The 72,089-nt window shown below is 45.3% G+C and overlaps 1 protein-coding gene and 1 long non-coding RNA gene across 2 annotated transcripts; one reads left to right on the forward strand and one right to left on the reverse strand.

Annotated features, from left to right (window-relative positions):
* Positions 1-6,944: 6,944 nt before the first annotated feature.
* LOC146354591 (ovoinhibitor-like) lies at positions 6,945-53,917 on the reverse strand. The gene is made up of 12 exons (XM_084829813.1): positions 53,863-53,917; positions 52,010-52,041; positions 49,002-49,138; positions 48,341-48,389; positions 45,803-45,980; positions 23,481-23,569; positions 20,267-20,370; positions 19,614-19,665; positions 16,170-16,297; positions 13,603-13,651; positions 7,621-7,751; positions 6,945-7,172 (listed from the first exon to the last, which is right to left on the reverse strand). Exons 1-12 carry the CDS (start codon positions 53,915-53,917, stop codon positions 7,130-7,132), a joined length of 1,047 nt encoding a protein of 348 aa, XP_084685939.1. The 3' UTR covers positions 6,945-7,129.
* LOC146354592 (uncharacterized) lies at positions 26,551-34,807 on the forward strand. The gene is made up of 3 exons (XR_014788449.1): positions 26,551-27,191; positions 30,325-30,439; positions 33,409-34,807. It is a non-coding gene; the product is annotated as an uncharacterized LOC146354592 (long non-coding RNA).
* Positions 53,918-72,089: the final 18,172 nt, after the last annotated feature.

Consider the following 72,089-nt stretch of genomic DNA (forward strand, 5'->3'; position numbering starts at 1 on the left):
GTTCCTATGGTAGCCCATGATAGGCTACGTAAATATTTACGTAGCCTATCACAGGCTGCCACTCGGACGCAAATGGCGTCCCCTACTCAGGATGCCAGTTGCGTCCGCACCAGCCTGGCAGCATCTGGAGCCGCCGCCGCCAGAGCTGAAGCTGCCGCCAGAGCCACAGCCAGGTAGGCTCTGTTTTGCGGGGCTTTCATGGGGTGGGGGGCTCCATTCCGCCACGGATTCCAGGGGGGCGAATTCAGTGGAATTTGGCCCCCCTGGGATCCGTGGCGGAATTCTCTAACATCCCTAGTGATTTTGGCGTTTTCCCATTAACTTGCATGGGAAAACACAAACCATAACTTTTCCAGTTTTTATGATACAGGCATGCAATTTGGAAACCGTTCCACCCCCCTAGAGAGGAGGCCAGCTGCCAAATCTCAGACAGTTTGGCCAAGTGGTTTATGTGCTATGCAGAGTTAAATCTGATCTTTTCCACAGAAACTCTCAAAGCAAAGAGCTGTAACTTCTCGCTGTTTGCAAGCACACTCGTGACACCTGGGCTCCTCCTAGCTCCCCTCCAGGGCATTGCTCCCTACAAAGCCCAGGCAGTTTGGCCCACTGGCTTGTGTGCTAGGCGCTGGTGAAATTTTTGACTTCTACATGAAACTCAAAGCAAACTCAGAAGGGATAGTATGTTGAAGCAGGAGTCACTATGCCCAATATCTGCTGCAGCAGGTTTCTCTGAAGTGCAGAACAAGTTTATTCTGAAGAATCACCAGTGCATGCATACACTTTACCTTGCAGGCAGGTTGGAAGAAATATCTATCTGCTGTTGTTTATTCTAGCACACACTGAGTATGGATGTTTGGGGTTTTCTTTTCTTGGCCAGACCACATTCCAAACTCAAACAGGTTGTAATGTAAAACCTGATTCTCAGGACCAGAAGGAACAGAGAGTGCTGCAAGTGCGTTAATTACTATCCAGTTTATGCAGTTGGTCATCTCTGCTGACCTCAGGCTCTCGGTGGTCTTCCGACACAGGCAGGAAGACACAGCAACTCTGCCAGCCAGGACCTGTGGTAGTTCTACTGCTCCTGCATGCCAACGAGCACTTCTGTTGGGAAGATCTGGCAGGGGAGCCGACATGGACTGTGGCTTTTGAAATGAAGGATGCACAAATTACAAAAGAAAGAAAGAACAAACGAAACAAAGAAAGGGGAATGAACGGGCCAAAGTGCAACGCCTTGCCCCCTAGGTCCTATTGTGTAGGGAAGAGTGGCCTGGGGCCACAAACCAGACAACAGCAGGGCATTTGCTTAGGGAAGAGCAGCCTGTGGCTAGAAAGGAGGAACCTGGAGGAGGCTGGCAGAGGCCGGGAGAGGCAGGCGGGCTGGTGGATCCTGGGGCAGGTGGCCATCTGTCAGGGATGCTTTGACTTAGATTCCTGCATTGAGCAGGGGGTTGGTCTCGGTGGTCTTATAGGCCCCTTACAACCCTACTGTTCTATGATATGATTCTATGAACGTAAAAAGAGAGAAATATAAGTACACGTTCATTTTCATGTCTAGGTTGGCCCTAGGATTCCAGGTAGAGTTGCAAATTGTTAGCTTGCCTAATGGTGCTGCTAGTGACAGCAGCACCTCACCCACCTCTGCCAACACCCTGAAGATGCCTCATATTGCACTGGACGGCTTTGCCACACAGTGGAGTGTTATTGGAATATGAAGATGATTAATATAAAATACTCTGTGTCTCGTGCTTTTCCAACTTGGCCTTGAAATGTGGACGTATAGTGTTGGTGGAACACTATACTGTGTTGGTGGAACACTATACTGTGTTGGTGGAACACAGGGTGCGTGCACCCTGCACGCACGCACGCACACATGGACACAGACACACAAGAGCTAAAGAAAAGCAGAACCACCTAAGCAAATGATGGGTGTCTTTAATTTATTGTTTTATATTTCAGGTTCTCTCATGAAAGGTAGGGTAACTTCAAGAAATACAGGACGACGGTGCAGGCGATTAGATGACAGCCAAATCAAACCCTAATTTTAATAAAACACCCTTCTTTAATTTCTGTTTGGGGAGGATGAACACAGAGAAGACCCGGACAGTTCACGTCAGCATGGGGCGGGGGATGACAAACCCTACACACATAGGCTGCTATAATATTGCCTTTCTTTAAGGATTTAGAAAGAAAGAAAAAACTAAATGCTTGAATATGACTTAAAAGGGGGGGGGGGACATGGCCAGAAGTCAGTGTTTGTTTTTAACATTCTAAATAAGAGAGGGTTTGTAAAAATCTAAAAGAGACAGAGTTGACTGACAAAAACAACAAGGAAATAGAACGGAGAAAGCGGAAGTGAGGGTCGACGTTACACAACGCGACACCACACATCCCAAAAGATGAATCCGAGGTAGATAATGCTGCTTAGTTTTATTGATAAAGCAAATCAAGACTCGCTCTCCGAGCACAAGCAGAGGGAAGAAGGGATTCCTGTGTGATGCTGCTGTGAGCAAGGTGTGAAGCAAGGTGGATATACTTGAGCAGAAGCCCCGCAGTCTTATGCATCTTAACCTTGGCTGTATTCTTCAAGCTTAGAAGTCCAAGCCTTCTACTACTACAGCTGGTGAGAGAAAGGTGCAACCGAGAACCGTGAGAATCCAGAAGATAATGCTATCATTTCTACTGGTGCCAACAGGTGGCAAAACACCTTCCTTCTCCAAGTGTCATTGTCCATCTGTGTCAAAAATTTCTTTCTTCGTAAATGTTCTGAGCCTAACTGGCACATCAACTGAAGCATTCCTTAGCTTACAAATTCAGGGCTGCCTACAGAGAAGCTCCGCTTAACCTTTTCACTTGCAGTTCAGAAGTGAAACCTATACTCACACATATGCCTTGCAGAAATAACACCTGTTGGCATATATTATGCCAGTAGATCCACAGTAGGGAGAGAGATCTTTGGTGCATGGCTTTCTCGGAAACCCATGACAATGAACCTTCAGAGAGAGCAAATGGCACATTTTAAAGCATTTCCATTCTGCTTTCCCTCAAGACGAGTCCCTTTTTGAGTATTTTAAACCTAATGAAGCAGAGACACTGTGAGATCATTCACCAAGGGTTAACTTAGGATGTGCTGATTGTCTGAACTACCCTGCCAAGTGGCAAGGAGAATTTTTGCCACATTATCATGTGCACATGTATAATAAATGTCTGGTAAAATGGTTGACTGCATTCACACACTACTTTCAAGAAAAGGGGATACCCTCAGGCATGATTCACATGCATAGGAATCATCAGCTGAAGGGTGGACACTGTCACTTCACCTTCCAGCCAAAGACATAAAGACCCCCCACCTTGCTCATGTGAAGCCAGCCACTCAGGTAACCAGCACTGCTAGGTCTATCTGGCATTTTCCTCACATCCGTAGACTGTAGCTGTGTTCTGATTCAGCTTTAGTTTTCTCAGTTTCTTGTATTTGCCATGCTTTCCTCCGCAACAGGTAGCTAAATCAGCCACACCAAGTAGGACAGGCCAGCTGGCCCATTAGGGACCTCATGATTTGAAATGTTGTGTAGAAGAGGGGATTTCAGCACTTGCATCTGGTCATGGCCCTAGGATATGAAGGGAGGACCCAGAGCCAAACTACATGTTATGCCTAATGGGGAGTTTGGTGTTGTGTTATGTTGTGTTTCACATCTGAGTATTAGCACTGGTGGGGTCTGATCAGGAGTGGGACTCTGGTCAGCAGAGAGAGGGGTCAACCCTTTCCTCCTCACTCCACTCCCGATAAGAATTGCCTGAGATGCTGTCTGACATGGGAATGACGCTACTACTGACACCTGTTGCAGCTTTCCTTCCCTGCCAAATAGCAACTTTGGGAGGAGGTGGTGGGGATTTTCATCAGGGACATGATACAGGGGCTCTTGTGCCCAGGTCCTGCTTATGGGTTTCCCATTGCGGCATCTGGTTGGTCACTGTGTGTGTGTGTGTGACAGAGAGCGAGTGAGCGAAAGAGGTATGAGTTGGCTGGGAGAGAGAGAGGAGGGGGAAAGAGTTTTCTTCCTATGCAATATGACTTTGTGACCAGCCATGCCTCCCATGGCAGCCATTTTGTGCTCTGACCAAGGAAAGATTCACAATGTGGACACATTGCCAGATGTGTCTACCAGTCCCGAAAGGTTGCCTACCCCCAGGAAATTATAGTGGATGTTAGGGCTGTGCACCGCTTTGGTATGAAGCCCGAATAATGAGGCGAAGCAGGCTGATTCGGAGGTGCCTTGATATGATACGATGTGGATCAGAACAGCACCAAGGTGTCCCGAAGTGAAGCGGCTCCTCCACAAGGTGTGTCATCTGCCTCTGAGATTTGTATCTCTTCTTATGCCTTCTGAGCAGCCCAGACAGGCTGTCTCCAAAATGTATCAACTTGTGAATGATCAGGTGGAAGGGGAGGAGGAGGAGGGAGGGGGGAAGGCAAGAGGAGGAGGAGGAGGGGGAGGAGGAGGGGTGAGGTTTGGCGAATGGCCAAAATTAGGGCTGAAGTACCCAGCAGTCTCCAATCAGTGACAGTGGTGGAGGAGAGGAGGGGAGGGGGGAATATTGAAGTCGAGAGATCAGCCTGCTTGCTTTCGTTTCATTGAGTGAGAGCGTGTGCTGGCTAGGTGCTGCTGGTTTTGTTAGAGACAGATCTATACTGTGTGTCTGTCTGTGTGCAGCTTTGTGGTTCCTCTTTATTCCCAATCCCAATTGAACTATTCTCTTTCTTTCTGTTGTAGATCCTTTATTTTAAAAACCAAACATTAGGTACTTATTTATTTTTTCCTCCCTAGGTCTTAGTTTCTCCCCACTCCACCCTAGCTTTCTGTAATACGTTTTCCGTTCATTCTTCTTGCTTCTTCATTTAAAAAACCAGAAAATTTAACTTTAGTTGCTTATGCTTAGCTTCCCGCCCACCTTTTCAATTCTCTCACAACCATTAGTTAGCCCTTACTTTGATTGTCTAAATTTTGTAATAAATACATATATAAATATAATACTTTCTAGTCCATGCTCTTGGGTCCCTTCCACCGCCCCTTCTCAATTCCTGTATTCCTTCCCTTCCCATTTTTGATCTCTTTTCCCTAAAAACAAAAACCCCATCCTCTTCTATTAGGATTATAGTTAGCCCCCCAGCCCCGCTTTGCTTGTAGTTTAGTGTTTCCTTTTCTTTTGCCTCTCTCTCTCTCTCTCTGTGTGCGCGCGCACTTGTGCTGTGTGGACAAGCAACCAGTGTATGTCAAAGGACTACACACAGTCCCCACTTCCAAAACCAGTGGGCAAAGCACTACACACATTAACAGCTATTATTTCAATGATGTAATACTACACTGTGTGTTGCAAAGCACGGAAGCCCAATGAGGCGTCTTCGGGGTCTTGGCAGGGGCAGAGGTGGGCGAGGTGCTGCTGCGCCCTCCTGGCAGGGTTGCTGTGTTGCTTCCTGCCTCTGTCAGTCCAGCAGACAACTGTCGTTGCTCTTCGTTCAAGTCAGTGTGCCCACCTCGCAGGGTTCCTGTCTTTGTTTGCTTCCTGCCTACCAGCCAGTGTCGTCCCAGGCAATTCAGCCAGAGGCCCTGAGGTTATTGCCTGTGAATAGGAAAGTAGTACTAAGGGAAAGGGGATATTTGCACTTCAAAGAAACCTACAGCAGAGTTTAGGGATTGCGACCTCCTCATTGCTTCAACACCTAACTTGATTATCCCTTTATGAACTTTGGTTTGAGTTTCGGAGAACCACACATTTTACCTGTGCCTAGTACAACAAACCGGTGGGCTAAACTGTCTGAGATTTGGCAGGTGGGATACTTTCCAGGGGAGCTGTGTGTTCCCCAACGTTCATGCACTTCTGTGCAACCAGTTAAAAGCTATAGATAGCTCTCTGCTTTGACAGATTTCTTTGAAACAATCAAATTTCACCTGCACCTTGCACAAAACCTAATAGCCCAAACTGTCTGAGATTTGGCAGGTGGGATGCCCTCCATAGGGGCTGAGAGTTTCGCAAGTTTCATGATTTATCATGAAAACTTAAAATGTTATGGCCATTTGTGTTTTCCCATGAAAATGAATGGGAAAACACCAAAAACGAGTGATTTGGATATCCAAATCTTGCTTTGGATTCGGATTGGAGTCGAAGCATATGGCATCCAAATCAGTCCAAACTGAAGCGGGTTCAATTCAGAAGGTCCAAAGTGGCATCTGAAGCGAAGTGGGGAGGGCCGTGCACTGCCCTACTTGTTTTCTTAAAAGAGAGATGGAGCGAGCGTGTATTTTGCTGTGTTTTTGTTGCTTTGAGGGGGGTGGAGGGAAGAAGAGCTGTGGGCATTGGTGTGAAGGGAGCAGAAAGAATGGACAACAGGGCAGCAGCAGTTGAGGGGAGAAGAGTCTGGATTAGGTGCTTCTCCTCAGGCAGCCTGAGGGGTTCCCCAAGTTCATTCCGAAGAGGTGGTTTTAGGCGGGGACTGGGGAGTTATTTAATGCTTGACTGCCAGTTTTGGAAAAAAAAAATCCTGCTTCCTCTATTAAAGGAAGCACCAATGTCTCTCCCCCCCTCCCCATTTTCTCTTTTCCTAACCAGACAACGGGAGGGTTTCTGGCTCCTAGCGAGCCCAGATGCTTTTATGAATGAAAAAGGCAGGGTAGATACTCTGACAGGAGACAGTAGTGCCAATGGGGAAAAGGAGTGAATAAGGAGGGGAGGGCACACTGGGGCATACTGCAGGGGGACCGCCTGGGAGCTGCTTCAAGTAAAAAATGTGGAGTAAAAGGACTTTAAGGAAATGCGGCTTTTCAATAGGGATCCAGCTGGTTGGCTGAGGATTGGCCACCCGTCATGTGTGGCAAAGGACCTCAAACTGCTCTCCCTTTGCACCACATCACTGGTGGAGTTTGCTCCTTTGGAAGAATTTCACACATACTCATATCTGGTCTTGCAGCAGATAAATTAAAGAGCAAGTAATTTTATTGTATGAAATGAGAAATGACTACAGGAAAAGTAAAAAAGACACACAGTTGCAGGTTAATTTTTTTGTATATCCAATTAGACCTCCTTATCTGCTATTAGGAAATAAGGCAAAGATGTCTCTTGGTCATTCCTCACATCCTCAGCATTCTCCCAAATGGTCAAGGAGAAGAATGTCGCCATCTCTAGAAAGAAAAGTGTGACAGGCTTTGTGAAGATATTATTTCGGGCAACTAGAATCATGCAAAGAAATGACTTATCTTTTCCAAATGTGCAACGCATATATATCAGGAAACATGCCTGCTCTGGATCCCATAGTCTTGCAGTGTCCCCTAGAAATGCTTCCCTCTATGCAATAAATGAGCACTTTGGTCCCTGCCTTAGGCCACTTTGGCCTGATCCACATGGGAATGGTTTCTGAAGCGTTTTTTGGTTATATCTTCAGGCTGAAGTGGTGCACAGCCCTATTTTTTATACCGCCCAACAGCCGAAGCTCTCTGGGCAGTTCACATTCATACCTATTCTGATGTATGAATACGTAGATGAGGAAATACCCAGAGTTCTTTGAACTCAGTGGTTAACTCTATCATGTTACCACCACATTTAGAACAAGAGTATTATCTGTATGCGTACAGGTCAGCAGTGCAGAATGCACATGTGTTGTTGTAGGTCTGGCCATCAGAACCACAGTGGGGGTCATAACCTTGGGTACACGTGGATGTTTCCCGGGAGTATGTGTTGCAGTAAATGTCTTGAGTAATAATCTGCAGACAGAGAAACAGGGAATTCCACAGCAGTCCTGTTAAATAAAACTGAAGTCCAGTTCACAAATGCAGCAGTGTAATGCTGGCTGTGTACAGCCAAACAGATCCAGCCATTTTTGCCATGGTAATGTCAATCTACGGTGGATGCCTTTCAAGCGGCCATTACATTGCGGTTTATGTCCATTGGGCTTTGCTCTTTTCTCTGAAGATACACCAAGCATGGAAGATATGTTCATGCACATGGGCTTATCCTGTGATTAGTGTCAGCGCTAGGGCTGTGCATCGCTTTGGTGCCGAATCCTAATACTGAAGCGAATCAGGGTGCTTTGGGGGTGCCTTGATGAGATCCAAAATAAATCAGACCAGCACTGAAGTGCTCCAAAGTGAAGTGGGTCACTGACGAAGCACCTTGGTCCACCTCGGAGATTTGGAGCTCTTCTGATGCCTTCTGAAGGCCAGACAGACTGTCTCCAGAATGTATCAACTTGTAAAAGATCAGGGAGGGGCAGGAGGAGGAGGGAGGGGGGAAGGCGAGAGTAGGCGGCAGTGGTGGAGGAGGAGGAGGGAGGGAGCTTTGGCGAATGGCAACTCTAGTTGCCAAATTAGGGCTAAACTTAACCCAGCTGTCTCCAATCAGTGACAGTGGTGGAGGATACTGTATACACTGGAGAAAAGCCTGTGTTTGTTTCATTGTGTGAGGGAGAGAGCTCTTAGAGGTGGTTGTAGAGAGCTGTTACTTGGCTAGATCTGTGTGTGTGGGGGTGTGTGTTGTACTGCAGCTTTGTTCTTATTCTTTCCCACCCAGCCCTTTTCAATTCAACTATTCCCTTTCTTTCTTTTCTAGATTATTTTTTTTAAGAAACCAAACCAAACAGTACTTTAATTTAGTTACTTTGATTCTGTCTAGCTGTTTAAGAAATAGATATATAAATATAGTACTTCCCTTGCCTTGTTCTTTGGTTCCCCTGCCCCCTGCCCCTTCTGAATGATTCAACCATTCTTATTAGTCTCCTTCTTTCCTCGTGTGCCTCGTGTGGCGCAGAGCGGTAGGCGGCTGTATAGCAACCGAAGCTCTCCCCACGTCCTGAGTTCGATCCCAGAGGAAGCTGTGTCCCGGGTAGCCAGCTCAGGCCGACTCAACCTTCCATCCTTCCGAGGTCGGTAAAATGAGTACCCAGCATGCTGGGGGAAAGGTAGTCACGACTGGGGAAGGCAATGGCAAACCACTCCACTATAGTCTGCCATGAAAACGTCAGCATAAGCAGGCATCCCTCTAGGGGTCAGTAATGACCCGGTGCTTGCACAGGAGGAACCTCTTTCTTTCTAAACTCTTAAAAAAAGAAAATAAAAATAGTTTAGTTTCCTTGTCTTGCCTTGTTCTTTGGCTCCCCCTCCCCCTGCCATTCTCAGTTCAACTTTTTCTTCGTAGTTTTTGCTGTCTTTCTTTCAAGACACAGACACAGACACACACACACACACACTCACTCTTCCCTTGTTCTTGGCTCTCTCCCCACCCCACCCTTCTCAGTTCCTGTATTCCTTCCCTTCCCATTCTTGAACTCTATACCTTCTCTCTAAAAAATAAAAAAATAAACCCTTTTCTTTGCTTGTAAGTAGTTCTGTATTTGCTTTTCTTTTGCTCTTGTGTGTCTCTGTGTGTGTGTGCTTGTGCTATGGTCAAGCAAAGCGCTGCACAGGTCCACATTTCAAAATACAGTGGGCAAAGCACTACACACATTAACATATATTATTTAAATTTAATACTACACTGTTTGGCAAAGCAAGCCCAATATGAGGCATCTTCAAGGTCTTGGCATTGGGGCTGCCCATTGCCCAGATTTCATGCACTGCTGGGCAACCAGTGCTTTTAAAATTTTTGTTGAAAAAAGCACATAGCACAACCTGCCTACCAGCCTGTTTTCCCAGGTAATGTGTTTTCCATTGAGCCAAAGAGAGCCTGAGGTCATCCACCATGAAGCTGAATGGGAAAGGGGAGAGGAGTATTGCACTTCAAAGAAGTGCTAGGTCCCCAAATGCCATGTATTTATTATGAAAACTGAAAAACTTCTGGCTGTTTCTGTTTTCCAATGCAAGTCAATGGGAAAATGTCAAATCCGAATAATTTGGCTATCCGAATCTCACTTTGGATTCAAATCTGAAGCAAAGCGGATTGGGTTTGAATCAGTCCAAAGCAAAGTGGGGCTGCTTCGGAAGGTCCAAATCATCATCTGAAGTGGGATCGGTGCACAGCCCTAGTCAGCACCCACAAAAGACAGTTACTTTGAAGTAAAATGTAAACTTTAAATTAGCCTCAGTTATTTTCATTTAAATTAACGTCACATTTTTTTTGCATCATATGAATGCTAAACAAAATAAAATATTCTTATCCCAAGCATAAGACCACCACCCACTGGTTGGAGATGTTACCAGGGAATAGCGTCATATTTACACATGCGGTATCAATGTAATATAGTACAGCAATGTTTAGGGAAGCAGGAGACATCACAAATCAGATTATACTCTTCACACTAGCTTCGGGTCTTTTAGATCTACCTGAAAGTGTTCATGGAGATCTGAATAATTAAGAAGTACTCACCATCTTTTGGACAGGGGCAAAATTGGAGATTGCAACGCATTTGAAAAAATAACAGAAAACCACAGTTACACAGTGGCGGGATAGAACCTGGACTACAATTCTTATGGAAAAGCTTAGAAAAATAATTAGGACAGAAAGAAAGCAACAAACGGGATGATTTTTATACAACATGGTATGACTACATAATCTATTGCATAAGACATTGTGGAAGGCTTAAGCCTACCCCACACGGCACGTGGAAATCTTCATTGGCCTGAGTTGTATACATGAAGCCCAGGAGGGACCAGCTTTGTGTTTGGCTATACAACAACATGCGCCAAATGCATCATTCATTCTCGTTTATACCCGTCTCTATAGGATTGAGCAACCATGTAAACAAACATAGTTGCTTATTTGTTCAATATTTACTGTTGTTTGAAAAACTTAATAAAAAGATATTTTTTAATAAAAGAGCATAAAGTGATTTCAATCTGACAGCGGGGCAGAACTTGCCCTCCAATGGACCCATCATAGCAAACCCATTTTGAAGTATGAAATACGCACTCTATAGGAAGTCACACTGATTAGCACAAGTAATGTTGCTCTCTATTGGAGGTGGGCAACATCTAAACATCCAAGGACCCACTGAGGTCTGCCCCGCTGCCCCAACTATGCAGCAAAATTTGCTCCTGAAATGTGATGTCACAGTGCCAACCCCCTCCCCGATTTTGTTGTAAAACAAGGTGCGTGGGGAGCATGTCCCTTGTTTTAAAGACAAAATGTGCTCCTGGTAGGCTTCAGGGAACATGATTTTGCTTTAAAAGGGTGCAGACAACCCACGTGCTTTGTTTTACAGCAAATTTGCACCACTGCATTAGCAAATTTGGCGGCAATGAGGGTGGGTGGTGGTGCAAGAAGGCCAGGGGGTGCGTGCAGCTGTGTTGCCCATCCGTGCTGTATCCTCGGATAGCTATCTGCTGCAGCCGCCTGATGTGAGAATGGCAGCCCCACACAAGAGGACCTTTTCTTTGGCCACCCCTCAGTTGTGGAATAACCTGCCGGTTGAAATGTGCCTGCTGACCTCCTTGAAGGTCTTTAAGCAAGAATTAAAGACTCTGTTATTCCGGCAGGCCTTCCCTTTTTAGAACTCCCATTCCTCTTTGCTGACTTTCATATACTGTGTTGTTTTTATAGCTGGGTTTTTTGTTACATTGCTTTTAACTTTGTATGCTGCCTCAAGTATTTGCATATAGGCGGGTTATAAATGGAATATATAAACAAATAAAAGACCCAAGACATCCCGATCACCCTCAGACACGTGCTCGGCTGCCAGCTGGGCGATCACAAAAATAGTTAGCAGCAATTCCCCTCATTCTGGCTGCACTTTCCCCATCTGTCACGATCACAGATATTCCAGGTAGCTGGGTGACTGCCTGCCTGTTATGCATACAGTGCATCCCTTGGGGCAGTCAGAATCTTCACGGAGAAGAGAAAGAAATCTTATCTGAACCAGCTCTTGTGTATTTCTTTTGTGTAAGTGAAGTACACTGTACCGGCTGCAGTTGTGGTGTCTGAGTAGCCCTGTTCAGGTGTTCAAGACCGGGGTTAAAAGCAATGCATGAGGAGAGGGAGGGCTCTAGCCCTGCCTCTCTCCTCCATCAGGTTCATCCCCCTCTACTCATGGAGGGTGACTGTCTAAAGAGGAGAGCCTCCTGCCTCCATGAAGACTCTCCGCATGACAAAGGGCATATCTGCACTACAGACTTAACCCGCCACTTTACTGAGGTTTCTGTTTCCAGATTCTTTGCAGGATTAAAACTGGCTCCTTTAGACATGCTTTTTTCTGGGGTTCCCCCCCCCCTTCCTTTCCTTATGTACCATTGCACATCAGCCTCGGATGGCCTTCTCTCTGTCCCATCAGCCAGGACAGCTAGACTGGTGGGGACGAGGGAGAGGGCCTTTTCTGTGGTGGCCCCCGCTCTGTGGAACTCCCTCCCTAGGGAACTCCACCATGCCCCCTCTTTAATGAGCTTCCGCCGTGAATTAAAAACGTGGTTGTTCAGGAAGGCATTTGGGGTGGGTTAGGGTATTTTAGAAAATGTTTTTATTGTAGAATTTTATTGTTTTAAACTATTTTATTGTATGTTGTACATCGCCCAGAGTGGCTGGGTGACCAGCCAGATGGGCGAATAATAAATTTAATAAAAGTAAAAGTAAAGTAAAAGTGTGGTACTGCAAAATTGTGGAAATACACTGGGTTCCATCCTACCGTTCACAAATATTACCAGACTTTCCTCATTAGAACCCCATTCCCTGCTAAAATGGTTGCAAAGCATGGGAGAGGCCCTGTAGGAGGAGGGGGATGTCATGTAAAGGACCCATAAACCACAAGCACACAATAAAGGCCTTGCGTAGAATGGCTCTAAGAACCCTGATTTTCCCACATTCTCAATTGTGTGACGAGCCTCCACAGATAGAGGAGGCTCTGCTTTTCAGACAGTCACCGTCCACAAGCAGAGGGTGACTCGAGGGGAAAAGGTGGGGCTGGAGCACTCCCTCTCCTCCTGAGCTGCTTTTAACCCCTTTCTGGAATGCCTGAATAGGGCTAGTGTGTGCCATGGTATGTGACATGTTCCCACAATTGCTTGATGACTGGAAGAGGGAGGGGCTACTGTATACATGTACTATATTCATGTAAGATCTATATTCTTCTGCACACATATGAAGGTTTTCTATCCCACTGATGGGTAGAAAGCCTCCATGGCTGCACAGATTGTGGCAGGAAGCTGCACAAGGACAAGTTGTTGACACAACCGTGCTGTGTGATCGGGACTCCGAGCCCTCTCTGCAGCACTCTGTCAGTCTATGATAGCAGCTTGAAACCTTCCGCATATTGCCATGTCTGATGAGTCAACAAGGTTAGTTTTTAAGCGGTGTTTTCCAGCATGAGAAAAGCATTGTCTTGGAATAAGTCCTCTAGCTGTGTTCTGTGATGTGTATAAAAATGGTGCGTGGCTGTCCTTACCATTTTTCAAGCATGGGTTACCCAAGATAAGGTAACTAGCCTAGACATAATACTGGCAGCGATGGAACAGATTGAAGATGGAATCAATTTGTAAGTTGTTTATGGAAAACTGAAAAATATGTAAGAAAGAGCAAATAAGGTTCTTCATTCCCTAAAACTAATAACCATTTTCCAATACAATTCACAAGGTAATTTTGCCAATAGGGTTCGGAATTTTTAACTTTGAACTATGAACGTATCTGTTTGCTTACCTCCTCACATTCTTCATTGTGTTTCTTGCCAACATTTTTGTTGAGCTCCCTGGTGATGTGAGACAAAAGAAATATTAGGAAGCTACCCAATGCTTTCCTCTACTTCAAGTTAATAAAACAAATGGTGCTGTGTCCTTCTGAACCTTGCAGGCCACAAGTGAAAGCCCAATGCTTCTTTAATCAATACATCTTTGCTATTCCACAGCTTGTAGTCTCCTGCCACATACAGTTATTAGGGTTCTTGACCTTCCACTTATCTACTCCATAAAATAAAAATAGATTTTATAGGTATTGTGAGTTTCATGTAATTCAGGGGTACGCCACTGATTCATCTGACTTTAGTTGAGATCTTTAGGAATTTGGCAGTAGATTGGCAAGGATTTCTTACTCTCAATCTTAGATCTATAGGAGCAACAAAATCTGTGGAACAAGCTTCCTGATGAGGTCCGCCTGGTGCCAACATTATTCTCTTTCCGGCACCAGGTTAAGACCTACCTCTTTTCCCTGGCATCTGGCAGCACATGATGAGGTTTAATTGGTCCTGGATGTGTCTTCAGTTATGTTCAGTGTTGTTTTTAGTTATATGTAGTTTGTGTGCCTTGTGATACGTTCCATGGGGTTTTCTTGGCAAGAATACTGGAGTGGGTTGCCATTTAACTTATATGCAGAGTGCATCATGAGAAATGCCAGGTTGGATGAATCACAGGTCAGAATTAAGATTGCCGGGAGAATTATCAACAACCTCAGATACGCAGACGATACCAACCTAATGGCAGAAAGCGAAGAGGATCTAAAGAGCCTCTTGTTGAGGGTGAAGGAGGAGAGTGCAAAAGCTGGTTTGAAACTCAACATTAAAAAAATGAAGATCATGGCATCTGGCCCCATCACTTCCTGGCATATAGAAGGGCAAGAAATGGAAGCAGTGACAGATTTTATTTTCTTGGGCTCCAAGATCACCGCAGACAGTGACTGTAGCCATGAAATTAAAAGACGCTTGCTCCTTGGGAGGAAAACTATGGCAAACCTAGACAGCATAGTAAGAAGCGGAGACATCACCTTGCCGACAAAGGTCTGTATAATCAAAGCTATGGTTTTCCCAGTAGCAACGTATGGCTGTGAGAGCTGGACTATAAGGAAGGCTGAGTGCCCAAGAATTGATGCTTTCGACCTGTGGTGCTGGAGAAGACTCTTACAAGTCCCCTGGACTGCAAGGAGGTAAAATCAGTCCATCCTAAAGGAAATCAACCCTGAGTGCTCATTGGAAGGACAGATACTGAAGCTGAAGCTCAAATATTTTGGCCACCTAATGCGAAGAGAAAACTCCCTGGAAAAGACCCTGATGCTGGGAAAGATTGAAGGCAAAAGGAGAAGGGGACGGCAGAGGATGAGATGGCTAGATAGCATCACTGATGCAACAAATATGAATTTGAGTACACTCCGGGAGAGAGCGGAGGACAGGAAGGCCTGGCGTGCTATGGTCCATGGGGTCACGAAGAGTCGGACATGACTTAACGACTGAACAACAACAACGACAACAACAAGTTTGTGTGCATTGTCTGTGTACTTTTATGTGCTTTTTTGTAAATGGCTAAACACTTTTTATATTGTATTTAATGTTTTAACTTCTGTAAACTGCCCTGAGAGCTTTGGCCATGGGGTGGTATAGAAATGCAATAAATAGATAAACAAACAAACAAAATGACTTCCTCGCTCACACTCTAAATTATATTGCCAAAATGAAGAAAGCTTGGAGTAAAGAGAAGTGGATTTTTGTGTGGAAGGACAGTGAGCTTCAGACGGTTCTGGCACTCAGTACCAATTCCTGAAATCTGATCTTTTGAATTCTAAGTGTTTGTCTTTTCTTTTGCACCAGGCTCCAGTTGGTGGGTCTTGGGGTTCCAGTAAACAAGAAGAAGAAGAAGAAGAAGAAGAAGAAGAAGAAGAAGAAGAAGAAGAAGAAGAAGAAGAAGAAGAAGAAGGTTCAGCAACCCTGATGTCTGCCCACCCCTGATGGAGTATATTTTGTACTCTGTGTAGGGAGATCTAAGTTCACATCCCTGCTCAGCATTGAAGCTCACTGGATTACACTGGACCAACCACCCTTTCACATCCTTAAGCTCTCCAGGCCCACGGCTGTGAGGATAAAATGGGATTGTTCCCACGTAATCTACCATGAACATCGTGGAAGAAGGGTGGGATGGAAAAGTGTCACTAAAAATGAACATACTGGGCAATATCCAATGGTGTCATTCTGCAAACTCAAATAGTGCTAGCAGAACTCTGCCAAATCTTTCTGTTGCGCAAGTATTTGTGCACTACGCTTGCACAACAAGCTGTTGTCCAACTAGCTAGAGCACTGCACTTGCGCAAACATAACTTTAGTTGGATTATCCTGTTGCACATAGTTTGGAACCTAGTTTCTGCTCACGCCACACCATTTGTGCTGATGGAATGACACAGCTGGATACTGCCCTCTGAACTTCTCTCCCAAAGGATTTACAGCTATTATCTTGCCCAGAAAAAAGGTCCGCATTTACTTCACTTACAGGTCATATTACATTACTTACAGGTTTCTTTTACATATCTCACATTCATTGTTATAAGTGGTGCCATCTGCTCCGCAGACTGATTCAAGTATATTTGGACATGTTAGAGCTCCTGTGTCTTTTGCAAGAGGGTAACGACTGCAATCCAGCTATAAAATAAATGCATTGCATTTAACAGCAAACCTCCCTGTGTTCCTCTTCATAACCTCCCACATCCATGCTTGAGGGAATGATATTAAAGGCAAAACTGAAGTACTTTGGCCACATAATGAGAAGACAGAACACCCTGGAGAAGATGCTGATGCTAGGGAAAGTGGAAGGAAAAAGGAAGAGGGGCCGACCAAGGGCAAGGTGGATGGATTTATTTATTTATTTCATTTCTATACCGCCCAATAGCCGAAGCTCTCTGGGCGGTTCACAAAAATTAAAACCAAACCCACAATAAAACAATTTAAAATATATAGAACATTAAAACCACAATATAACAATACAACCACAATAAAATCTAGCAGCAGTGCAGGAGTTTAAAATACAGATTTAAAACAGCAAAGATAAAAATTTAGAAAGCTAAAATGCCTGGGAAAATAAAAAGGTCTTCACCTGGCGCCGAAAGGAATACAATGTAGGCACCAGGCGAACCTCACTAGGGAGCTCATTCCAGCTAATGATGATGAATATCAGGATGATATTCTGGAGGTGACGGACTTGACCTTGGGGGAGCTGGGGGTGGCAACAGCTGACAGGAAGCTCTGGCGTGGGCGGGTCCATGACGTCACGAAGAGTCGGAAGCGACTGACCGAATAAACAACAACACTTTGAATTTATCCTCCCTTTTAAATTCCAGTTTTTCTTTGGGCCTATTACAGGTGTGCTCTGAGCCCCAGCTTTTACATGGACTCTGATTCTACACTTTGAAAAATAATGCAATTTAGCTTGGACCAGTTTGGAGTACATCTGCTTCGACTTAGTACTGAACTCAAGTTGAGTTTCAAAAATCTGAGGCTACATGCTTCCCATTGACTATCATGGAATTCTTTTTTAAAAAATGGGTATTGTCTTTTTTCTCTGGTTGGGCCTGGATATTATTTGCAGGCATTGTATCCCTTTGGGAGATACTATTTCAGAAAAATAGGTGCAGGTTTTTTGGTGCTATTTTATATATATGTATATACATATACATACACACACACACACACACACACACACATAAACTTTCCAGTACAATGATCAAAGTGGTTAACATAATAATGATAATAACAATAATTATAACAATAATATAATCAGTATTCAAAGTAAAACTATTGCTAAATGGCCTGGGTCAAGCCTCAAGGGAAGTTTACATAGAGAGGTAGGTCTTGAGCAGATGTCTAAAGGTCAGAACTATAGACAGAACTGTTCTGTTTCTTGGTAGTACTGCATAAAAAGGGTGGTTAGAGTTGCCCCTCTGGAGGGGATCAAGCCTGCCAAATGGCAGAATGGCATCGGCAAGGGGGATTGTGCAAGAGCAGCCTGGACATTTTGAAGGTCTCCCAAAGGGAACATGCTTATTCCCCTTGGTGGCCCATTGGTCTGAAAATGACAGACAGCCTTGAGGTGTCCCTATTCAAAGATTCGGAAAGATGGAAAAATATCTGCAGGAATTCATGTCAAAGGGGAGATCTAATTTTTTGGCGGTGGCGGGGGGGAGGGGAGTGTCGGGGGAAGTGCTTTGCTTCCCCTTCCCTTCCCAATGTTTTTTTTTAAATCTATTTGTATAAAAATAGTGCATGTCATACAGGTGTCCCCAGGCAAGAAACTTGGAACATTTCAGAACAGCAGGTGCAGTGGTTAGGGTGTTATGATGCTTGCAATCTAGTTGAAGGCTTTCATAGTGAAGTGTGAACTAAGGCTGGATGACCTGCCTGGTGAGAAAGCAAAGCAGGAGGAAACAGAGAATAATATAATGATAATATGACACACATGGACACAGACACGCTAGAAAAACTACAGGAGAACTAAATTCAAATTATTTAATTTCTTTTCCCTAACTAGGGGGAGAGAAAATGGATTCAGTGTGGTGTAGTGGTTAGATTGTTGGACTGGGACTCAGGAGATCTGGGCTCTAGTCCCCACTCGGCCATGAAGCTCACTGGGTGACTTTGGGCCAGTCACTGACTCTCAACCTAACCAACCACGCAGGGTTGTTGTGAGGATAAAATGGAGAGGAGGAGAACCATGTACAGTGTCTTGGGATCCTTGCATGAGGAAAAAAGGCAGCATATAAATGTAATAAATAAAAATAGATAAAGAGAATTCAGTACCTAATTCTACACAAACTCACACACACTGAAAACAACACAGAATGAATGAAAAATCAGATGGTATATCCAAAGAAAGATTTTGAAGGAAAAAGTATGAGAGAAGCATCGAGTTAAAACAGAAAGAATGAAATCATGAACAAAGAAAATTGAAGCCAAGCGACCGCACCCTACCCCACAAGAAAAACTTATCAGTTCCCTTCCTACTCCCAAGTACCTATACTGCAGAACCAAGAGAAACAGAAGATGGTGACAAAAGAAACACTCAATGGAACGCAATCTCTCCCCCAAAGCACAGTGATTGGAGCTTCTTGTAAAATGTACCCTAAGTTTAGAAGGTGGACCTGTCAGTCACAAAACCGCATTCCCTTCCTCCCTGTCGCACATCCCTGCTCAGCAGTTTAGAGAAACAATACTTAAATATGCCATATTTGCAGGAGAGAAGTCTCTCTCTGCATCTCCTTCACTCCTGAAACATGACATTAATGAAATCTTGTTCTATTGCTTTTGGTGCGAAGCTTGCTATGCTTCAGGAAGCAACAGAACTGGACCAAAGCACATCTCTCCTAACTACACATGACATTAATGATGTAATTAGCAATCACATCATGAATTTTAGAAACTTAAATAACAGGCCCACAACCTTTGTTTACAGGAAACCAAACAAGACTTAAGAAGGCACAAATAAGGGGCTTCACGCTAGGCTTTTTATCCCACACCGGGGCTTCTGCTTCTGGATTCTTTGAGGGATTAAGATCAGCTCCTAACATGGGATGACACAGGCTTTTTTCCAGGGACTACGTTTGTCTGCAAGTTCTACATGTTTCATTATACAGCCACTAGATGGCACTGTGGTATAGCAGAACTGCACAATTACACACAGCCATTAAATTGGATTAACTTTGATTACTGCATTATCCTCGATCTTTTAGAAACTGGGCTAAAGGTCAGAAAGCACAGGAGATGCCCTAGAGGTTGACAACATCGTGTAATGGACCCGCAAACTTCCTTGAGTGACCAATCACAAGTACGCAATAAAAGCCTCATGTACGAATGCCCAAGGTTTCTCATCATCATTCCCTAAAACGAATAACCATTTCCTAATAAAACTCACAGTATAATTTTGCCAATAGGATTCTGAATGTGGAACCATTAACATAATGCTTACCTCTTCAATACATGGGCCATTGTGTTTCTTACCAACAGATTTGCCGAAGAGCCTGGGTGAGAGAAAGAAAAGTGTAAAGAACTTAGAGAGAAGTATCTGCTATTTCAGGTTAATAAAACAAATGTTGCTCTCTTCATCTGAACTACGCAGGCCATAGTTTAAAGCCTGATTGAGAAAGATCTACTATCAGATTCCAATGCTTCTTTATTCAATACCTCCTTATTCCAGATCTTGTAGTATCCTGCTACACACAGTTATTGGGGCTCCTAATCTTCCACTAATCAGATACATGAAATAATAATAATAAAAAGATTCTATAGGCAGAGAGAGTTTCATTTAGTGCAGGGTGGGCAGTAGATAGATTTAGATCTAATGGTAGATCTCTAGGTATTCTGCAGTAGATTGGCAAGGTTTTCTGAGTTATGATTGTTTCACAATAGTAGCAACAAAATGGCTCCCTCCCTCTCACCCTAAATTCTATTGCTGAAATGAAAAAAAGCCAGAAATGGGTTTTTGCGTGGAAGGACAGCTACCGTGAACATCACGGAAGAATGGGAAAATGCCAATTAAAATAAATATAATGAGATTCTGTTGCAAACTATTTACAGCTATTACCTTGCACAGAAAAACAGTTCTGTATCTGCATTACTTACTCGTTCACCTTACACATCACACATTCATTGCTGTAGGTGGAGCCGTCTGTTCCACAGACTGGGTCTAGGAGCCTTGGGCAGGGTTCGGTGTCCTTACAACCGTTCTATAAAAGAAATGCCTTGCATTTAGCAGCAAGCCCTTCCACCTTCCTCTGTATAACCTCTCCACTCCCATCCTTTCAGCCTGTTAAGCATTTCTATACACAGGGAAAAAGGAGGGGACACGTTGATTCTATTCTTCCCTTTTCAATTCCATTTTCTCTCTGGGCCTAATTACAAATGACATTTATGATGTGATTTGTCAATCACGTGTTTTAACTAGGGCTGTGCAAGGACCCCCTGGACATCCATTCACTTTGGATGCTGCTTTGGACCTTCCGAAGTGGCCCCATTTTGCTTTGGACCAATTCGGACTCTGTCCACTTTGGACATCTGAATCACACGTTTTGGGTGTTTTCCCATTGACTTGCATGGGAAAACACAAATGGCCATATCTTTTTCAGTTTTCATGATATGTTCATGACATTTGGAGACCTCTCAGTCCACCTGGAGGGGTGTCCCCCTGTAAGATTTCAGACAGTTCAGCTAAGGGGTTTTTGTGCAAGGTGCAGGTGAATTTTGATTTTTTCAAGGAAATCTCTCAAGGCAAAGAGCTATCCCTTTTCACTGCTTGCACAGATGTGCATAAAAGTTGGGGAACCCACAGCGCCCCTGGAGGGCATCTCACCTGCCAAATCTCAGACAGTTCAGCCAAGGAGTTTTTGTGCAAGGTGCAGGTGAAATTTGATTTTTTTCAAGGAAATCTCTCACGGCAAAGAGCTATCCCTTTTCACTGCTTGCACAGATGTGCATGAAAGTTGGGGAACCCACAGCCCCCCTGGAGGGTATCTCACCTGCCAAATTTCTGGCAGTTTGGCCAACCAGGTTTTGTGCTAGACACAGGTAAAATGTGCGGTTCTCAGAAACTCAAACCAAAGTTAGGTGTTGAAGCAATGAGGAGGTCACTATCCCTAAACTCTGCTGTAGGTTTCTTTGAAGTGCAAATATCCCCTTTCCTTTAGTACTACTTTCCTATTCACAGGCAATAATCTCAGGGCCTCTTTGGCTGAATTGCCTGGGACGACACTGGCTGGTAGGCAGGAAGCAAACAAAGACAGGAACCCTGCGAGGTGGGCACACTGACTTGAACAAAGAGCAACGACAGTTGTCTGCTGGACTGACAGGGGCAGGAGGCAACACAGCAACCCTGCCAGGAGGGCGCAGCAGCACCTCGCCCACCTCTGCCCCTGCCAAGACCCCGAAGACGCCTCATTGGGCTTCCGTGCTTTGCAACACACAGTGTAGTATTACATCATTGAAATAATAGCTGTTAATGTGTGTAGTGCTTTGCCCACTGGTTTTGGAAGTGGGGACTGTGTGTAGTCCTTTGACATACACTGGTTGCTTGTCCACACAGCACAACCATTCATAGACACACACGCACACATACACACACAACAGCAAAAGAAAAGCAAACGCTACACTACAAGCAAAGGGCGGGGTGGGGGGACTGACTATAATCTTAACAGAAGAGAAAGGGGCTTTTAATTTTCAGTTTTTGTTTTTAGGGAAAAGAGATAAAAAAAATGAGAAGGGAAGGAATACAGGAATTGAGAAGGGGAGGTGGAGGGCAGCCAAGAACAAGGAAAAGATAGTACTATATTTCTATATTTATTTATGAAAAAGATAGAATCAAAGTAAGGGCTAACTAATGGTTGTGAGAGAATTGAAAAAGTGGAGGGGGGGAGATAAGCAACTACGTGAAATGTTCTGGATTTTTAAATGAACAAACAAGAAAGATGAATTGTAAAAGTATTACAGAAGGGGTGGGTTGGGGTGGGGAGACAGAGACTAACACAGCGGTCATAGCACGCGCTTCCTCCTCGGCTTCCTTCTGCCAAAGGAGAGTGGGAAGAGTTAATCTCCTTCCCGCTTTCCTCCAGCAGGAAGGCAGCTGCTCCAGTGCCAGGCGTAAGCAAGCGACTGCGCCTCCCTCTGCTGTGCCTGGCAGAGCCTGGTGCAGCTGCTCCCGACAGAGCAGGATAGGGCTGGAGCTGAGAGGGTGACGCCATGGAGCTTCCCTCTCGGCTCCCATTCCTTCCTGCTGCCGCCACCATCATTGCACTCAGTGGCAGCTCTCAGGGCAGCAGGAGGGTGGTCAGTTCTCGGGCGGCTCGCTTGAGCATCATTACTTTCAATGGTGTTCCACTGACACTTTGCAGGGGTTGTTGTGGTGAGGATAAAATGGAGAGCAGGGATTTCTGGGTATAAACACAGAGCCATTTTTAACACATCACTTAGGGCTGGTTTGTTCTGAATCCTAGGTGGATGCAGTTTGTCGATTAAACCATTTAATGAAGATCATCATCGTCATCATCACCACTACTACTACTACTACTACCATCACATGTATTATTTTTCCTCTTGCAAAGAACCCGAAGCGGCCTATGTGGCCCTCCTCCTCTCCATTTTTATCCTCACAACAACCCTACGAGGTAGGTTAGGCTGAGAGCCAGAGACTGGCCCCAAATTCCCCCAGTGAGGATTATGGCCAATTGAGCTCTTGAACCTGGACTTTCCTGAGCAGAAGACAACCTATGTTTCCCCCATTCAGCCCAGCTCTAGAAGGATTTTTTTTTTTTAAAGGAAGGACCTTTGGATTTTCTTGCCCAAAGCTCAGGAAAGGAGAAGATCAGCCCATGATGGCAACCTATCAGTAATTTTTTTTTTTACTGACATCAGTAATTACATTCAAGTCCATGCAATACCTCCTCAGCACTGGTATTCCCCTTCTTTGTAAAACAAATATTCCTCTTCCCCTTTGTTTCCTGTAATGGTCTGTAATTGCCGCTGGGGCCTCCAAATCAAGGCAATGATTAGGGCAAATCAGTAGTAAGTCGTTTGTTTTGTAAACATGATGGCTGACTTAACTCAGAATAAAAGCAGTCATTTTTAGGTAGAAAGCTACCTGTTGTCCTTGGTAACATGCTAATTTTCTAAGAATGGTAATTAACCCCCAAAGTCTGAGAATCAGTTCGACCCTACACAGAACGGGTCAGCCTAGATAGCAGGAAACGAAACGGACATCTGCGGAGCCGAGCCAAGGGAAACTCGATGAGCTCCATGCCCCCCAAATGAATTTCTCCAACATCAAAGGCAATACAGTTTTACTCACCTCACTCCCAACATCACTGAAGACCCCTGAAAGAAGAACAAATGACACACAGATGTCAGATCTCTGAGAGACCTTGAATTCAGAGAGTTAAAACTATGGCTGTAAACTGCTTCAGTCTGAAGCCCGAATAATGAGATGAAGCAGTCTGATTTGGAGGTGCCTCGTCACTATCAGAAAGAGATCAGAATAGCAATGAGGCGACCCCCAAAGCAAAGTGGCTCGCCGACAAGGTGCCTCGTCCGCCTTGGAGATTCGTAGCTCTTCTTATCCCTTCTAAGCAGCCCAGACAGGCTGTCTCCAAAATGTATCAACTTCTGAAAGATAATGTGGAGGGGGAGGAGAGGAAGAGGAGGGAGGGGGAAGGGGAGGAGGAGGCAGCGGAGGAGGAGGGAGTGAGCTTTGCTGTGAGTCAGCCTCGGTTTGCTCATTGTGAGAGAGGTGGTATTACTGGAGAGGAGAGGGCTGTCCGAATGTTATTTGGCTAGAACAGTGGTCTCCGAAGTGGGGTGCGCGAGCTGCCTGGTAATTGAGCCAGCCTCCTGCTGCCCTGACGAGGTGCCATTGTGTGCAGTGATGATGGTGGCAGCAGCAGCAGCAGGATGGGATGAGAACCGAGAGGGAAGCTCCATGGCATTTATCAGCCACCTGTTAAAATAAAATAAAAACCTCTTTCTCTTCTCTTAGGATTATAGTTAGTCCCCGCCCTTTGCTTGTAGTTTCTTTTGCTCGTGTGTGTGTGTGTGTGTGTGTGCTATGTGGACAGGCAACCAGTGTGTGTCAAAGGAGTACACACAGTCCACATTTCCACACATTAACAGCTATTATTTCAATGATGTAATACTACACTGTGTGTTGCAAAGCACGGAAGCCCAATGAGGCGTCTTCGGGGTCTTGGCAGGGGCAGAGGTGGGCGAGGTGCTGCTGCGCCCTCCTGGCAGGGTTGCTGTGTTGCCTCCTGCCCCTGTCAGTCCAGCAGACAACTGTCGTTGCTCTTCGTTCAAGTCAGTGTGCCCACCTCGCAGGGTGGCTGTCTTTGTTTACTTCCTGCCCCAGGCAATTCAGCCAAAGAGACCCTGAGGTTATTGACTATGAAAAGGAAAGAAGTACTACAGGAAAGGGGATATTTGCACTTCAACGAAACCTACAGCAGTTTAGGGATAGTGACCTCCTCACCACTTCAACACCTAACTTTGGTGTGAGTTTCCGAGATCAGCACAAGCTACCTGTGCCTAGCACAAAACCTGGTTGGCCAAACTGTCTGAGATTTGGCAGGTGAGATGCCCTCTAGGGTGGCTGTGCAGTCCCCAACTTTCATGCATGTCTGTGCAAGCAGTGAAAAGTTATAGCTCTTTGCATGGAGAGATTTCCTTGAAAAAATCAAAATTCACCTGCACCTTGCACAAAAACCCCTTGGCCAAGTTGCCTGAAATTTGGCAGGTCGACACCCCTCTAGGGGAACTGAGAGATCCCCTAAGTTTATGTATGTACTAAGGAAACCAAAAAAGTTATGGCCATTTGTGTTTTCCCATGCAAGTCAATGGGAAAACGCCAAAAACGGGTGATTCGGATGTCTGGAACTTGTTTCGGATTTGGATCTGAGTCGAAGCTAATGGCATCCAAATTGGTCCAAAGTGAAGCAGGGCCCCTTTGGAAGGTCTGAAGTGGCATCTGATGTGAAGTGGGAGGTTCATGCACAGCCCTAGTTAAAACCTGGTAGGAGATAAAGATCTTCACAATTGTTTTCTTCCGAAGGACTGTGTAATTCAACTCAATTTTCTGAACTAAGAATTTTTTATTAGAAGAACAAATTAAGGCTTATGAGAACTGTTCCATGTTACTCAGGTGTATCAGCTCTTCACTTCTATAGCTCCTGTGCACGGTTAATTTATTTCTTAATAGTTCTGGTAATACCATTTTCACAAGATTATAAAGAAAAGGGAGAATGGCCAGGGGTTGATATACAAAGTAGCACCTTTTACTTATAATTAGAACTGTGTGCCTATAACTTGGTCCATAGCCTTGTTCCTTACTGGCCATACCTAGGGGTCCAGAGGACAGGGCCCCAAATGGTTTTGTAGAGAAGTGGTGCTGCTTAGCCTTTTTTGACCCCTTCCTAAATTTCTTCTTAAATAAAAGATACAGAGTGTTTCTGTCCACACCTGGTCAGTCACTGAAGCCTACAAGCCATACCCAAGACCTTTCCAGAAGATTTTAGAGGGTTATCTTTGTATGTGAGTTATAACAGTCTGAATGTCTTTTTGCAAGAGAGACTCACCTGAGCAGCAAAGGAGTGCCAGAGCAAAGACCATTAGCACACCCATACTCCTGATGGTCTAAATGGATGGAATCCACTGGTCTTCAGCTGAGAGAAGATGGCCCCTAGGTGCACCTACACATGTGTATGTATGTATGTATGTGTGTGTGTATATATATATATATATATATATATATATATATATATGTGTGTGTGTGTGTGTGTGTGTGTGTTTACACTAGATTTCCTCATAATGAAAGACTTGGCAGCCTAAAGGGAGTTACATAACAAAAGACTTGCATCCTTGTGTATTGTTTCATATTGAGAGCTCTCTTTACCTATTTCAGGTTGAGTGGATGACAAGGGCAGCGCAGAGTGGTGGTGAAAAGGGGGCTGCTTAACCGGTTTCTTCCTAGCTTATTTTCTGCTGAATTAGATGCTTTTCTCCGGGCCGATCTTCACTTACGGGTTTTTTTCGCTTCCAATGAGGTTTCACCACCTGTCTTTCACACTACGCAGTACCCACCTCGAATTGGAACTGGAATTTCCCGCTTTCGTGCTCCCGCTTTCAATACCCTGATATCCCAGTATTTCCCCTTAACATGCTCTGATTTTCCGCCTTCACTGCCATATCTGGTCATAGTCCCCTCCCCTGCCTGTCCATATATGGCGGTGTTTGTATTTCCCTCTTGTCCAGTCACAGCTCTCGACGGCCCCATGTCATCTTCTGGCTACTGATTGCATAACTTCCTCAGCACTCAATATTTCCTCAGCAACAAGCAAGGGGTTGGATGTGCACGCGCTTGTCTGATCTCAGAAGCTAAGCGCGGTCGGCCCTGGTCAGTAGTTGGATGGGAGACCGCCTGGGAATCAGGCTTCTTGCAGTGAGCAGGGGGTTGATCTATCCCTTCAAATGAGACTAAGTTTTACCCCCTCCTATCCCCCACTTTGGATTTTTTTTTAATTAAGGCATTATCTTCGAAGAATTGTGGCTTCTCTGCAATTTTCTTTTTCCTAATTCAGGCATGATCTTTGAAGATTCAAAAATTCAAAGATCATGCCTGAATTAAAAAAAAAAAAAATCATGGAGAAGCCATGATTCTTCAAAGACATCGCCTTAATTAAAAAAACAACAACAGCTGAAGCGGGGGATAGAAGGGGGAAAAACTTAGTCTCATTTGAAGGGATAGAACAACCCCCTGCTCAGTGCAGGAAACCTGATTCCCAGGCGGTCGCCCATCCAACTACTGACTGGGGCCGTCAAGTAGCCGGAAGACGACATGGGGCTGTCGAGAGCTGTGAGCGTGGTGGGCGTGGTGGACGTGGAATCAGCAGAAACAGGAAGAGTTTCTGATCCTCCAATGAGAGCCTCCATCTTTAAGAGCAAGAAAACAGCACAGCGCTCGAGTGTGAACCGAGCTCGCGCATTCGATGAAGCACTGCAACAGGGAAAATGGGTGAGTGTGGATAATCACGTTTTAATGCGAGAGTGTTTAACCCGACAGGACACTGAATTCATTGCGATGGTGGGTGCAATGTAGATCGGCCCTCCCAGAGAGATAAAAGATCAGGGCCCTTGATAGTTGTTGTATCTTTGAGAGAAAAACAACTGGGTAGAGATATTTGACCTGAAGCCACACAGAACTTTTTACCTGAGAAAACAAACCCTGTGGGGCAGGGGCAGATAACTTTTGGCCCTCCGGGTATTTTGTCCTACAACTCCCATTATCCCTAGCCAGCATAGCCAATGCTTTGTGGGGAAAGAACCCACCATGAGAATGGTTATATTTACTGAGGTATACCTTTCTCTCCATCAGTATCATAAGTAGGGAAGTGATAAAAACTCATTGAATCCCATAATTCTCTCTTGATGTCTCCCCTCCTGCTGAAGGATTCAAATGAATTCGGATTTTTGTGAATCTGACCTGCAGATGCCACAACCAAATGGCTTTTTCCAAGTCACGTGGACCAATATTTCAATTTTGGAGGGGATTTATGCTAATTTGCATTAGTACTAATGCTCATTTGCACACTTGCACAAAGGTGCAAATGTACATCAGTTAGTGTGAATTAGCGCTAATACAAATTGGTGCAAGCAGAACAAAATTCTGATTCCATCAATGAGCAGATGACGGAACAAAAAATGCCTGATAATCCGTGAAACACAGAGGGAACGGATTTAATGAAATCCCTACATCCCTACATTAGGCTAAATACTCCAGGAGAGTTTAATTAAAATTGTTACTCAAACACCCCCCCTTTTTAATTCAGGATTGAATCAAATAATCCATTCATAGGATGTTAAACCAAGTCTGAACAGTTCATGATTCCACTGCAGTAGCCAACTAGACTGACAGGGTCTAGTTGGCCACTAGCCAACTAGACCCTGTCTAGTTGGCTAGTAGCCAACTAGAACATAAGCCACTCTTGAGTGAAAGACCAATATGTCAACAAAAAGCTCCATACGTGTAGGATTATACCCAGAGATGAGCCCCAAAGTGGGGTGTTTTAGGGGGCAATTGGGGGGTGCTTAGATCTGGTGGATTCCCCATAAGGTCCCTGATTCTGACTCCTCACCCATGCCAGCCTTGAGCAGCTGCAGGAATTTTTCCTCCCATTAGTTTTGATAGTAGCTAAATAAATAATTTTAAAAGCGCACCCAGAAAATAGAATGAAAAACACCCCCCCATACACACCTGCTGCCTTGGCCTGTGAGACCCAGCAGGGCTTTGAAGTGGCAGAGCGCCCACCACAAAACTCCTCTCCCTTGGGTTACCCTGTGTCATAAGAGCTACCATTTTTAAAATAACATGTCTGTTCTTGAACTTGTTGATTGTTCTCAGGTTGCTCTTGCTTGGCAGTCAAAGGCTCAGACCATACAATCAATAAAAGATGGCTGAAGTGGACAAAGTGACTAATCAAATTCAGAGAAATGAAGCTAAAATTGAGGAAGTTGGCATATACTCGTTAAAACTGTTCTCTAAGTAAAGTTGTAACAAGGATCATATATACAGGAAACCAGTGTTTAAATTGTTATTATGAGGCCCAAAGCATGGCATTTACATGTTTGATTATGAGGAGTGAAGGTTGTGATGACTGTCTTCGGCTAGTGAAACATATGCTGCACCAAGTTTAAAGCAGGCCTTCTTCAAAGCATTTTGGAGAAGAAAGGGGGCCCTATTAAAGGAACCATCAATTGAATCCTAGTTGTTCTGTCAAGAGTACCGGAGGGCAAATGGAGTTGTTGCTGTTTGTGACAAGGAAGCGAAGCAAAGGAAATGAGGACGGTTATAGGTTTGTTCTTGAAACCATGTATCACTTGCCAAATTGTGTTAAAACGGGGGGGGGCAGCTCCTCCGCTCCTTGTGCTCCCCCTGGCTCCCCTTTGGATACCTTGATGTTATGTTTTATGGCTTCAGTGATCTTTTGTCATAGGAAGACAGGTCTTTGTATTCATGCAATGGTGGCTTGTGGCCAGTGTGGCTGTTGGGGCAGATGGAGGGCCTCCAGAGGCAGGGCCAAGGGGTCACAAGAGGAAATAGGGCTGAGTGGTGTCTCTGACCCATAGAAGTACCTCAGAAAATATTCCTTTGAGCGCACATTATCCTGCTCCACAAATAGCCAGCCATTGTACAGCATCCAAAATCAGAATCTACCTCTTGACATGAACATCCCCACGACTTTAATAGCAAAGCAAAGAGGGAGGGGAAATTCACACAGCCACACAAATTCACACATGCTCCTGTTCCTACAACATTGGACAGAGAATCAAGTACCTTTAAGTTTATTTATTTAACTTACAATATCGGTATACCACTCCATATGTAAAACAGATTTCAGAGTAGTGAACATAAAAGGTAAAATAGTAAAAGAATAAAAAAGATTAAAAGACCATATTAAAATTATGCTTTAAAAAAACACAGAATGCCAATAGAAATTGTGACTGGTCGATTAAGGAATGCCTCCTGGAACAGTGCTGTTTTCAGGAGGCACCAGAAGCAACGCAGTGTTGGTGCCTGCCTGACCTCCAGGGGCAGGGAGTTCCAAAGAAAGGGGGCTGCCACACTGAAGACTCTTCTCCTGGTGGACTCCAATCAGGCCATAGGTCCATGTGGAACTACCAGGCACTTTGTACACCTCCAATGATCTCAGTGACCAGGCACGTTGGTAAGGGAGAAGGCGCTCTCTCAGATATCCTGGTCTCAAGTTGTTTAGGGCTTTATACACTAGTACCGAAACCTTAACCTGGTAGCGAATAGGCAGCCAGTGTAGTTCCCTCAAACAGCAAAGGAGTTGCATGCTGAAAAGGGGCAGCTCCTGACAACAGCCGAGCTGCTGTGTCCTATACTAGCTCCAGCTTCTGGAGCAGCCTTAAGGGCAGCCCCACATAGAGCACATCGTAGTAACCCAGTCTTGAGGTTACTAACGCCTGTACCACTGTGGCCAAGCTATCCCTGTCCAGGAGAGGCTGTAGCAGATGAACCAGCCAAAGCTGGTAAAAAGCACTCTGAGCTGCCATGGCCATTTGGGCCTCCAGTGATAGTGATAGATCTAGGAGTAACCCCTAACTATGGACTTGGTCTTTCACAGGGAGTGAAACCCCATCCAGAACAGGCAATGAGCCTATCTGCCAGACTCAGGAACAACTCACTCAGAAGGTGTCATGCCTCCCTTGGATTCCTCCGAGGACAAAGGGGAACGGCTGGTTCCAGACCCAGGAGAAGGGACTAGCACAGAAGCAGCTCGAGACTCCTCACCACCTGTCAACGATCAATGCCCTGCTGTAGCCCCTCCGTTGGATTTAGAGGGCGAAGTCCCACTGGTCCCAGCAGAGTGAAGGCAGCTTCATGTGAAAGAACAACGGAGGTGAGCCTCTGTCCGTTTAAGATGGAGAGGCTCCCAGAAGCCAGAAGACTGACTGCCAGCAGGAAGCAGGCAGGGGCAAAATGCTGGAGAACAATGTCCTACCTACACATTGGATCTTGTCAGCCAGGCCTTATACCCTGAGCCTCAACCTCACCCTACACTCTTGAATTCCTGGTGTTTGACTCTAGACTGCTAAAAGGACTTCTCTCTGTCTAGCTGACACATCTCTGTTGAACTGAAAAGCTCCCCAGCTCTGTGCATCCTCCTTTCTTTTCCAGCTTTGGCAGGTTTATTACCCAGCTTATCAGCCATTGGATTAGGGCTGTACAGATTCCCCACCGTTTGTTCTGGTGGGGAATCCGTGGGGGGGGGGAGAGGCGATCTGTTCCTCCCCCCCCCAAATCCTCTGGAGCAGCCCCGCTCTGCAAGGATTCCGGGGGGGGGGGGACCGGCTTGGGGGCTGCTTACCTTCCCTCCTGCCAGCCAGGGCCGTTTGCCTCCTCCCTGTCCCTGCCGATTGCCATGTCTTTTCTTTGCTGGATGTGAAATTGCAACCTTCCATGGCCTATCACTCACAGACAGATGGGCAGACGGAATGCACTAATGCCACCTTGGAACAGTATCTGCACTGTTATGTTAACAAGCAACAAGACAACTGCGGGGAGTTACTGCCTTCGCCAGAGTTTGCATATAATAATACTCTTCACTCCTCCACCCAGCAGACACCCTTTTATGACAACTACAGGCATGATCTCCTGTTCTTCCCATGTACCTCCCTGGAGTTCTCTGTCACAGCTGTAGACCACCTCCTTCAGGAGTTACAAGCCCTGCATCAGATTCTGTGGGAAAAGCTAGAGCAGGCTAAACAGACTGGCAAACATTTCACAGACCAGAAGTTTCAACTGGGACCTTCTTTGCAAGTTGGGAACCAGATATGGCTACCATCCCATCACCTGCCACCACACTCTCCAAGCTGTAAGTTGGATGCCTGGTTTCTGGGTTCATTTGGTTTAATTGCTCAATTTGGTTGCCTATTGGTTGCAGCTCTGCCCTTCCATGCAGATCCATCCAGTGTTCCATCAGTCCCTCCTGGTTCTTTTGAGATGATCTGGCTCTCCAGCTCAGATATTGGACTCTCATCTCCACCATGGGCATCTTCAGTGACTCACTGATTGGAAGGGGTATGGGCCAGAGCAGCATTCATGAGAAGATGCCAGTGATGTTCTTGCCCCTGCTCTGGTCTGCCACTTCCATCAGCGGTATTTGGGAAAACCAGGACCCTCCATCCTTGGGGGGAGGGCATGGGTGGCAAAGTGTAATGCCCCCATTGGAAGGAGACTCATCCTTGAAGGATAAGCTGGAAGACCAGGAACCACCTGCCACTAGCAATGCCCAAGATTTGCGGGTACATGAGGATGAGCCTGGTCCCTGTCCCTCAGGGGTGACCCCTAAGCCCATGGGAAAGACATTGCCTGAAAAGACAGGAACTCAGAAGGAATGCTAGACTGAGCCAGAGGCCTCCTCATGAGAAAATGTCTACTCACATATATGAGCCTTGATCACCAGGAGAACCTTTTCGCTGCAGTCACTAGCAGCTCACAGCTGAGGCTTGTGTGTGGCCCTGAGAGCCTCTGCATAAAAATAGCAGTTTAAGGCTGAGAGAGCTACTGGAGACAATGGTAACCAGACTTTTCTGAAACTGGGGGCCCTTGCCTTGACCTTGGGCTGCTTCCTTGACTGATTCTTGGCATGAGTACTTCTGGACTGAACTCTGACTCTCCTTGTTGCCTGTGAACTGAACTGCTGAGACTGCTTTGCCTTTTGTCTGATCCTTATGTGTGCTGACCATATTGGTCTTAGACCCTTGTGACTAGAGCTGTTCACAAATGGCCTCTTGAAATTCTCCACCTTATTTGTGGGCAGAGAAATTTGGGTGTCAGGGCCCAGCTTTAGCACCTTGTAGGTTAGTCAGGATTTGATTAGAAGTAGCCTGGAAGGGCTTGGGCCCATTCAGTCTCTGGAATGTCAGACTCTGTGTGAGCTTCTCTCTGTCAAGAGTTCTCAGAGCAGAGCCAGGGGGAGTCACCCAGCTCCCTGTCCACCTGCTGGTCTGGCCTTGGCAGGCAGGGAGGCTGGAAGCTGTCTGTGAGAACCTGACAGAGGTGGGGTGGGGTTTGTAGAAGGGTCACCCAGCTTGAAGCTTCACTGCTGGAAGACTGAGCAGTGATGCCCTGTTTAGACAGGGACCTTGCTGGAAGGCTAAAGGCCCTTGTCTGTTAATGTCAGCCCTCACTGGCTGACTACAGCTGGTATGAAGTGACTACAATAAATCACTTGCTGATAAGCATGGTCATAAATCTACCCAAGGCTGGGGAAGGAGGAAGAGTGCCCAGAGTTGGGAGTTTACCAGTTCAAACAAAGATGAGATGGCAAGGCAGAGAGAAATCCTTTTAGCAGTCCAGAGTCAACCCACCAGGGATTCATAAGTATAGGATGAGGTTCAGGCTTGGGGTCTATAGCAAGGCTGATGAGATCCAACATGTGGATACGATATTGTTCTCTAGCAGTTTTGCCCCTGCCTGCTTTTAACTACAACCTTCTGGAGCAGCTGCTGGCAATCAGTCCTCTGGCTTCTGGAAGCCTCTCCGTCTTAAATGGACAGAGGCTGGCCTCCGTTATTTCTTTACAAGAAGTGCCTTTGTTCTTCTGGGGTCGGTGGGACTTCACCCTCTGAATCCAATGGAGGGGCTGCAGCAAGGCATTGATCATCAACCAGTGGTGAAGGGGCTCAAGCTGCTTCTGTGCTAGTCCCTTCTCCAAGGTATGGAGCCTGCAATTCCCCTTCATCTTCAGAGGAGTCCAAGGGAAGCACGATAGTCAAGGGATCCCGAGGGGGTGTTTTACAATCACACCTTCCCCTTTTAAGCTGATGCAGAGGCAAAGAGCCTTTGCTAGGAACATCTCGTCTTCATTGCCTGAAGCCTTCTCTGTTTGGATCCATCATTGTCTGGACTTTTGGAGGTACTCTGCACATGGACTCTTCATTCACTGGAACTTTGGATTGCTAAAGACTTGCCATGAAAAGTACTGTGAGGCTTTTCATAGACTTGAACTCTCATTTGCTGTGGATTGTGTTCATCAGCTCAATGTACCGGCAGGCTGGGTTTGACCTATGACTTTTGGACTTTCCTCTGCTTGGACTTATGCAGGATGGAGTTACCAATGTGAACATGGTGGCATGAAACTCCTTGCATGTGTGGGTTTACCTTTCCCTTGGTCTTGATAGGCCTCGACCATGTACCCAACCTTGACTCTTTTGTTGATAACTCCAGGCACAGTGGGACTGGATGGAAATGAGTCTGTCTATCCCTATTTAAACATCTGCTTGGAACACAGTATATACATCCTTTAAATTAGTGGTCCTCAACCTGTCCAGACCTGAGATCCACCTCTGATTCCCAACCTGCAACATGGGAGCCATTTTCACTTTTTGTTGGTTTGTGTGTGTGTGTGTGTTTGTGGGGCATATGAAAGCATTTCTTTAGCCACACATTCTCCTGTTCCAGAAACAACTGCCATTGCAGAGAGAATCAAATGGCTTAAGATCATGTGTGCAAAACGAAGGGGAGGGGGGAATCTGCACAGCCTCACAAAATGATGATGGTGAGAATGGCAATAATGATATCCCTAGAACAACAGCACAGAAAGGCATTCTTTGGACCCCAGCAGCAATCCATTGCAAAGAGACACTGAGGGATTATCATAATGATAATACCCTCAAAACCACATAGATTCTGAATGCTTTTCTATCTATGTGACACTGAGCTTGTCTTCAGCATCTGTTTAAACTGGCCAGGGCAGTTGTGTTGTAGCCGGTTCCTGGATGGATGCCTGTATCTTTAAGCCTTGAGCAGTATCTTGACCATTAGAATGGTTTTTGATTATTCCCCTTTAAGTAATATCCATCAGCTGTATTCAGGGAGGTGGGGTAACTGGTGCCACATGCTTATGATCTTTCTGTTAATTGGGCAGGTACTTCACTTCTCCTTTGGCCAGCTTAAATTGATGGGTGGTTGCTTGGAATCAGGGCTGCCTCTCCGAAGTCCGGATACATCTCAGATGTTGGGAGTTCTGTTTGTTTCGGGTTTCCCTCTTGTCCTTTTGCTGTATCTTATTTTATTTGTAATAAATGCTGTTTTGGGATCTAAAGCTTTGAGCTTTGATTCCCAGTCAAACTACTAAGGAGGGGGAATAGTAGATCCCCCCCCCCATCTCACATGGTGGTAGCTTTGAGATCCTTGAGTTTGGCTGGATATTTAAGCTGCATTTAAGCGTTATTGATTTAAGCACTACTACTGAACTGATGGCTAACGAGAAAAGGGGAAACTGAGAAGGCATGAGTGTTTTGATTTGAGTTTTATTCTAAAGAGGTAGGAAGCCGTGTGGGAAGATGTCTGTAGGAACTGTCCCAGCAGCTGTAGTGGTAGGTGCGGTAGAAGAGGAGCTGGTCTTCTCAGAGGAAGGCTCTGAAGATTATATTAATCTGCAGGATCAGAGTGGTATGAACATGTAAGAAAGCATGGAAGAGGAAGATAGGTGCTCTTTGGAGGAAGATAGGTGTTGGGAGGCTGCGAGCTGGCAGAGAGAACAACAAAAGGAACTGGATCTTTGTGCTTTGCAATCGCAAACTGATATAATAAAAGCTCAAAATAGACTTCAGGGAGAAGCCCTTGCAGAGACGGAGAGAGGAAACATTGAAAACTATATGTGTCATCCTTTGGAGGATGCTTTTCTCATGTCATATGCAGTTAGATGCATAGCTAGCAAGATCTGGGCATCCAAAAATCATCTCAGGCAACTGCTTGGGGAATTGTGCCCAATTTTTCTTTAGATGTTATTGAGAAAACCAGTATTTCCCACTTACATTTGGTGAACACTATTCGGATTCTTCTCTTGCTTGCAGACTGGTGATTCCACTTTTTAAAATTACTTAACAAGCTGCAGAAAGCAGCAAAGGGAACACAGTTTTACTGACCTCACTCCCAACACCTCTGACGATCCCTGAAAGAAGTCCAAAAAACACACTGATGTTGTAACTTTGAGCCATCTTGAATTCAGAGTTAAACCTCACAGAGATAAAGAGCTGTGCAACTTCATCCTTCCAAAGGACTGCGTAATTCAAATATTTTCTGACCAAAGAACATTCTCATAGAACAACAAAATAATGAAGGCTTAAGATAATTGTTTCATATTCCTCAGTTGTATCAGCTCTACTTCTATATCTCCTATGCACATTTAATTAAAGTCTCAGTAATTCCAGTAATACTCTTTTCATATGATTATAACAGGGATGGAAAATGTATGGCCCACCAGATATTGTTGGGCTGTCACTCCCATCATCCCTGACCATTGGCTATGTGGCTAAGGCTGCTAGGAGTTGAAATCCAAGGACTTATGGAGGGACATCCTTCCCCACCCCTGGATCATAAAGAGAAGGGCGAACAGGCAGGAGTTGATATACAAAGCATTAGCTTTTCCTGTTGATTACAACTGTGTAATGGTCTTTTTCCTTACTGGCCCTACCTAGGGGTCCAGAGGACAGAGCCCCAAATGGTTTAATAGCCAACGTAACTTCAGTGGTGCAACTTAGCCTTTGTTCACCCTTCCTAAATTTCTTCTTATACAAAAGGCACCGAACATTTCCCTCTACATCTGGTCAGTCACCCAAGCCACACTGAAGACCTTTCCAAAAGATTTCAGCATGGTATATTTGTATGTTATAACAGTCTAAATGCCAGTTTATAAGAGTGCCAGTTATAAGAATGCCAGTTTATAAGAGACACCCACCTCAGAAGCACCAAGGTACCAAAGCAGAGAGCAGAAGCTCAACCATGTTTCTCACAGACAAACGGTGATTGAACTGAGTCCACTGGTGTTCAGCTGAGAGAAGATGGCCTCCATGTGCACGTGCATACACTTATATAGCTGGAAGTAGATTTCCTCATAAAGAAAGATTTGGCACCCTAAAGGCAGTTGCATAACAAAAGACCTGGCACCATTTTAGCTGAGTAGAAGACTAGGGAAGAAAGAAGGGGCTGATCAGCCATGTCCTCCCTAGCTAATTTCCTGCTCAAGAAGCTGTGCAGTTGGCTGTTTTTCTAGAAAGAATGTAAAAACCTGAGGCATCTTTATATTATATCTTCAAAGGAAAAACAACGGGAGAAGGGTACTGGATCTGAATCAATGCAAAGCGTTTTACCTTAGGGCTATGCACCACTTCGGCCTGAACTCCAAGTCGAAGCAGGGTGCCTCAGGCTGCTGTCAAGGTGGAGGGGGCATGAAGTGGCCCAAAGTGGATTGGGTTGCTCAGAAATGCTTTGGAGCAATCTAGAGGCCCAGCTACCATGACACTGCCGCCACCCAGCCCCTTACCGGGTCCTCTGGACACATGCCGGCAGATGACTTGTTCCAGGGAATGAGGGGGGAGCTATTTTTAAAACTGGCTCCCCCCCATTCCCTGGAACAAGATGGCTGCCAGCATGCATCCTGAGGGCCTAGGAGCTGGCGGTGGCAGCGGCTCTCCTGGTGGCAGCGCGTCCAGTTGCAAGCTGCCACCACTGGCCTCGCTCAAGCCTTCATGGGCTCCTCAAGCAAGGAATCCCTGAAGGCTTGAGCAAAGGCAGGAGGCACCTTCCAACTGGGTGCCCTCCCCTCCTTGCAAGGAAGGGAGAGAGCGCAGTTGGAGGGCGACTCCTGCCCTTGTGCCTGTTGGCAGGCTGTGATGGGCAGCACCTTCCCCAGTGGCTCCTTGGGCAGCACCAGCTGCAGCAGTGGCTCCCCTGGTGGCGGCACCCTTCCCCCATGGAACAAGGGCCCAGGTAAGGAGCTGGGGGCTGGGCAGGGTGTTGGGGGAGTGGCTGCAGCAGGATTCGGATGTCCGAATCCTGCTTCAGCTTCGTAGGCCAAGGCGGGTTCTCCCCCCCCCCCCCAATCAGCCCAAGCTGAATCGGGCCTACCTCGGAGGCCCTGAAGTGGCTTCTAAGTCAGATTGCGGGGACCATGCACAGCCCCGCTTCACCTGAAAAAAAAAGCCTTTGGGGGAGGAGTCAGTAACTTGTGGCTCTCCTGATATTTTGGCCTACAGCTCCATCACCCGTGGCCAGCATAGCCAATGGTGAGGGTTGATTGTTGTTGTTAGTTACATTTCTATACCACCCCATAGCCAAAGTTGTCTGGGCAGTTTACAAAGATTTAAAGCATTAAAAATACAGTATACAGAGATTAAAAGCCATTTACATTAAAAACAAAACCAAACCCACGAACAGGCAATATACACGCAGGCAACATATATCTAAAAACAACTTCAAGCAATCAACCATAACCATAAGACAAATCTTGATGGAACTTGTAGGCCAAAACATCTGGAGGATTTCAAGGTGTTTTGAGCAAAAAGAACTCTCCATAAGAATAATTACATTTACTGAGCTATGTTTTTCTCTCCATCGGTATAATAAGCAAAAACAACAACAACTGTGGATGCCTCCTGTCATGCCAAAGACAAACAAAATATCAGGTTGAGCAACTTGTGGCCCTCCAGATATTTTGGCCAACAACTCCATCCTCCCTAGCCATCATAGCCAATAGTGAGGGATGATGGGAGTTAGAAGCCAAATCATCTGGAGGGTCATAAATTGCCCACCTCTGCGTTGGGGGAAAGAACTCACCATAAGAATGCTGACATTTCCTGAGGTAATCAATGTAATAAGGACAAAAGTGATTAGAACAACTGGTCTAAGCCTGTAATCTCCACCGATGTCTGCTCTCCTGCCCAAAGACAAGCTAATGATCAGCGCTGACCAAGGTTTAATTTTTATCCACTCTTACCTGAGAGTAAGTCTCACTGATATCAGTGGGCCTTACTTCTGAATGGATTACTTCATTACTGAATGGATTACTTCATTACTTCTGAATGGATGTGTAGGGTTGTGCAGTGCTATTAGTTTTATTCGGAGTGGTGGAGGCTTTTGCAAATCGGGTGACAATATTCTCTCTAAACGTAATAATAACAAATGTTGTAATAATAATAATGAAAGTAGTAGTAGTAGTAATAAATTATCTGGAACTAGGATTGAGCAGCAAGGGGGCCAAAGTTTGCTGATAACACCAAATTATTTAGGATTGTTTAAAAAAGAAAAGAAAAGAGGGATTGAGAAGAGCTCCCAAAGGATCTCTCTGTAGTGGGAAAATGGGCATCAAAAATGGCGAAAGCAGTTCTATGTAAACAAGTGTAAAGTGATGCAAACTGGGGCAAAAAATCCCAAGTTCACATACATGCTGATGGGTTCTGAGCGAGTGGTGACTGACCAAAAAAGAGATATTGGGTTTTTGGTGGAGGACTCAATGAAAATGTTGACCCAGGGTGTGGCTGCTGTAAAGAAGGAAAATTCCATGTTAGCCATAATAAGGAAAAGAATGGAAAATAAAACTGCCAAGATCATACTTCCATTATACAAATCTATACTGCAACCTCATTTGGAATACTGTGTATAGTTCTGGTCAACACACCTAAAAAAAGGATATTGTAGAGCTGGAAAAAGTGCAGAGAAGGGCAACTAAAATGATGAAAGGGCTGGAGCAACTCCCCTATGAGGAAAGGTTGTAACATCTGGGTCTTTTTACCTTAGAGAAAAGGTGAGTGAGGGAAGACATGATAGAGGTGTACAGAATTATGCACCGTGTGGAGAAAGTGGATAGGGAGACATTTTTCTCCTTCTCTCATAATACTAGAACCCAGGGTCATCCCATGAAGCTGATTGGTGGAAGATTCATCATCGTCCTCTTTCTCACCTTCAAGGAGATTTAAACCAAATGTTTGGTTCTGTGGGATATATGCCCTTTATCTTCATAACAACCCTGTGAGGTAGGATAGTTGGGCATCTGTGATTGGCTACAGTTATGCGGTGAACTCCTCTTCCTCCACCTCCTCCTCTTTCTCACCTTCAAGGAATTTTAAGCCAAATGCTTGCTTCTGTGGGATGTGCCTCATTTGTCTTTACAACAACACTGTGAGGCAGGATAGGTTGGGAATCTATGATTCACAGTTATCCAGTGAGCTTCTCTTCCACTTCCTCTACCTCATCCTCCTTCTCTTTCTCACCTTCAAGAAAATCTATACCAAATGCTTGGTTTTGGGCCAGTCACAGACTTTCAGCCTAAATCTACATTACAGGGTAAAATACTGTGAGGATAAACATGAAACATGGCATAAAACCAAGCGTTTGGTATGTATTACCTTGAAGGTGAGGACGAGGAGAAGATCACTGGATAACTGTGGCAGCAGATTAACCTGGAATTCTTAATTCCAGGACAATAATAATTTAAGCAGACTCAAAACACAGACAGAAAAGGCAAACTGGTTCCTTATGAGGCACTCTTTAAAAGCTTTGTTTGTTTGTTTAAATCTCCTTTTGACAGTGGGTACAGAAAAGTTCAAATGAATATCATCAAATTGCAAGTCAGGGAGACCATAAGTTCTAGGCCTCATTTATTAATTTGAAAATGCGGCTCAATTCATACCACTGGCTTTGATTTTATGTTAGATGTTGACATGGTGTAACATTCTGGCTGATACTGGCTTGATTGTCAACAGTGTAATATCCAGTCATCCCTTACACAAAGCCATGAAATTCATTAAACAACAACAATAACAAACCTACTGTTTACAAAACAACTTTAAGGCTTTCAACCAAGCATTAAAAAGCAAGGAAATGGTGAGCTAAAGCTCACAGGCTTTAACGCCGCATCCTCCCTAAGGAGGCAGGAAGTGCAAGTGAAATTCTCATTCTCCCAAAGCAGATAAATCATGTGATGGAGAACATGACAGGCAGAGGTGACTGTGGGTCTGTGGAGAACTGATGACGAACAGCATAGGGCCCCTTACTTCTCTCTTTTTTTAGAGTAGCCTAACCCAACTTGGTGCCCTCCAGTGAGGCAACTCCCATCATTGCCAGTCAGTACGTCCCATGGTCAGGAATGCGGAGACTTGTAATCCCAAACATCTGGGAAGAAGTAGGTTACGAAAGGGTGTTCTACATCCTTACCAAACATAGGACTCTGGCCAATGCCTCTCTTACATAGACATGTCCCATATAGCAGCAGCACCACTGAAGGCAAAAGGGACAATTCATTACAGATCTTGAAACAGAGCAAGTGTCCTAAGACAGGCGCTTTCAACTTTTTGTCAGTGTCCTGCCCTTCAAAGAGCCAATGTGGTTTTTTAAATGCATTTATACAGGATATATTGTTCTCTCTCCCCCCGCCCCCCTCAGTACATCATCTTATCAAAGTAACAGAGGAGCAGAACATCCTTAGTCTGAAGAACTGTGTAGTTTACGTATTCAAGATTCATTAGTTATCTCCTCATTTGGTTTAAGACTGCCTATTTAGAGTGATGCACCTGTTTTGGAGTACCTTGGTGAATCACACATCTTAATTCTGGACAACAGCATGCTTTAGAATAGGTGAGGGCAGAAAATAGATCTATCCTGACGTTTTGAACTTCATCTCCCAGCATTCCTGATCATTGCCCATGCTGGCAAGTGCTTCTTCTAGTTGGACTCCAAAACATCTGGAGATATACATTCTGCCCAGCCTTGCCCTAGAACAGCCTTCTCCAACCTGGTGCTCTCCAGATGGACTACAGCTTTCAACATGAAGAGATGCTCTAAAAAAGAAAGAGAAGTAAGTGACCCTCAATTGCTCGTCATCAGTTCCCCACAGCCCCACAGTCACCTCTGCATATCATCTTCTCCATCCCGTCCTTATGGTTTATCTGCTTTAGCAGAATGAGAATTTCACTTGCACTTTCTGCCTCTGTAGGGAGGATGCGGTGTTAAGGCCTGTTCACAAGTTCCTGCTTTTTTGTGCTTGGTTGAAAGCCTTAAGGTTGTTTTGTAAACGGTAGGCTTTTTCTTTAATGAATAAGTAAAAAATATACATGAGAAACATTCAGTACAGGAATAATAATAATGATGATGATTTTGTTTTTTATTGTTATTAATAACAGCAGGAGATATCTGGGACTTTTCCAGATAAGCTTCCGTCAGGGGCTGTTGGTCGCTCGTCAAGCCACCGCTGCTCACTTGCCACGACACGCGAGCCCCTCGACAACTCGAGAAGCAACTGACAAGCGCTGCGGGCCTGCCCACTCCCTCCCCAAGCTGCCACCTTGCCAACAATGGTGGCTCAGGCATTTCTGCAAAGGGAACGCTGCATAGATTGCAGCTGTAAAGGGCGATCTACACAACATTCCCGGCATGAATGGGCTATTCATGCCTGTAATGTTGTGTAGATCGCCCTTTACGGTCGCAATCTATGCAGCGTTCCCTTCCCGGAAATGCCTGAGCCAGACACTTGTAGACCACGAGGTGCTTGCAGACAGGTCCGGTGAGTGCTGCGCGTTCCGCGAATGGGAGTCCGGGGGGCCTAGTGGGGGGAGTCCATCAGATGCCACCCCCATATTGGGTACCCACGCCATGCCTACCTTTCACATATTCATTAGAGTCTTGAACTCTTTCTTTTCCACTTAATAAGTTTGCCACTTGACAGGCACAATCTAAGTTCATATGTGGATCCTTACCTGTTCAAATGTTGTCTGATTTCTTCTGTACCAATCATTTTCTTTTGCCACTGCGTTTCTTGTTTTCAATTTCACATTTTCCTGATCAGAGCATTGTAGGCAAAGCCTTCTCAAAACATATTGAAATTCAATAAACAAAAAAATTTTTCAGATCAAAATCTTTCCATGTCCACTCAAGCTCCAAAATGCCAGGAGATTATAGCTGTTAGAGGCCACACCCTTAACAAATGTGTTATTTAGGCAATATGGATATGGTATGGTAACCTATGCTGTGATTAGTTCCAGTTTCACCACCACCTTGGAGCTGGATGGTTGTCAGTGCTGGACCAATGTCCCAGATTTTGTTGGAATAGACACATGGAGTCCATGCAACTGAAGTTATCATACAAATGAAGCTACCATTCCACATCACAAGTACAATGTCATGCACACATAGAATTGCAGTTACTAGAAAAACAACCACCACCACACCCTTTGCGTGATGTGTTCTCCCTTCTCCCCAGCAAAGAAGTGCACAGGCTGAAATCTGTTGTACCCTCCCCACTGCAAGATTTCCCCAGTGCAGTGAGGCTATTTCCCCATGTGACTATCTTGCAAAAGCTACCATGTGGTTTAGGTGAGGTATCTGATTGCATCCATCATTATTTGGGTCAGCTGAAGTCATAAATTGACATATCCGTATCCCTGGCAAACATAGCTATTATGCAGTAGATTTTATAGATATGAATATGATATGATAGATTTTTAGAACCATAAAGCAGGTGAACTGTATTCTTGATATTGTCAATTAGCAAGATAGTTGGACTGTTGCTGAATAATAAGCAAAGACTGGGAATTGAGGTTGGACTTGATGGCCTTGTAGGCCCCTTCCAACCCTCCTATTCTATGACTATTCTATGAATCAGGGTATTGAATCTTGAAACACATCGACGAATGTCAGACATTAGATTCTATGCTTTACTATTTGTTGGAAAGAACATTTGAATAGTCCTGATTATGAAATCAGACTAGGGAAAAGGGCAGTTGTGCAAGTTGCTAAATTATGTGGCTACTTCAGCTCTTTGCTATGCGATTTCCTTGAAAAAAGCAAATTTTACCTGAGCCTATCACAAAAACTACAAGGCCAAACTGTGTAACGTTTGGCAGGTTCAGTCATGTCCACTGGGGCTGCCAGGTACCCAAATTTCATGTATTTATCATAAAAACTGAAAGGTTATGGTAATTTCTGTTTTCCAGTGCAAGTCAATGGGAAAATATAAAACGCGAATAATTCGGATATCCGAATCTCATTTCAGATCTGAATCCAAGGCGAGTCAGATCAGGTCCAAACCAAATGCAGCTTATTCAGAAGATCCGAAATGGCCTCCAAAGCAAATTGGGGGATCCATGCACAGCTCTAATCTGAAATACAACTAGATTAATGGAAAAATGGAGACACTGAATTATTTGCATATTGTGAGGTTATTTATTATGGAACAAGTAATCATGGGGATAAGTACAGGATGGTCCAAAAATCCTTTAGATACTATTGTGAATACAGTTGATTATCTGTAAATTGAGGCAGAGCAGTAGCACAATCTCTAACCCGAGAGCAGAAACTGGACTTGAGAACCAGAGAAAGTGAAAAACTGAAATAACAATTTAAACGTTTGAGCAAAATCTGATTCAAATTGACATGCTGGATGGTAGGGAAATATGCAACTTAGCATTTGGAAGTTCAGATTCTGAACAAATGCTTTGACGAATATCCCGAGAGGTCAGTCACACGAGGGGGACACATGAGAAGGTCCTGTGACCTCCAGTCAGCTTTCTGGGCGTGTGGGAGGCTGCTGTTGGCGGGGTACCCCAAAAGACTCCATGCATATGTGGAAGATGAGACCCGCATCCTTTTATTCTGGCCTTTGCCAGTCAGTTTCCCCTGAATGGTGTCAGATGCCCCAGAAACGTGACCTGTTCAGAGAGGTGGCCCTAGAATCTAGGGATGTGTGAATCAGCAAATGCACATTTGTCAAGGTTCTCTGATGTCTACCTTGAAGGTCATTCCAACTCATGTCTGCATGGGATTGCAAGCTTAATGTTTTTTCCTATATGAACATTCATGTGCATTTTGGTGCGCATTTCCCCAAACGCAGGCATCCGTTGTGTGCATTTCTGGAAAGTTCACATTTTCTCCCATTGACTAAAGTATGTTCGTGCGCATTGTTGAAATATGCACATTTTTTCATGGGCATTTTCCAAATGACTGCATCAGAAGGGGAAGGGGGTTGGGCAAACTGCTTTGCAAGCCCAGAAATGTATGGACATTAGACTGCAGATTGCAGTGTGAAGTAGTGCATCCCAGCCACAGATGGATCACCTCAGTGGGAACTAGGCCTACGCAAAAGGACGGTTGTTATTTGCATAGGTTCATCTGAGAAGGTCTGGTGGGTGGATACAGCAGCATGGGGGTTAGACATGTAAGTAGTGACTTGGTCTCCTCCATTACTATGGATGATTCTATGTTGCTTGGGTTGATTCTCTATGATTCTAGGATTCTTTAATCATTCAGCATTTGACATCCTCTTAGATGCTGGACAGCAAGAGTCTTCTTACTTATTCTAGGGAGAAAAGAAAGAAGGGAAGACTTAGAGTTAGGATCCTTCCTCATTCCTCTAACCAAAGAGACAGCTGCAAAGATGTTGTGCCAGGGTGAGATGGATCTTAAATATGGGAGGACAAGGAAGGTTTTTAAAAACCAGAATTATCCCAAGGTGGCCCAAGACATTTCGCCCTCTGAGACAAAGGTCACTTTTCACTGCAGTAGCCAACCAGACCGACAGGGTTGATAGGACAACATAAAATACTTTAGGGTATATGAATCCCAATACTCTATGTCAAGGGAAAGATGTATTATCTGTAAAGAGGAGCCCCAAAATTGGGTGTCCTGGGGTTGGTTGGGGGTGGACTGAGATCTGCTGCATCCCCCAGAAGATGCCTGATTCTGATTCCTCACCCTTACCAGCCTCGAGCTAATGTAGAATTTCCCCCCTTCCCATTCGTTTGGATAATACCTAAAAAAATAATACTCCAAAAGCTCAGACAGAAAATGCAATGAAAAGGCAGTGGTTTTGCCCATTTCAGGGCTTCCTATCGGAAGTGTTACATCTCCATTGTGCAAGCAGTGGGTCCTGCTTGCGCTGCGCACTGGAAGTGGCAGGAGGGGCTGCTTGCACAGCAGCCCCATGAGATACTGCCCAGAGTCATGGTGATGGCATTTGTAGGAACAGACAGAAATGGCAGCCAAGGAAGGATGGGTGTGTCTGTATTAAGAGCACCTATATTAAGAGCACTGTGCCCCAAACAAGATGGTGTGGGGTTGGAAACAGTACTGAAAAGGGCAAGTAAAGTCTTCAAGGGGCTGGAGCCCCTCCCAACTCCCCTGTGAGGAAAGGTTACAGCATCTGGGACTGTTCAGCTTAGGAAAGAGGCGAGTAAGGGGGGACATGATAGAGGTGTACAAAAGTAAGCATGGTGTGGAGAAAATGGATAGGGAGACAATGTTTTCCTCTCTCATAATAGCAGAACCCGGGTTCATCCCATTAAGCTGATCGGTGGGAGATTCAAGACACAACAAATAAACGATGGCATTCACTTCCCCGGCTTCTGCTCTCCCCAGCCACTGGCCTGCCCCCACCTCTCCTCCCTTCTGGGGGCCAGAGGTCCAGCCTTGGAGAGGGAGCTGCCACAGACGTTTCTGCAGCAGCTGGGAGGGGCATAGTGGGAGATCCACAGGGGAGAATCACCGCATGCTATGGCCCCTGAGATGCTCTCTAGGGGCTACAGAATTTCTCTCTAAGAGCCACGAACCAGACATTTCCCTGGTCCAAATCTCACCTTTGCCATGAATTGACTAGGCAGTCTTAGGCATGCCGCTTTCTCACAGACACAGGCCTCTCATTTCCCGTCTGCATCAAGGGCATAATAATACTGAATTACCTTTCAGGGTCATGGTAAGGATTGCAACTAGACAATGCATTTGTAGCAGTTTGAACAATGGAGAGCACTATACAAATGTCATATATTACCGACCTCTTCCATAACTGCTGCTTTGCTCTGTGAAAGTCTCCCACTTCCATTTTTCTCTTAGCTTACTTCTGATTTTGGAATCCAGTTGTGGGGAGAGGGGGGGTCAATTGAAAATTGCCATTCTCCCCAGCAAATGCTGTCGTGTATTTGTGTCAGCAGGAAACAAGGGTTTGGACAACCACGTTGTCCTTATAACGTCTAGTTCAGCCTTAACATGGGACAAGGAATTTCACTTGGCTCTGTCATCAAACCTTGACCCAGTACTCCAGTCACATCTCCCTGTATTTGGGAGTAAGTCCCAGTGAAACATCAGGTCAGGTGTTGGTCTAATCCAGGCCCAAAGCTATAGAACCATGGGGCTCTTGGGAAATATACAAGGATTTAGGCACTTGCAGGCCCACCGAAGTGTGGCTGCTCCCAGGGATGTATGAGAATTTTGTTTTTGCTTGCAAAATGTGCAGACATACCCTCTTCGAAGCTCTGAACATGAGTATGGGCATGACCATACGTCCACAGACAGTATTTGCAAATTGTCGAAAATGTGCTCATGTTGGTCTTGCTCCTGATTCCCAGTTCAATCGCTGTTCAATTTATGCGAATTTCCCATTCGCACCAAGTAGTTTATTACAGTAAATAACCAGCATATCAAAACAGTGAAAAGAGGCATAATTAGAAAAGGAATTGAGAATAAAACTGCCCATATCATGTTGCCCTTATACAAATCTATGGTGCGACCATACTTGGAACACTGTGTACAGTTCTGATCATCACACCGAAAAGAGGACATTGTAGAGCTGGAAAAAGTGCAGAAAAGGGCAACTAAACTGATCAAAGGGCTGGAGCATCTTCCCTATGAGGGAAGGTTACAACAGCTGGGCTTGTTTAGCCTGGAAAAAAGGAGGGTAAGGGGAGGCATGATAGGGGTGTACAAAATGATGCATGGTGTGGAGAATGTGGACAAGGAGACTTTTTTCTTCCTCTCTCATAATACTAGAACCTGGGGTCATCCCATGAAGCTGATTGGTAGGAGATTCAGGACACAGAAAAGGAAGCCTTCTCCACACAACACATAAACTATGGCATTCACTTCCACCAGATGTAGTGATGGCCACCAAATTGCATGGCTTTAAAAGGCGATTGGACAAATTCCCAGAGGAGAAGGCTATCAGTGGCCAGTATTCCTGATGGCTATGTTCTACCTCCAGTATCAGAGGCAGTGAGCTTATGTACACCAGTTGCTGGGGAACATGGGTGAGAGGTTGCTGTTGCTCTCATGTTCTGCTTGTGTATTTCTCCTAGGCAACTGGTTGGCCACTGTGTGAACAGAATGCTGGACTAGATGGATCTTGTTCAGATCCAGTATGGCTCTTCTTATGATCTTGTGTTCTTATGTTGTGTGTCCATCCTTCATCTTCTGCAGAGAAGACATAAGGAAAGAATTCATTCTCTTCTCTGCAATTTCGTGACTCTCCTTTAGTACTCCTGTAACTCTAACTGCCTCCCTAGCAGGTTTCCTCTTTCAGATAACTTCATTGATTTCCATTGTTGGTCTTGATGTTATTCATGGTATACTCCTCAAAATGGTTCTTTGCATCTGCTTGCATTTCCTTTGTGAAATTTTGTGTTCCTTTTCTTCTCTTTGTTTGGGCAAGACTTCCATTTTTGGAAGGAAGCTTTCTAACAGCTTCCTTGGCACTGCTCATTAACCATGCTGGAGCCTCTTGGACTTGGTGCTATCTTTCCTGACCTGCACTTCACTATTTAGACAAACTACTGTTATTCTGGTTTTGCCTAACTTGAAACCATTTTCCAGACACTGAATCCTCTAGCTTACTTTCATCTGCATTCCTGTGCATAAAAAGTAAACTGACAATGGGCCATGGGCCAGACAAGAAAATAGAACTAGTCTCTTTGACTTAAGAATGTGCAATTCCATCAATGTGGAATTTACATTGTTTTATGCACATTTGAGAAAGCATTCTTTTATGCATGTTTTTATTAATTTCCATTCATAATCCTCCACATGTTTTCACTTACCCCATTGCAGAGCCCATTATGCTTCTTGAGAACATGTTCACCAGTTTCCCTGCAAAAACGAGAGAGAAGGATTATAGGACTCAGCAAGTAAAGCCCTTTTTATATGCTTTTGTATTGTATCCTGGTACTATATGTTAACTCTTTTAGCTCTTTAAATTTGTCTTTAAATTTTGTATGTTGAACATTTTATATTATATTATCAGTTGTATTTTTTGTGCACTGCTAAGGGAGGTTTGGCTATTGGGAACTATAGAAATGAATGAATGAAATGAAAGAATTATGTAGTTTACAGATCCAATAGAATAGCTCCCACTGTTTTCTTCATTGTGTCCATACTCTGGTCCTAAGACATTACCAGATGTGTGATGCTCAGTTTGCTAATTAATAATCTACTCCTAATATTTCCTCTTAGGATTTACTGCATTCTGTCATTTGAATCCTAAACCTTCCAGTACACACACTGACAGATTATTCGGGGAGAATAATCTGCTGCTGTGAAATAGGGCAGGGCATAGAGAAGTAGGGCACAGAGATCCCTCCCCACATACACACTCACAAAGCTTTGTGAAGGTTAAAAACAAGATTGTATTTTGACTTACTAGTAGTTCTGCATATTCTTGGTTATCAGGAAGAAAATATTCCAGATATTGATCATACTTACTCGTTGTGCATACAAAGGAAGCATTCATTGTCATAGGATTTGCCATTTGTGCCACAGACTGGCTGAAAGAGACGTGGGCAGCTTAGCTCAATTTTGCCATCTTGATCAGGAAGCCTTAGTAGATCATCACAATCAGGCTGCAATATAGAATTACAACATTTGTTTACTCTTCTCCTGGTGGACTCCAGGCATACAAAGAAGGGTTGTATTTTACCCTTCCCGTTCACGATGGACTAGTTAGAACAGCAATATTGCCTCTTTCTCCCACAGGAAGATATATCGGATTTTCCTGAGAACAAACTGAAATGTGTATCTATTACAGGGCCGGCCCTATCATTAAGTGGCTCTAGGTTCTGGCCCAAAAGTGCACTTGGGAGATTGTAGCTCTATGACTGGAAGTGCAGATGAATAAGATTTTTCCTCCCACTGTGCTCCTCAGGAACAGGGGAAGAAAAAATAAACAGAAATGAGGAAGCTATAGGAAGGCCAGACAAGGAGCCCAGTGGGTTGGGGCAGGGCTGAAGATGGGTGGAGCCATTACTGATTTGGAGGCCATAACTCAATGAAAGCTGAAGGGAGGAAAGCGAGGATATTACAAGAGAGCTCTGTCAGACTACAGCTGTGGGAATGAGGGGGACCCAAGGAAGGCCAACAGGCCATATCCAGATGTCCCTTTGGGGCACCTAAATGAGAATTGGGATCAACTGTGACCTTTAGAGAACATAAGAGAGCAGCCCCTCATGTTTCAGACCATATGTGATTATTTCTCAGAAGCACCTATATCTCTAGCATCATTATTGCTTCTACAAAGTTTGTATTGATGTAAAACGTGTAATGACAAACAGGCAGATTCCCTTGTTTCATCTTTGTTTTGGAAAGGGGTGTATGACTGTTTCTTCTGTGTTGATGGCACAGGTACTGTGAGATATTTTTGTTAAAAAAATCACTCAAGAAATCCTTTCTTCCTATTCTCCCATTTTAATAATAATTAATGTACCCAAGTGCGGTTGGGTTTTAACAATGTAATACCCTACCCAATAAAAATAAAATACTGCAAAAGACTTCATGGCTGAGTGGAAAGGTAATCCTCCCCAGCCGGCTCTGCTCCGTGGCAAGACCGTGGAGCCACCGGCTGGGGCCAGCGGCCGCCATTTACGTCCTTGCATTAGGCCATGATCACCTTCCCCCCAACCGCGGATCCCCGGAACAGAACAAGGTAAGGGATTCGTACATCCCTAGCTGCAACAGCTGAAACTGATCCCACAAAATTAGGCAGATGGTGGCATCAGACACCTCAACTGGATCTGCACTAACAGCAGCATCAAGTTCGCTGTGGAGACAAGCGATTTTGTCCCCAAAGTGCGATGCAAAAAGGTCACAGCGGGTCCTGTGAATCACAACTAAAGGTATTTACACAATAGAGCTGAGTGATGCAAAAGGCATAAAGAGAAAATAAAAGTTGCAAAACACAAGTTCCTTTACCCTCGCTGTACTTAGACTTCTGCAGGCTGCTCTTCCTCCTCCCTCTTCTGGCTCTGGTCTCCCCAGTTCTGCTCTTACTGCTCTGCTCTTTCTTATTGTCTCTTTCTGTACTCTCCTCCCCCCAAACCAAAAGTACAGTTTCAAACCTGAAGAAATGAAACTTAACGGAGGAAATGATATTACTCCTCTCAGAGAGACTCCCTCCCAACAAGAAAAGCCCAGGCCTCTAAGCCTGGCCTTTCCCCCCTTTGCCTCTGTAGGCCTCAAACCCTCACCCGGCGGTAGTGAGTGCCTGAAAGCGGAGTGAGTTATTATTGTAGTTCTCCTGATTCTTGTTAGAAGCACTTTTAACAACAACCAACCCAAACCAACCCAAAAATGCTTCGCTCAGCTTTTAGGCACTCTGCAGGCAGCAGCACTGGAAAGCCCCAAGGCAGGACGGCATGGTTAAGTCCTCTAGGGGCTTTCCAGGAAGGACAGGCCGCCCAGGAAGCAGCAAAGCGGAGACTGCGATAAAATGTGTCAAATAAATAGCACGCACACACACCCCTTGGCCACCTCCTTACAGTAAGGTAAGCACTGGAGCCCTGCACACTGGGGGATTTCTCTGAAATTTTCACCCCTTCCCACAATTGCTGGATGCAATTTCTTTTCACCCCTCCCCCAGGGAATGGTTGAAAATAGATAGATAGAAAAGTTTGACACTGTTCTATGTGACGTTGACCTTGGAAGCTGCAGCAAGCTTTTCATCGCTCCTGGGAGGGGTGGGTGCAGGGCCAGCCCACCCATGGACCAGGGTGAGGCTCCTGCATGAGGCGGGGGAACAGGAGGAGTGTCGAATTGCACTGCTCTCCCCTGCCCCGGCCAGGAGAGCCCACCAGTGCCTCCAGTGGGTACTCCAGAGAGCCCCGCCATCTGCTGTCCACCGTGGCATTTCCTGCAGCAAGAGAGCGGCTGGCAGACCTGTCTGGAGCAGCCTCCAGCCCCCTGTTGCTGCAGGGTTCAAGACTGAGATCTCATCCATGTCTGTTGAGATCTCAGCCGTGTCCTGCAAAATCTTGTGGGATCACGGTCGTCTTCCTGTGAGATCTGTATCATGCAAGATCTCCCAAGTTCTCAACTGTGTCCAATGAGATCTTTGGACAGGTCTCATGAGGCCCAGCTGAGATCTCGTGAGAGTCCTGCACACACTTGTGATATCTTGTGAGAGCCCCAGGTCAGCAGCAAAGGTCAGGGAGGGACGGGCACGTGGTAGTGGCAGGAGTGGGGGAGGGCATGCAGTGGCAGCTCAATTTCTGCTTCAGGTGGCAAGAAAGTTGGTGTTGGGCCTGGGCCTGGGCCAGGGCCAGTGTGAGTGTGAGTGTGTGCAGGGTAACTCTCATTCAAATTCCCCCCCCCACAAGCTCATAGCATTGTCTACAGTCTCAGGGGGTGAGGAATCCCCAGCATCCAAGGGCCCCTAAGATTGTATTTCGGGGCCGTAGGATTGCACTGTTAAATACATTTAAAACCAAAAAAGCACTCACCTCCACCGGTTTCACATCATAACTGGAAACCCCTAGGACAAAATCACACACACATGAAAGACACAGTGAGCTGAAAGCAGTCATTGATAGAAACTGAGTTCTGATTATTCATAACTGAAGCTGCAATCCTGTCACACTTACATGCAAGTAAGTCCCATGGAGCACAATGGGACTTACGTCTGTGGAGACATGCATAGGAACGCACTGAAACTGGGGCTGCCTCAGCTAAGGGCTTTCAAACGTTTCACAGTGAACTTCCTCAGAGACAGCCAAATGTTTGAGTCTCCTCAATGTATCTTGTAGTATGAATCTAAATAGAGAAGGCAGATCCCACTGAGTTCAGTGGAATGTGCTTCTATTGTAGTATAATTCAGGGTCACAGCCTAAGACTAAGCAAAAAAGTGAATGGCAAAGCTAAGTGGGGCGGGGCAGGGCAGGGGGATTAATGCTGTCCCAGGTAAGGTTACAGCGGGGGTGGGCAGCTTTGGAGGGCATGGGGGCTGCATCCCACCATCCACAGTGCCAGTGAAATTGCTGCCAAATTGACACTGAATTCAGTGACGATGAAGCGGCAATTCGGCAGCAATTCGGCAGTGAGGAAAAGGTGCATTTTGGCCCCCCAGGGGAGCCTGATTTTGCATCAGAACAAGATGTGCACATGCTGTGTACCTTCGTTTAGAGTGAAAATGTGCTATGTTTGCCGCTACTATGCACTGCCAACATTTTGGAGGCCATTTGGCAGAGTGGTGGCGGCCATTTGGGGGCAGTGGGAGCTGCATGAAAGACACAGGCCACATGTTGACCAGCTCTGGGTTACAGGGCTCCACCTTCTCTGCTGTCTTGTAATACAATTTTTTTAAAAAACCAAAACCTCTCAGCCAGCCTTTTTTGTGGATTTTGCCAGATGCAGTGTTGCCCTCACTTGGCAGATATGTACATACATATCTGTGGGGAGAAAGACGAGAGAGAGAGAGAGAGAGAGCGAATGTAAAGAATGTGGTCAAGAGATGCAAGTAGGTCAGTAACATTTCTACGCAAATCCCAACTGGATATAAGGTAAGAACGGAGTGCTCCATTCATAATAACAAATGGATGATAAACATAACCACTGTTCTGAACTGGTCACTCTGTCCTTATCTTGTATGTATTTGGACTTTGCATAGAAGTGACAATATATAGACATAGATTGTAGAATTTAGAACATAGATGTACACACACACATGCCCTCACTAGGTATCATACTTCATGCTTCTGCTGAAGTGATCTCTAGTCCGCAAAACATATGCCGCCATAAAACCCTGTTTTGAGGAAGAGCCGCGGAGCTGTTAGCATGCTGCCCCCAACCCTGCCTTTTGTACTTTTGCATATGTAATTGGAGAGGCCTTTCATGTCCAAGACATCTCACACCAACAAAGTGAGTCTTTGGGGGTCTTTGGGGGTCTTTGGGGGTCAGTTGTGAAGGAAGAACTTGCCCTTTCTGAGAAATCTAACTTTAGCTCAAATATTTTGTACTGGGTGACATTTCTTTACTAAAAAGAACCATATATAGAATATTGCACTGTGTGGGCAAAATTCATTATCCAGTTTCTATAAACCCATGACGGGAGATGGAATATTCTTTCTGCTTCATGATACCCCTTCCTTTCTCTGCACTAGCAAGGCTCTATTGTTGTCTTTTAAGAAGATTCCAGAGAGGCAGTGGAAACTGTCTGGTTTGCCATCCCACTGAAATCAAGGGTGTTTCTTCAGAATTGCAAAATGGTGTGAAGTCCCATTGATCTACTCCCCCCCCTCCCGAATTGTACCAGCTGTATCTGGAAGAATCCCCCTGCAATACACTGGAAGGTTCTTACCTGCAACGAAACAAAGGGCCAGAGAGAGGACCACAAATACGCCCACGATCTTCATGGTGGAGGCAGTTATCCCGTTCTTTTGCCAGGCCCGGATTAGGAAAGAGCTTATCGACAGGGCTCTTGCGTATATATACATGCAGGGGGAACCCACAGATCTTCCCATCCTCCCAGTCTCTTGTTGTTGCAAACAATTTGACATATTTGTTGAGCTGAGGAGCATGCCACAAATTGAAATTATTCGTCAGTAAGTATGCAAAGCACAAAAAAGCACAAATATTTGAGCATTTATTGGATAATTACAATTACAAAGGGTGTCCTATTAGCACCTGCCACATTGCTTTCTTTGCCATGTATTCTCACTGTGACAAAGGAAAGGGCAGCTTTTTATTTGCTATTCTCAGAACCATATATTGTGGTGTGAGAGGTGAAACAACTCTCTCCTTGAAGTGGCTCATACAGACACGTTCGACCTCTCTTGGATCAACTGAAATACAAATGATATCAGGATTTGAAGATAAAGCCATGATTTCATTTGATATTTGGAAACTCCCTCAATTTGATATTGCTCTGTTATTTACCGAGGGTGCCCTGCCACAATTGTGACCCATGTGCCTTCCTCTTCAGGACAGGTGCTAGCAGTTGATGGGCAACAGTTTTGGTGGTTTTTTTTAAAATCTTCAAGCCAGGTTTGCACTGGACAGCCTTTCAAATACAGGTTGCGTTCAAATAGAGAACAGTCCTCTGTCAACCCTTCAAACAGAGGGCTGTCCTCTGTAAAAGAGGATACAAGGCCACCCTGCATCATCCTGTCTCCTCAGTTCTAGCATCCCCTTCCTGAATGGCTAATTTTGGTAGACAACATTGTCATTTTTGTCTTCACAGTCATTACATTTGCCATAAAACGGCAGCCACATTCATAAATGTTGTAGAAGTCAGCAGAGAAATATAGAGGACTTGGAGAATGGTGAACCACTGCCAAAATAGATACAAAAGACTTGTCACAAGAGGGAGTATTTACAGAGTCCAAGTCAGAGTTGAAAAACATTACGCTACAGCCTTCTCTGCCAAGAGGTCTTGGAAATATAGCTATCAGTGCCACTCTGTAAACCTAAAGGAATATTTGCTTTGAGGCCCAGATATAAGTTGAATGGTAGCACAGCTAAATCTCATGACACATAGTCACATTACAATTTCTCAACCAATCTAGCCCAGAATGTATGAGTAGTAAGTACATTACATACCAGGTTCCATGCAAGCCTTAAAAACATAAGAAGAGCCCTGCTGGATCAGACCAAGCTTCCCTCTAGTCCAGCGTTGTCTTCACACAGTGGCCAGCCAGCTGTTGATGAGGAAAAGACAAGCAGGACTAGTGCAACAGCACCCTCCCACCCATGTTCCCCAGATATGAAAGAGATTGATAATATTTGACGTTTGTATAGTGCTTTCAAATGTTTGGACTGCCACAGATGCATTGTCTAGTTGCAATCCTTACCATGACCCTGTAAGGCAATTCAGTATTATTACTCCCTGGTGCAGATGAGAGACGGGAGGACTGGGGCTGAGAAGGAGCAGCTTGCCTAAGACTGCCTAGTCAATTCATGGCAGAGGTGAGATTTGGACCAGGGAAATGTCTGGTTCGTGCTCTTAGAGAGAAATTCTTTGGTTCTAGAGAGCATCTCAGGGGCCATAGTATGCAGTGAATCTCCCCTGTGGATCTCCCACTGAGCCCCTCCCAGCTGCTGCAGAAATGTCTGTGGCAGCTCCTTAACCAAGGCTGGACCTTTGGCCCCTGAAAGGGAGGGGAGGTGGGGGCGGGCCAGTGGCTGGGGAGAGCAGAAGCCATGGATCCACCGGAGCTAAGCGCTTTTCAGCACCCATCCCTGGCAGAGGTCTCACTATAGACAATTACTTCACAGGACGATGGAGAGGCCAAATATATATCTATATATATCTGTATTCACACATATATAAATACACACACACACACACACACACATATATATATATATACACACACACACAGACACACACGTACACATACATACATACATACATACATACATATATTTCTTCCTACCATGTTAGCAAATTGCTCAGCACGGCATAGGATGGACAGAGATCTTGGATATCAGAGACCTCTGTTCTTTGGGCTTCAAGCCTATAGGATTGCACCCACTGGCAATACATTAATCCGGAGATAGCCAGGGTTATGCTCTCCATTTGGACTACCAATGCGTCCCTGCAAGGGCATCCTGGCCTTCGCTTTACCGTCCCATTAGCTCAGCAGCTTTTCGTTGGTAACATGCACGTGCACTGATCTGCCGAGTTAACATGTAGCTCCACCCTTAGACTGCACAGCACCATCAACAGCTGTTCATTTTTTTCTGCAGCATTCAAGTGTTGTGAGAGCCCACATCTTCTCCATTATAGCCAAATTACTTTGTCTTCTTTTCATTCTTTCCCTTTTTACCTCTGTCACTCTTTCTTCTTCAGACTTTCTGGCAACCTGAACTCTTTCACACCTGACCTGAGAAGAGAAGCATAGTGGGAGAGAGGTGTTGTGACCCATCTGAAGGTCCAGTTGTGCCAGAATGACTTCAGCTGGGCGTCTGTCTGTCATAAGCAGCGTTAGGCATAAGAGGACACCGGGAACGCGTGGAAGGGGCAGAGCACAAACTGACCACCCCGTGTCTTTGATGTTTACAGTCAATGGCAAGACGATGAGTTGTTAATTATTATAAACCTGATGTCCAGAGGCAATCTATATAATAAGAGCAGGACAAACCTTAGGACTTAGAAGGTCTTTTGGAATCTTAAGGAATCATGTTGCCTTAACAACTGTCACACGTATTCCTTCAGCTTGAAAACTGTGGAGGAATTTAAAACATGACACCCTGATTCTCTCTCAAGGTCTGGTTTATTCCCAAAATAACACAGCTGTGTGGTGGACTCAAGCTGGACAAGAGAACACACCCCATTTCCATATTCTATGAGGTGATATATGTACTTTTCTGTACATAAGTACATCTGCTGATGCTCAGATGTTAAGACTGCACAACAGCATGAGCAAGGTAAGCATTGTGGAAAACATTTGGACACTTCCTGTTAATCCTTAAACAAGGCAACTGCAGCTCTCTCCTGCTGACCCGGCAAGAATGCTGTTGACCTTAGCACTTCTTGGCTTGGACCTTGGTTATTCCTCGATACTGCTAACAGCTTGTCTTGTCTTGTCTTGTCTTGTCTTGTCTTGTCTTGTCTTGTCTTGTCTTGTCTTAAGACCTTAGTACCTCTTTCCTATCACAGATGGCCTTCTTAGTATTTCTCCCACTCAGGTTTGTTTGTTTGTTTATTACGTTTATATCCCACCTCTTTTCCTTCTTAGGGTACCCAAGGCGGCGTACATAATCCTCCTCCTCTCCACTTTAGCCTCGCAACAACAACCCAGTGAGGTAGGTTGTGCTGAGAGTCTGTGACTGGCCCAAGTCACCCAGTGAGCTTCCATGGCTGAGTGGGGCCTAGAACCCGGATCTTCCGACTCCCGGTCCAGCACTCTAGCCACTACACCACACTGGCTCTTTTCCATACTCTGACACTCCCCCCTTTGAACCTTGAAGACTCACATTTCCATTTCCATCATTCTTTAAATTTCTCCTAATCGGGAAGTTACCAGCACGTGTACTCCTGTGGGTAGGTTATCCCTGTCCAGGAAAATCCATAGCTGGTGGATCAGCCGAAGCTGGCCCCAAGTACTCTGGGCCACAGAGTCCACCTGGGGCTCCAGGGACAGGGATGGATCTACAAGTACTCCCAAGCGACAGGCCTGCTCCTTCCGGGGGAGTGCAACCCCATCCAGGACAGGTCGCTTACCCAATTCCCAGACCTGGGAACCACCAGAGCTTCCGCCTTGTCAGGATTTAGCTTCAGTTTATTGGCCCTCAACCAGCCAATTATAGCCTCCAGGCACTGATCCAGCACCTTCACCGCCTCAGCCGACTCCGACAACAAGGAGAAATAGAGCTGAGAATCACCAGCGTAGTAGTGACATCGCACCCCAAAGCTCCTAATGACCTCACCCAACGGCTTCATATAGATGTTGAACAGCATAGGGGATAGAATAGAACCCTGTGGCACCCCACAGCTTAATAGCCATGGGGTAGAACAGGAATCCCCCAGTACCACTCTCTGGAATCGGCCCTGAAGGTAGTGCAACCACTGTAACTCAGTGCCCCCGACTCCCATCCTGCAGAGCTGATCCAGTAAGACACCATGACCAATGGTGTCGAAAGCCGCTGAGAGATCGAGGAACATCAACAGGGTAGCACTCCCCCTGTCTTTCACCCGGAGTAGGTCATCAGTCAGAGCAGCCAAGGCCGTTTCAGTGCTGTACTCTGGCCTGAAACCAGACTGAAATGGGTCTAGATATTCAGTTTCCTCCAAGGATGTCTGAAGCTGCCCAGCCATCATGCGCTCAGGTACCTTGCCCCCAAGGGGGATAGTAGTGATGGGACAGTATTTCTCACATACCCCTGGGTCCAGGGAGGTCCTCTTCAGGAAAGGGCGCACTACAGCCTCTTTCAAGGTGGCAGGCAGCACCCCCTGGCAGAGTGAGGCATCTACCACCCCCTGGACCCACCCAATCAATCCACGCCTGCTAGATCATATTAGCCAAGATGGGCAAGGGCCAAGCTCACATGTGGTGGGATGGATTGATTCAAGCATCTTGCCCACATCATGAGGCTGCAACAACTGGAACTGATCCCAGGAAACACAACCAGGTGGAACACTGGACACCTCCCCAGACTCTGCGATAACCGTGGCGTCAAGTTCTGAGAGAGTACGAGCGACTTTCTCCTCAAAGTGCCTAGCAGATTTATTAGAGCAAATGACCAAGGGTTCCAATCTAGGGATGTGTGGAACCCCTACCTTTTGTTCCAGGGGGGTTCCGCGGGGGGGGGGAAGCGATCCGGTCCTCCCCCTGGAATCCTCCTCGGCTTGCTCCGCTCTGCAGCGATTCTGCGGAGCTGCTGGCCGGCTCCGTAGCACCTATGATACGGCCGCCATTGCCGTGCCATATCGCAGGCTGAGGGCTCACTCGGGACGGAAATGCTTGACCAAGATACATGCCTGTTACTTCCTGATCTTTTTCCAGGTCTGGACTCCAGAGCCTACAAATGGAACACAGGGAGAGACCATGTAGCTTTGAATGGGGAAGCCCATGCTTTTCAGGAAGAAGGTCCCACATTCAATCCCTGGCATCTCCACTGGAAAGGACCAGGTAGCAAGTGATGGGAAACTATTGCCTGAAACCCTAGAGCAGGAGTTCGGAGACTTTGTGGCCCTCCAGATATTTTGGCCTACAATGCCCATCAGCCCTAGCCAGCAATTAAACAGTGAGGGGTGATGAGAGTTGTAAGCCAAACCATACAGAGGACCACAGGTCCCCCCCCCCCCAGAAGAGACACTGCCAGTCAGAGTAGACAATACTGGACTAGATGGACCAACTGTCTGACCTTATATAAGGCAACTTCTTACATTCATTGATCTGCACAGTTGACAGATGTTGAGGAACACATTTTTTTTAAATAATAGACTCTGATTCTTTTCTTCTGGGTTATGGTTTAATTACATTATTTCCTTTGGTTGCCATGTTTGTGATAAACCCCCTTCATTGCTGAATTATAAATTGGTTTCCCAATTTACTAATCTTTCCCAAACATTTCAAGAGCAACCACTTTTATACTCTCATCATGAGGACTTGAACAAATGGCTTCAGGTACTGAAAATGGTTAGCATGAAGTATCCAAAACTGTCTTGCAAGATACTGGAAATAAAATGGATGATATGATCAGTCGGACATTTTGTTTAAAAGGGATGGTATGTGATGATCTATTTCCAAGGTGACTGCTAGTGCTGACTCACAGAGCAATCCTACATGCCAGCAAGGGAGGTAGGGATCTGTGGATCGTGTCTGCCACAGCCATAGTTCAGCTGGCTTGCTGTGACCAGGGCAGGAGGCAAGGATAGCATCTCTCTTCTTTTCCATGCCAGTATTCTGTTGTATTTCCTCTGTATATAGAGAGGTATTCCAAACCAACGGATGAGATGTCCTCCAGAAGGGCTGGCTGGCTATTGTGTGAACAGATACAACAGAATGCTGGACTAGACGGGCCCTTGGTCTGATCCAGAGTAACCCACTGGTATATTTTTCTTTAAGAATTCTGAGGAATATTCCTGCACATGCTCAGTAAAGGAGTGAGTTAGGGAGTAGTCACCATTTTAGGCAGTTACCAGAATTGCAGTGTAAAAGAAGCTTGCTCTCTCCTCCCTGTAAGACCCTGAACCTTAAGACAGGGCACTTTATGTTGTTCCTGTGTTGCTGGATCCTGATGCATATTGAGAAGATTGCTGTGGAGCTGGAGGGAACTGAGTAGAGACGGTTTTCTGTCTTTGGCCAAGAAGTTTTATTTATACTTTTGTTGTGGACTCAAGCTGAAAAAAAAGACAGAACTTTAGGAGGGCTGTGCTCTGTTTTATTGGGTGGTTTTGGTGGGTTATGTATGTAAAATTATATGTGCATTCGTATTGTTTTAATTAAGATATTAAAATATGTGTGAATTGCTCCTGTACAAAAGCCTTTGCTGTGAGTCCCTTTAGAGACCCTGAAGAAAAAGTGTTACACCAGCATGGCTTTACTTATGTTCTTAACTTCCATCCTTTCTCCACGTGCACTTGAATGCAATCCAAGAGGGACCAAGGCATTTACAGCAAGTCAGGGGTCCCCGACCTTTTTTGGCCTGTGGGTGCCTATCGAATCCTGACAAAGTGCCATGGGCACCAGCGACAAAATGGCTGCCATGGAGGGGACATGGCCACTTACAATGTGGTTGCTGTGTGTGTGTGTGGGGGGGGGGTCGGGTCAGGTCAGAAAGGGGATGGGTGGGCAAGCAATCTGGGAAGGGCTCTGGCTTCCCCCCCCTTCCACATAAAAGGCCCCTGCCATCACGCACCGCCAAAAACAAACCTATGGGGCTGAGTGGGGCAGCCAGCGAGCCCAGAAATCTAGCAGGCATGTGAACAAAATGAACAAAAATAGTGCAGGCATGTGAGCGAGCACACAGCAAAACTTTGCACATACTCCCCACATGTGCCAAACAATATCCAGAGTGCCGCAGCAAACACAGGGGGCACAATTAAAGGCCTCGAGGGCACACTGGTGCCCTTGGAAGTTTTGTTGGGGACCCCTGATTTAAGATCTGGTAACATGAGCTGTCATCATGATCCTGTATATTTCTTGGGTCTGGACAGGAAAAAGCAGTGTTTTCTTTGCTATTTTCAGAACCATATAGTTGTGGTGTGAAAGGTGAAACTCTCCTTACAGGTGTTTATACAGCCAGGCTTGGCCTCTCTTGGATCAACTGAAATCCAAATGATTTGTAAAGTAATTATTAAATATTAAAGCAAAGTGTTTACCAAGGGTGTGCTATGAGCACCTGCCACATTGCTTGCTGTTGGCATATATTCTAACTGTGAGAACGGATGGATCTGTTGTGCATTGGGATATAGTCAAAGCACTGAGTAGATCTCAAAGCTCATTTGAGGGTGACCACTGAGCAAAAGGCTGAAACCCAGATTCCTTGGCTTTGTATTAAAAGATACGGATGCAGATGGAAGTCAGATGATTGAATTGAATAAATAATTATTATACTGATTTGGAGCCTGAATCCTAAAAGCTATAGCAATAAAGGAGAGAGATCAATAGGAAGCTTTCTAAAGATACAAAAGCAAGAGGAGGGGTGTCTTAGTGTGCAATCATGTGGATGTTTGGACAGAAAAATATTCCACAACTCCCAGCATCCCTCCTGCCAGCCATGCTGGCTGGGGCATGCTGGGAACTGAAGAACTGTCTAAAAATGCTCTGTCCTATGGGTTGTGCTCTTGATAAACAGAGGGCTCCATTAAGCTTGGTGCCGCCTTCAGCTGAGCTTGGTGCATCCCTCCATTTGGCATCTCGAGTGACCACGCAGCTCGCCCATCCCTACGGCCAATCCTGTTGGCACTGTTCAAATTGAGGACTGCCCTTTGTAAAAGAAGATACAAGGTCACCCTAGGTCATTTTATCACCTCTGTTCTAGTATCCCCTTCCCGAATGGCTAAATTTGGTAGACAGTATTGTCAATTATTGTCTTCAATGTCAATACCCTGGATACCTTACCCTGGATTTTAGGAAAGCCAATTTTAATAAACAATGATCAGTAAGGTCCCATGGCAAGTGACTCTAATGCGAAAAGAGTCCAAGATGGGTGGGAGTTTTCAAAAAAGGAAATTCTCAAGGCACAATTACAAACAGTTCCAACAAGAAGAAAAGGTGTAAGACAACAGAAGAAGCCCATGTGGCTTCACAAAAAGCTTAGAGATGACCTGAAAACAAAAAAGGACACATATAGGAAGTGGAAGGAAGGCCAAGAAACAAAGGAAGAGTACAGTCAGTCAGCACAGAATTGAAGGGATGGCGTCAGGAAGGCTAAAGCTGAGAACGAGCTGAGGTTAGCGAGGGATGCTAAAAACAACAAAAAGGCTTTCTTCAGCTACGTGCATAGTAAAAGACAGAGGAAAGAAATGGTGGTTCAACTATTCAGTGAGGATGGCAAAATGATAACAGATGACAAAGGAAAGGCAGAAGTGCTCAATTCCTACTTTGGCTCAGTCTTCTTCTGAAAGTGGGTCTATGACCCCTCCCCCCCCCCCCGCAAAGGTGAAGTACAGACTGAAGGGGCAGGATTTCAGCTTGAAATTGATAGGCATATGGTCAAGGAACACCTAATTACTTTGAATGAGTTCAAATCTCCAGGGCCAGACGAACTGCATCCTAGAGTAATAAAGGAACTGGCAGAAGAGCTCTCGAAGAGCTTAATTTTGAGAAATTATGGAGGATGGGTGAAGTGCCAGATGACTGGAGGAGGGCTAATGTGGTCCCTATCTTCAAAAAGGGCAAAAAGGAGGCACCTGGAAACTACAGACCAGTCAGTCTGACATCAATCCCTGGGAAAATTTCAGAGCAGATTATTAAGTGATCCATCTGTAAGCACCTTGAAAACAAGGCCATAGCCGCCGCCATTTGCGTACGCGGGTTTGTTTGTTTTTTCCCTCAGAGCCCTCCGCGGCCGGAAATCCGGTTGTGGACGGCTCTGGCCTGGCTGGGCCTTGCCGGCTGCTCCGTGGAGCTGCTGCGGAGCACAGCTGGCTGTGGAGGATTCCGGGCGGGGGGGAGGAACAGATCGCCTCCCCCCCATTGAGGATTCTGGGGGGAGGGACGGAACACCTCCCCCCCACCATCAACATAATCCGCGGAAAGGTAAGTGACTTTCGTACATCCCTACTGCCTACGAGGCAGAGCAGGTCACCTGGCGCTCCGCGCTCATAAGAGCAGCGCAGAGCAGTGAAGACAGAGCGTTCCTGGGGGCGGGGCAGGGCGGGCGGTAGTGCCTTTCTGATGCTTCCTGTGCTGTCTAGTCGCAAATGCAGGGCAGCTGAAGTGCGGAGGAGGAGATCCCCTCCACGCTGCTCCTACCCTGCATTGGATAGGTGGTCGCCTCCAAGATCGGAGGTGGCCACCTATCTGGGTAGGATTGCAGCATTGCACCTTTATTTGACTTGTACCCTGGCTTCCTGCCAAAGCTGGCACACAAGGTGATTTACTGTCACTAATAAAGCTTGATAAAACAATAACAAAACACAATGAGAAACAATTAGCGACACAACAGTAACAGTACAAACAGCCTCCAGCACAGCAGACCTGCTTAAACACCAAAGGCCCCATGAATAAAGGGGACTTTGCCTGCCCCCGGGAGGATAACAGGCAGGGAGTGAAGGTAGGGAGGCCTGGCGTGGGGCATCTGGCCCTCTTGGGGCTCGATGGATTTCCCCCAAGCCCCTGGCTCGGCTTGCATCACTGGTCCCCAGACTGTGCTTGAGCCCCTCCTGTACTCAGTGAGCAGCCTACACTCACGCTGGCAGCCTCGGCGAGCTCCACGGTCGCCGTTTTTTGAAAAATAAAATGGTGCTAGGAAAAATGCGCATATTTGTGTATGCGTGAAAATGCTCATTTTTGCAAAAACGCACATTTTCGAATGCACGGAAATATGCACATTCGCATAAATGCACATTTTCATGCATACTCAAATATGTGCATTTTTGCGATTGCCGTTTTATTTTTTGACGAGACCACTGGGGTGGGTGCTGGCTGCTTGCTGAGCATGGGCAGGGGGTGAGCAGGGACAGGGGCTCAGCGAGCGGGGCTTGGGGGCGCGGGCAGGGGGGATTTCCACCAGATTCCCAGGCAGAATCGGGTGCCTGTGCCATCCCTATCAATGAGGACTTACTTCTGGACTCCAAGTAAACATGCCTAAGATCATCATGTTGTTTGAATCCCTGGCACTGTGAGTGAAAGACAGTCTCACCATTCCATGAACCACTTCAGGACATTCACCTTCATACTTTAGTGCAAGGATATCATCAGCTTTCTTTTAAAGAGCAAAAGAAGGGTTCAATTGGCTTCCTACTATCACATTGCTTACTAAAGTGAGGAAAGCCTATGGTCAAGTTATAGTGTAGCATGTACAGAACAGACCTAAGACAACAGACACAAAGGCTGGGTTGCTTGATCAAATTGAACCATGGTGGCTTAAATAAGGCACTTGGCAACATTGGGCTGTTGTTAGCATGGTTAACAAAGAGTGCCCTAAATTCACAGTGGCTTAAATGAGCCAGTGTGGGTTGCGGGCAGTGTTTTAGGGTTGTGATGGTTTGTTTACCATGCCAACAACACCCCCCAGACGCACACTGGGTTTGCATGACACAACAACCCATGAAGGGGGACTGGATTATGGGACAGGCGCCTGTGGGCACCCATAAATCATGGTGGCTTACTTAAGCCACTGTGGTTCAATTTGATCCTGTGAGCCCCATCTAAATATTCATGCTGAGGGTGGGGGACAGTGGTGCAAGCAGGTAATTTTTGACCCTGGATTTAATGGACTGATGGGCCCCCACTTTAGGCACCCATGTGTATTACCTCAGGTGTGAGGCACACAACTAACAACGCTCTTCTCCCCTCACCCAGGGTCCTGGGTTTTGGCCTTAAGGTCTGTCCTAGTGGCACCATTGGTGGACAAGCACCTGATGGTTAGCCGAGGCATTCTAAATAGCATGTGTGTGTGTGTGTGTGTGTGTGTGTGTGTGTGACAGAGAGAGAGACAGAGAGACAGAGAGACAGAGTCATAGAGAGACACACAGAGACACACAGAGAGACAGAGAGATCCTGTTGACTTAGGATATATTGGAGCAGGACTGAATATGTGCCTATAATCACACTTTTGGGGAGATATTGCCCAATGCCATTTTCCCCCAGGACCAGCTGGAACTGCGCCTTCCCTGCTTTACGTTATGTTCATCATGTTTACTTTTATGCTGCTTTTCAGTTGATATGACACAGCTAAAGTGGTATAGAAAGAATAATTACAATACGTGATAAGAACAGCAGTAAATTTAGAAGCAAAACGATCTGAGCAACTTCTGCAGTTCAAATGCTGCCAAAGTATTTAGAGATGTGCTGTCAGTTCAGTTCTGAGGATCTTTTCATATGGCTATTGGTATAAGGCATTATGGGAATGGTGCTTGAAAGCCCATCACATGGTGACTTCCAGACTGGGGCAAGTCACTCATGCACAACCTCTACCATGAGTAGGATCCAGTTTGGGACCCCATTGCAAATGTCTGAAAAATTGGCAGTAGCAGTCCAACCGCTATGTACAGATGTCAATACATGTGACTGGCTCACTGCTCAATGTATGGATCGGGGGGGGGGGAGGTATGGTGAATATGCCATTTAAATGTCCACCACCATCCACCACACAACGGTTGCATGAATCAGCTCTTAGTGAGAGGTAAGTAGAATCTATTCACAACAGCTTCATCAGACACCTTGTGGGATTTCAAGTGAATTCTTGATCAATTACAGGTGGTCTTATAGACAACTTGAAGTTGTCTGTTGTTTTGGATATAGGTCTTTCAAGATCCTCTAGGATTGTGGGGAAGTTTTGCTCTCTCTCTCTCTCTCTCTCTTCTCTCTCTCTCTCTCTCTCTCTCTCACACACACACACACACACACACACACACATTCAATCATTTCATTGTGAAGGAAATCCTATCTTAATCCTTGATTATATTATCATTAAACATGCCTGGGACTTCCACATGAATAATGACCAAGGTGACATTTGTACAAGCATCACCATTATCCTGAATTATCTGTCATCTCTTTAATTGAGATGGTTTCTACTTGTTTGTTGGTCATGGCAAATCACCAAGGAGATGTTTGATAGCTCACTATGGGATGTAAACAAAATTAGTATCCCACAATGAAGGCTTGCAGGAGTCAAATTACATTAATAATGCACCAAGAGCTGCTGTTTTTACTCACATTATCTCTGAACAGAGGAAACATTTATTTCCGTCTGTTTTCCCATCAGGGCCACAAACAGGAGACCACAGATCACTGCAGGAAGTCCCTTCCTTCTTGAGTTCAGCTAGAATTTTACTGCAGTCCAACTGGAAGGGAAACCCCCAAGAGCTAAGATATTTTCAGGGGTGGTTTCGCTGATTTCAACTTGGTTGAAATGGTGGAGACTAGTTACAAGACAAGAGAGATTGTGGCCATCCAATTCTTGCTAGTGGCCTCAACTGGAAATGACATTGCTGCAGACAAATATTAGTTAAAGCTCTAGATTAACAGGTAATAGTTGGATGTCACATGTGACAAATAAATGTCCACTCATTTAGCAGTACATTTTCTGATCCTAAGCCTGTCTATTCTGGAGTAAGGCTGCAGTCCTATACAATTGACAAGGGAACAAGTCCCATGAACATTTTCCCCGGATCTCTTCCACTCTTTGAGATTTAGAGGCAGTCCCACCATCTATCAGACTGGTAGCCACATCTGAATATACTTTTTGGTGAGTGGCCTCAAGCTCTGGAATGACATACTAAGTTCAGGGACACTGATCCAGGGGATTGGCCCTATTAAATGAGTTGTTGAGATCTTTCTGTTGATGCAAGCCTTTTACAACTAAAATGTTGTTTTAAATTAACGACACCTCTCTGTTTTTAATCTGCAAATGTTCTCATCCGCAACTATGGTTATTGCTGCAGATTTATTGTAGTTTTTATTGTCTTTCATTGTAACTGACTTTGCAAACATTTACTGCAAGACAGGCTATACATTTGTTAAATAATCAAGCAAACAGCGGGGCTTATTTCTAACTAAACTAGATCAGTTAGGCTGTCTTATTAATAAGTGTGTTTAAGGTTGAGAGAATCCATATAAGTTTGTTGTTGTTCAGTCGTTAAGTCGTGTCCGACTCTTTGTGACCCCATGGACCATAGCACGCCAGGCCTTCCTGTCCTCCGCTCTCTCCCAGAGTGTGCTCAGGTTCATATTCATTGCATCGGTGATGCTATCTAGCCATCTCATCCTCTGCTGTCCCCTTCTTCTTTTGCCTTCAATCTTTCCCAGCATCAGGTTCTTTTCCATACTGAGATACTGAGATATATTGGAAGGACAGATACTGAGCTTCAGCTTCAGTATCTGTCCTTCCAATGAGCAGTCAGGGTTGATTTCCTTTAGGATTGACTGATTTGACCTCCTTGCAGTCCAGGGACTTGTAAGTGTTCTCCAGCACCACAGTTCGAAAGCATCAATTCTTCGGCGCTCAGCCTTCCTTACAGTCCAGCTGTCACAGCCATACGTTACTACTGGGAAAACCATAGCTTTGATTATATGAATCTTTGTCGGCAAGGTGATGTCTCTGCTTCTTAGTATGCTGTCTAGGTTTGCCATAGCTTTCCTCCCCAGGAGCAAGCGTCTTTTAATTTCATGGCTACAGTCACCGTCTGCGGTGATCTTGGAGCCCAAGAAAGTAAAATCTGTCAATGCTTCCATTTCTTCCCCTTCTATATGCCAGGAAGTGATGGGGCCAGATGCCATGATCTTCGTTTTTTTAATGTTGAGTTTCAAACCAGCTTTTGCACTCTCCACTTTCACCCTCAACAAGAAGCTCTTTAGATCCTCTTCGCTTTCTGCCATTAGGGTGGTATCATCTGCGTATCTGAGTTTGTTGATAATTCTTCCGGCAATCTTAATTCCGACCTGTGATTCATCCAACCCGGCATTTCTCATGATGCACTCTGCTTATAAATTAAATAAGCAGGGCGACAATATACAGCCTTGTCGTACTCCTTTTCCAATTTTGAACCAATCGGTTGTTCCATGTCTGGTTTTTACTGCTGCTTCTTGTCCCTCGTACAGGTTTCTCAGGAGACAGGTAAGGTGGTCTGGTACTCCCATCTCTTTAAGAATTTGCCACAGTTTGTTGTGATCCACACAATCAAAGGCTTTAGTGTAGTCAATGAAGCAGAAATAGACGTTTTTCTGGAATTCTCTTGCTTTCTCCATGATCCAGCGAATGTTGGCAATTTGATCTCTAGTTCCTCTGCCTCTTCGAAACCCAGCTTGTACTTCCAATAGTTCTCGGTTCACATGCTGCTGAAGCCTAGCTTGTAGGATTTTGAACATAACCTTGCTGGCATGTGAAATGAGCGCAATTGTACGGTCGTTTGAACACTCTTTGGCATTGCCCTTCTTTGGAATTGGAATGTAAACTGATCTTTTCCAGTCTTGCGGCCACTGTTGAGTGTTCCAAATTTGTTGGCATATTGAGTGCAGCACTTTAACAGCATGATCTTTTAGGATTTTAAATAGCTCGGCTGGAATACTGTCATCTCCACTAGCTTTGTTGTTAGTAATGCTTCCTAAGGCCCACTTGACTTCACTCCCTAGGATGTCCGGCTCAAGTTCAGTGACCGCACTATCATGGCTATCAGGGACATTCAGATCTTTCCTGCATAGTTCTTCTGTATATTCTTTCCATCTCTTCTTCATCTCATCTGCTTCTGTTAGGTCCCTGCCTTCTTTGTCCTTTATCATGCCCGTCTTTGCACAAAACGTTCCCTTGAGATCTCCGATTTTCTTGAAAAGATCTCTAGTCTTTCCCATTCTATTGTTTTCCTCGATTTCTTGGCATTGTTCATTTAAGAAGGCCTTCTTGTCTCTCCTTGCCATTCTCTGGAAATCTGCATTCAGTTGGATATATCTTCCCCTTTCTCCCTTGCTTTTCGCTTCCCTTCTTTCCTCAGCTACTTGTAAAGCCTCATCAGACAGCCACTTTGCTTTCTTGCATTTCTTTTTCTTTGGGATGGATTTAGATGCTGCCTCCTGAACAATGTTATGGACCTCCGTCCATAATTCCTCAGGTGCTCTGTCTATCAGGTCTAATCCCTTAAATCTATTCATCAACTCCACTGTATATTCATAAGGGGTATGATTTAGGTTATACCTGAATGGTTTAGTGGTTTTCCCTACATTCTTCAATTTAAGCCGAATTTTTGCAAGAAGCAGCTCATGATCTGAGCCACAGTCAGCTCCAGGTCTTGTTTTTACTGACTGTATAGAGCGTCTGCATCTTTGGCTGCAAAGTACATAATCAATCTGATTTGGATATTGACCATCTGGTGATGTCCATGTGTAGAGTCGCCTCTTGTGCTGTTGGAAAAACGTGTTTGTTATGATCAGCGTGTTCTCTTGGCAAAACTCTATTAGCCTTTGTCCTGCTTCATTTTGTACACCAAGGCTATGCTTGCCTGTTATCCCGGTGATTTCTTGACTTCCTACTTTGGCATTCCAATCCCCTATGATGAAGAGGACATCTTTTTTTGGTGTTAGTTCTAGAAGGTGTTGTAGGTCTTCATAGAACCAATCAACCTCAGCTTCTTTGGCCTCAGTGGTTGGGGCATAGACTTGAATTACAGTGATGTTGAATGGTTTGCCTTGGATTCGTACTGAGATCATTCTATCATTTTTGAGATTGTACTCCAGTACTGCTTTTCCCACCCTTTTGTTGACTATGAGTGCTACTCCATTTCTTCTAAGGGATTCTTGCCCACAGTAGTAGATATAATGGTCACCTGAATTAGATTCGCCCATGCTTGTCCATTTTAGTTCGCTGATTCCCAAGATGTCGATGTTCAATCTTGCCATCTCATGTTTGACCACCTCCAGCTTACCTTGATTCATTGATCTGACATTCCAGGTTCCTAAACAATATTGTTCTTTACAGCATCGGACTTTCTTTTCACCCCCAGACACATCCACAGCTGAGTGTCCTTTCGGCTTTGGCCCAGCCGCTTCACTCTTTCTGGCACTATTTGGAAATTGCCTCTGCTCTTCCCCAGTAGTATATTGGACACCTTCCAACTTGAGGGGCTCATCTTCCGGCGTCATCTCTTTTAGCCTTGTGATACGTTCCATGGGGTTTTCTTGGCAAGAATACTGGAGTGGGTTGCCATTTCCTTCTCCAGTGGACCACATTTTGTCAGAACTCTCCACCATGACCTGTCCGTCTTGGGTGGCCCTGCACGGCATAGCTTATGGCTTCACTGAGTTATGCAAGCATCTTCGCCACAACAAGGCAGTGATCCATGAAGGGGCCATATAAGTTAGGCTGACTTATTAATAAGTGTGTTTAAGGCTGAGAGAATCCATATCAGAACTGTCTGTCCCATCAGTTCAGAGCTTATATTATTCAGTGCTACACTTAATGCTTTTTGTGTGCTTCTTTCATGGCTTTCACTTGGGTCCCCCCTAGTCCATGATTACCACATAAAGCAATAAGTGTGCCCCAAAATATGGACACTCAGGGTTGGTATCAAGCGTAAGCGTGGCTGGGAACCTGCCGAGGCCCCACACCCCAGCACGGGCCCACTGACAAGAGCCCCCTGGAGTTGCTCCTCCTCTTCATCACTGCACCCTGCTTGTTCATCTAAGTTCATATGTGGATTCTTGCCTGTTTAGATGTTGTCTTATTTCTTCTGTACTGATCATTTTCTTTTGCCAATGAGTTTCTTGTTTTCAAATTCACATTTGCCTGATCAGAGCAATGAAGGGAAAGCCTTCTCAAAATGTATTGAAATTCAATAAACAAAAAAACCTTTCAGTTCAACATGTTGTGTTAAGGGCTTTCCATGTCCACTCAAGCTCCAAAATGCCAGAAGATTATAGCTGTTATAAGCCACATCCTTAACAAATGTGTTATTTAGGCAATATGGATATGGTATGGTAACCTATGCTGTGATTAGTTCCAGTTTCACCACCGTCTTGGAGCTGGATGGTTGTCAGTGGCAGAGTGCTGGACCAAAGTCCCAGATTTTGCTGGAATAGACACATGGAGTCCATGCAGCTGAAGTTATCATGCAAGTGAAGCTACCATTCCACATCACAAGTGGAATGTCATGCTGTGCACATAGAATTGCAGAGTTACTAGAAAAACCACCACCACCACACCCTTTGCGTGATGTGTTCTCCCTTCTCCCCAGCAAAGAAGTGCACAGGCTGAAATCTGTTGTACCCTCCCCACTGCAAGATTTCCCCAGTGCAGTGAGGCTATTTCCCCATGTGACTATCTTGCAAAAGCTACCATGTGGTTTAGGTGAGGTATCTGATTGCATCCATCATTATTTGGGTCAGCTGAAGTCATAAATCGACATATCCGTATCCCTGGCAAACATAGCTATTATGCAGTAGATTTTATAGATATGAATATGATATGATAGATTTTTAGAACTATAAAGCAGGAGAACTGCATTCTTGATATTGTCAATTAGCAAGATAGTTGGACTGTTTCTGAATAATAAGCGAAGACTGGGAATCAGGGTACTGAATCTCGAAACACATCGAGGAATGTCAGACATTAGATTCTATGCTTTACTATTTGTTGGAAAGAACATTTGAACAGTCCTGATTATGAAATCAGACTAGGGAAAAGGGCAGTTACGCATGTTGCTGAATTATGTGGCTACACAGAATTTTTCGTCATAAAGCCAGATATAATCAAATGAAAGTTAATTAACTGAAGGAATAAGTCCTTTTTCATGGCCCTCTTGGCTCATAGCATTTAAAATGGGGCTGTGCACTGCTTTGATTCGAATCCCAAATTTGGAAGCAGATCGGGGTGATTTGGACAACTTCGGTCCAAAACCAAAGCCGGTCCAGAGAGGTCTGAAGCAAGTCAGAGAGATCTGAAGTGCTTTGAATCGCTTTGGACAATTCTGAACCCAGA

Source organism: Heloderma suspectum, chromosome 2 (genome assembly GCF_057233095.1).
Source record: "Heloderma suspectum isolate Gila_16-S chromosome 2, 16-S_ref, whole genome shotgun sequence".
NCBI classification, from domain to species: domain Eukaryota; kingdom Metazoa; phylum Chordata; class Lepidosauria; order Squamata; family Helodermatidae; genus Heloderma; species Heloderma suspectum.

Coding starts and splice junctions, on each gene's coding strand:
- LOC146354591 (XM_084829813.1), bottom strand. CDS start 53,917: ATGAAGATCGTGGGCGTATTTGTGGTCCTCTCTCTGGCCCTTTGTTTC. Junction 48,390..49,001: donor TTCCTTTGTATGCACAACGA/GTAAGTATGATC, acceptor TCGTTTTTGCAG/GGAAACTGGTGAACATGTTC. Junction 13,652..16,169: donor GAGATATGTAAAAGAAACCT/GTAAGTAATGTA, acceptor TCACATCACCAG/GGAGCTCAACAAAAATGTTG.